We start from the raw sequence: 72,089 nt of genomic DNA, 5'->3' as shown, positions 1-72,089 counted from the left end.
GCACCTTTTTAGTTATATTAGCGTAGTAGTACAGAGCTCTGTCCTTACATAATAATTAACTAACAGCAGGGTACAGTTAGTGTTTAACCTCTACCTTAGTTAGCTTTAAGCTAGTTTTTAAACTAAAACGTGAGGCGGCCTCTTCTAGCGCTATGTTGTTGCTGCTAGAAGGTCTAGTGTATATAACTTAGCTGGCGTAGGCCACTAAGCGTTGTTATTTTATCCCGCGCCTTTAGGCCGCAGGTGGTCAGCCTCTGGCTGGTAACCAAGTCATGCGCATGGCGCCTCTAAGCTGCTAGTAGGTCATGTGACGCCTGGGACATGCGTCTGCTAAGAAGGGGGATAATGGAAGGCTAAGAGAGCGCTTACGTACAACAGGTATATATACTATTCTGTACGCAATAATTAACTATTAGTTAATTATTCGCACCTTTTTAGTTGTATTAGCGTAGTGGTACAGAGCTCTGTCCTTACAATAACTGCTAATGCCTAACTTTTAACTACTAACTACTACTCTATTAATAGCTAAACCTGCTTCTGTAGAACCTAAAGCTAGACCTACCTAATTTAGAGTTAATCTCTAGCAGCTAATCTAGCTAAGACTGCTAGTTAACCTCTACTAACTACTAAATTACCTCTAATAATACTTTAAATTACTACTGCTACCTTAGTAGTAAGATACTTTTTAGACACTCTTAATAATACTTAATGCTACTTTACTAAACACACGCCTACGATTAATAACTACGTAGATAGTAAAAAATAATAGTAAGCTTTAATTGTTAGCAGGCTAGACATTAATATAGATTACTATTAGAGTAGATGCACACGCATAGCGTTTAGTTTAGAGAACACTACTAGCAGTGCAAAGGAATATTTTAGAGCAAGGACACCTAGCTAAATTAGACTAGTTTTAGTTTAAAAAGCAAAGAACATAACAGTAATAATTTATGCTATAATTACTACTAATAGAGACTATTAGTTTTTAGAGAGGGGAGTAGTGTAACAATTCTTGTTCTATCTTAGGTTGCCTAGAACCTATCTAAAGAGGCTCTATATTAGCTCTAACCCTAACTTAACCTAGCTCTAACTCTGCCCAACCCTCTACTATTACTCTTATTCCCCTATATATTTAGTTGCACCTTGCCTCTGTAGCTAGCTTAGTAGTTTTCTAATATCCTTTGTATAAGGCCTATAGGTGTTAATAGAGTTCCTAGGTTATTAAGTCCCCACGCACTCCTATATGCCTCTAAGTAGATTCCTACCGCATTTAGACCTATTGTCTTGCCTGTGCTGTTACAATATTTAAGCTAAATATATAAGAATTTTTCTTTTAGCTAGCATCTATAGCGAATATAGCTAATTCTTTACACGCTAAGCATAATTTAGACTATGTTAGTATAGACTAGCCTAGCATACTTATTAAGTATTATTTAAAGCTTAAAGTAAAGTTCTAAGCTTAAGTATAGTTAGTAAATATCTAGCTTATTTTAAAGCCTATTTTATTAAAGTTATATATGTTATTATCTTAGATATTATACTTAGCTTTAATATTCTTTATAAGGCTAAACTAGCTTTAAATTACTATAAAATTCTTATAAAAAGCTTTTTTATATTTATAGTTATACTTAAACTTTACTTTAAACTTTAGATAATACTTAATAAATATACTAAGCTAGTCTATGCTAACATAGCCTTGATTATGCTTAGTGTGTAAAGAATTAGCTATATTAGCTATAGCTACTAGCTAAAAGAAAAATCCTTACATATATAGCTTAAGTAACGTACTTTATAGGCGAGTTGCTTACACACCTAAGTTGCTTACTTTTGCTAAGACCCTACTACACTACTCTTCTTATACTAATGCATTTCTAATAACACTACTTAGATGTGTTAAAAAAACATTAAATATAGCTTACACTTTAGGCTTTTAAATAAGACATAATACTTTTTAAGTAACATACTACAGCTATTTATAAAGTTTTTAAAAGATAATAAGTAACTAACATACTAGATAACCTTTCTAAGCTAATTATACAGCTAACTTACAAAAGCTAGATAATAATAAAAAGTAAGTAATTATTTAGCACATACTTAAGCTAGATGCATAAAGATTTCCCCTCCAGCTAGCAGCTATAGCTAATATAGCTAATTCTTTACACACTAAGCGTAATATAGGCTATATTAGTATAAACTAGCTTAATATATTTATTAAGTGTTACTTAAAGCTTAAAGTAAAGTTTAAGTGTAAGTATAACTATAAAAAAGCTTTTTATAAAAATTTTATAGTAATTTAAAGCTAGTTTAACTTTATAAAAAATATTAAAGCTAAGTATAACATCTAAAATAACAACATATATAACTTTAATAAAATAAAGTTCATAATAGGCTAAATATTTACTAAAGCAGTTAGTGTAAGTTTAGAGAGATAAAAATAGCTAAAAGTAGTCTAGCTAGGCAACTAGAAGTAGATAACAGCTATCTTAGGCATTAATGCTAAAAAGTAGGCTATTTTGCTTTTTATTATTTTTTAAAGTAGTAACTACTTTTTAAACTAGTATAAAAAGAAAAATTTACTTTAAAATTAAGTTATTATAATCTTTAAGCATAGCTAGACTACTAATTAGCTTAGTCTAGACTAGTTAAAGCACTTTAATGTACATATAAAAAAGTGTACTATTAGTAGCTACTATCTGCTAGTTCTTAATAGCTATAAAAGCTATAACTTACTTTATTTTTAGTAATACTATAAAAAGAATAAGATTATTACTATTTATATGCTTTTTTACTTATTACACTATTTATAGCTACTTAATATAGGTTATTTTACTTCTTTAAAAAAGGTGTATAAGCGCTAAACTAAAAACCTTATACATAACTAAATTACTTATATTATAAAAATAAAGTTTCTACTATGCTTTAAAGCAGCCTATAATACTATAATTACTTTTAGTAATATTTAAAAAAAGTTTTAAAGTGCTAGATTAGTTTCTTTTAACTTATAATAAGTTATAATAGGCTTTAATATAAAGTTGCACACTTTATTACTACTACTACTTATATATAATAAGCTCTAGTAGTTGTAAACCCTAAGTAATACTTTAAAACTTAGGTTATAATTAATGCTTATAAAAATAAAAATTTAAAAGCATATAAATAGTTTACTAACTTTTATAGTTAAAGTGTTTAAAAAAGTCTTAAAAAAGGCAGTAATAATTACATATAAGCTAGTGTTAGTGTAATAAAAAATTACTAAGCTTTAAGTAGCTAATAAGGCTACTATGTAATATAAATTACATAAAAAAAGTAAATTAAGGTAAAAAAAACTTTAATAATTTAAAAAAGCTTATACTTAACAGCTCTAAAGAAGTTTAAAGCGCGCAGTAACAGAAGGAAGGCAAAGAAGCAGGTGTAAGCTAAAGTAGGTAAGCTATTCTAAAGGCGCTGCAGAGAGTGCAATTAGACTAGGCATAACACATAAACATGTAAGTAAAAAGTAAAAGTAGTATCTAAATAATATTCTAGGCTGTACTGTACTATATAGTGCTAGAGCAGGTTGTTATAGGCTATAATAGAGTTTGTTAGGGTGGGGTCTTAGCAAAAGTAAGCAACTCGGGTGTGTAAGCAACTCGCCTATAAAGTACGTTATATGCTTAATAATTACCTACTTTTTACTATTACCTAGCTTTTATAAGTTAGCTATAGAATTAGCTTATAAAAGTTATTTAGTATGTTAGTTATTTATTATTTTTTAAAGGATCTTATACATAGCTATAGCATGTTATTTTAAAAGTATTATGTTTTATTTAAAAGCTTAAAGTGTAACCTATATTTAATATTCTTTTAGCATATTTAAGTAGTGTTGTTAGAAATGCATTAGTGTAAAAAAAGTAGTTTATTAAGGTCTTAGGTGTGTAAGCAACTTGCTTATAAAGTATGTTAACGTACTTTACAGGCAAGTTGCTTACACACCTAAGTTGCTTACTTTTACTAAGACTTTACTATACTACTTTTTTTACACTAATGTATTTCTAACAACACTACTTAAACATGTTAAAGAAATATTAGATATAGCTTATGCTTTAAGCTTTTAAATAAAATATAACACTTTTTAAGTAACACACTATAGCTATTTATAGAGTTTTTTAAAAAATAATAAGTAACTAACACACTAAATAACCTTTTTAAGCTAATTATATAGCTAACTTATAAAAGCTAAATAATACTAAAAAGTAGGTAATTATTTAGCACATACTTAAGCTAAATATATAAGAATTTCTCTTTTAAGTAGCAGCTATAGCTAATATAGCTAATTCTTTACATGCTAAGTATAATATAGGCTATATTAGCATAAACTAGCTTAATATGTTTATTAAGTGCTACTTAAAGCTTAAAGTAAAGTTTAAGTATAACTATAACTATAAAAAATCTTTTTATAAAAATTTTATAGTAATTTAAAGCTAGTTTAACTTTATAAAAAATATTAAAGCTAAGTATAGCATTTAAAATAATAACATCTATAACTTTAATAAAATAAAGTTTATAATAGGCTAAATATCTACTAAAGTAGTTATTATAAGTTTAGAGAAATAAGAACAGCTAAAAGCAATCTAGCTAAGTAACTAAAAGTAGACAACAGCTATCTAGAGTATTAATGCTAAAAAGTAAGCTATTTTACTTTTTATTATTTTTTAAAGTAGTAATTACTTTTTAAAGTAGTATTAAAAAATTTTTACTTTAAAATTAAGTTATTATAGTTTTTAAGTGTAACTAGACTACTAATTAGCTTAGTCTAGACTAGTTAAAGCACTTTAATATATATATAAAAAGTGTACTATTAGCAGCTACTATTTACTAGTTATTAATAGCTATAAAAGCTATAACTTACTTTATTTTTAGTAATACTATAAATGTTAAATATGCTCTTTTAGCTAGCTGCTTATAGTATAAGCACTTAAGTAGCAAGAGTAAGAGTGGTGTATAGTGTGCACAGCGTACAGAGTAGGTAGGGTGAGGGCAACATGTTTCTAGTTCTATTACTCTTGTCTTTTTCTTTGTATAAAAGAAAAAGAGAATATCTAGATGTTTACACATAAAGGTTTACGCACAAGCATTATATAACATAAATATAAGGTAATCTTACTTATACATAATAGCTTATATCTAGGCTATAACACTACTACTATGTATAAACACTAGTAACTTTTTATTTTTATCTAAAAAGTTACCTTTTATAGAAGTTACTTTTTTCTTATCTATGTAAGTCTATCTAGTTATGTTCTGCCTATACTCTACCTTATTTATTAAGACTTACTTTAGTAATGCTATACATTAAGATAGGCTAGTTATACTATATAAATAGCTTTATAAATAGTATAAAGTGTTTTAAGCTATTATTATCTAGCCTTTATACACTTACTTTATAAGTAATTTAGTAGTGTATAAGCTGTTTTATGTAGAGTTTTATAACAGAATAGTGTAGGATCTTTGCGTAGGCGGGTGCGTAAAGAGGTGTATATAATAAGGTCTTTTTTTATCTTTTACTTTTTTTTTTTATCTTTTACTTTCTAAGCCTTACTATATAATTCCCTAGCTTCTTTCTTTTTTTATATAGTACTAATAGTAATAGATCCTCCTGCCTGCACACATACACATACACATACACAGATGTCTCTCTAGCCCTCCTCCTCTACCTCTAGCGCTGTTAGCGCAGGCGTCTTTAACGTCCTTGTGCAGTCTAGCAGCCTAAGGTGCATCTGTGTTACTTTTTTAACTAGTTCTACTACTAATTAGTAGTTTATATAGCATTTTAGTATAAACATATAAATTTTTTAGCTTTTTTACTTTCTTTTTATATAAAATACTAATTATAAATAAGCTAAAAAGTAGCATGTAGCAGCTTTACTATTTTATAATATTAATATTGTTTTACCTACTAGCACTAACTTATAGCTATAAGCAGCAAAAGTTGTGTCTTATAAAAGGTACTTTTATTTAGTTTTAGTTTAAAGTTATAGTTAAGTTTTAGTAACTTTATATACTTATTATTATAGTAGCACTACTAGTGCCTTTATTTTTATTAAGTGTTATATACAAGCTAACTTCTAGGCTAATGCCTACACCTTATGTGTATAGTAAAGCTGTGGTCTGCATTATAACTACTACACGTAACAGGTAGTGTGTTCTAGAGAGGAGCTAGTAGCTTTTTTCTTTCTATATACTAGATAAATAGACTATCTTTTTTATATATTCTTTTTTTTAATCTTATAATAAGAAAAATAAGTGTGTATAATAAAAAAAATAAAAGAAAATAAGCTTTATATAAAGGTGTTATTAGTCTAGTTAGTTTAAAGCATCTTTGCGCACAGGATCTAGCTAGTCTACAGATGCTTCTATCTAGACAGAGAGGTAGTTAGTTAGAACTAATAATTAAAAAGCCTAATTTAGTGTTTTCTTTATATATGCATTTACTAAGTTATTTTTACTATTAATTTACTTAATTTTAGTAATTTCTTTTTTTAATATAATTTATAGAGTAACATAATGTTAATTATAAGTTACTTTTTACTAGTAGTGCCTAGCTTAATAAAGTAATTATATAAAAACTTTAAATCTATGTAAATTACTACTAAGATTAACTAGTAGTAGTTTAAGTGTTTATATAATTTACTATAAAGTTATTCTAAAAGTAATTATATTATTAAACTTTTTAACTATTTTATATAGTTTACTAGTAAAAACACTTCTAGTTACTCTTTTACACTTAGTAGAATTCTAGTGTATAATGTTGCCTAGTATTTTAAAGTAGTTACTTTACTTTTGTTAGATATGCGCACCTACTGTCAAGACAGAAGGAACGCTTGACGAAAGCTGCTACATAGTACGAGCAATAAGCTTGAACAGTATGTTGCTGCAAATTGCTGCATGTTGCAGCAAATTGCAGCATTTTGCAGCATTTTGCAGCATTTTGCAGCATGTTGCAAGCTGGTCGCGCATAGGGCAAGTGCGCGAGGGACTCGGATCGGCAAAACAAAAAGCCGAGCAACACAAGTAGACTAGAAAAAGGATTGATAAATCAATACAATCAATCATCATCCTATACATTATATCCAAACCCATCATTTATCTTAGGAAGCCTAGAAACAGTGCTTTAATCTAACAACTTTATATAGTTTTTATTACCTAGTATAATTAAAAATCTTAGCTATAAGCTAAAGTTCTTATTATTAGTAAATAATTTATTTATAAAAATAAATACCTTTAACGTACTTCATAGCCAAGTTGCTTACACACCTAAGTTGCTTACTTTTGCTAAGACCCTACCATAACAAACTCTATTATAGCCTATAACAACCCGCTCTAGCACTATATAGTACAGTACAGCCTAGAATATTATTTAGATACTACTTCTACTTCTTGCTTACATATTTATGTGTTATGCCTAGTCTAATTACACTATTTATAGCGCCTTTAGGATAGCTTACTTACTTTAGCTTACACTTACTTTTTTACTTTTTTTTTATTACTATGTGCTTTAAACTTCTTTAAAGCTATTAAGTATAGGCTTTTTTAAATTATTAAAGTTTTTTTTACTTTAATTTACTTTTTTTTATATAATTTATATTATATAGCAGCTTTATTAGCTACTTAAAGCTTAGTAATTTTCTATTACACTAACACTAGCTTATATATAATTATTACTACCTGTCTGTACGCAGCAGCAGCGTCACAGTCTGGATACAAGCGATCGCGCACGAGCAGGACCACGTATCTATGTCACATGATGCTTGTGCGCGAACCTCTGTGCGCGAACATCTAGATATCCCACTTTTCCTCTGTATAGAGGAAAGACAAGAGCAATAGAACTAGAAACATATTGCCCTTACTTTACCTACCTTGTATGCTGTGCACACTGTACACTACTCTTACTCTTACTACTTAAGTGCTTATACTATAAGTAGCTAGCTGTTAGAGCCTATTTAACACTAATTAGTAGTTAATTTAATTAACTATAAATTAGTAAGAGTAATAATAAAGTACTTACACTTTATAAAGTACTTTATTTTATTACCTATTTTTTAAAAAAAGTGATAATAAAGCACTTATACTTTATAAAGTACTTTATTTAGTTACTTATTTTTTAGAATAGCAGATTAATCCTTTGCATTATATAGCAAGCCCTACTACTATACAAAGTAAAGAGAAGATAGTGTAAGACGCACACTAAAACTATTAAAGCTGCACAACCTAGCAGCTAGATAATAACAGTAGTACCTGTGTAATCTACTACACAAGCAATTAACTCTATGCTTTATAAGGCACTTTGTTTTATTACTTATTTTTGTAAAAAAGTAATAATAAAGCACTTACACTTTATAAGGTACTTTATTTAGTTACTTATCTTTTAGAATAGTAGATTAATCCTTTACATTATATAGTAAGCTCTGCTACTATATAAAGTAAAAAGAAGATAGTGTAAGGCGCACACTAAAGCTATTAAAGCTGCACAACCTAGTAGCTAGACAACAGCAGTACCTGTGTAATCTACTAGAAAAGTAATTAACTATATGTTGCGTTTGCCAAAAGGTCAACCTCCCAGCTAGCACAGCAGAAGGATATATAGACGGATAGCTGTACGCGACACACCCCCCAGCTCGAACCGTGGAACGAGAGAGGTGAAACATGTTGAAACAACCTTAACACCCTCCCAGCCCGAGCAGAAGAACTTAGAGACGGATCCAGTAAGGTAGCCTCTGTAATAGACGCACTGCCTAAATGCTCTTTGCTGAGCGTGGGAATCGAACACGCAGTGCTCCGGGATAATGCGATCCTATTAGTGGAGCAGGGGTGCGCAAATTTTTCGTGCGCTAACCATCTACACTACGCCGCGAACCGGGCTCATAACTGTTGCGTTTGCCAAAAGGTCAACCTCCCAGCTAGCACAGCAGAAGGATATATAGACGGATAGCTGTACGCGACACTATACTATTATAATAAAATTTTATTAGCAACTAATAACTCTATGTAATAATAAAAAGAATAAGAAATAATTCTTATTATATAAATAACTTATAAAGAATATAAAGATATTAAAGGCAACACTATAGAATAAGACTAGCCTAGAGTACTAGAATAATAAGATTAATATATTAAAAGCTCTAATAAGCCTATAAACTTAATTATATATAAGTTATATAATTACTAATCTACATATAATAACTTAAAAAGGTGCTACTTTTCTAAGTTTATATATAAAATTTTTTTAAAAATAAACACTATAAAACTTTTTAGCACTTAGCTACATGTTTAAAAAAGAGCTTATATAAGTGCTAAAAAATAAAAAAATTACACTATAGCTAAGCACTAAAGGTACCTAAGCCTAAAAGCTATATAATATAGCATAAGAGAAAGTAATTACACTAAAAAAGCTTTATATGCAACTTTTATTACTATATAAAGCTCTGCATAAAAGCAGACTAAACATAATGCTACTATTAATACTAAATATACTAGCATTACTTACTTCTACACCTTAGCTAGCACTACACTAATTACTGTACAAACAATACATGCTACTCTATCTAACGCCTGCTCCACACCCTTAATTATACACACCACTGCCTGCAGTAGTGTATGCACTACTAATACCACCTGCATAATCTATACTATATTACAACCTGTACAAACTTCTACCTTAAAGGGAAACTACTAAAGAAAAACTTTTAGTAGACAAGATTATATAATTCTAAAAAGTATAAAAAAAAATAATAACTATATAGGTTAACTATAGTTATAACATTTTTATAAATAAAATAAGAATTTTTATTAATCTATATTAATAGCTAGATATTTAGAAAACTTAGTACATAGACATCTTTCTAAATATCCTAGAAAGTTAGGTAAATATGCACTATATGCACAACATAGGCTCTAGACATAACTAGAAGCATTTATATAACACTTTAAGCATTATAATAAAAAATTTTACGCAAAAAAAAGAAAAAAAAACTATAAAAAGTAAAGTTTTACATAAAAAGTAAAACTATTCTAGTAAAAAAGCAGCTTATTAAGTTTAATAGTAAAAGAATTAAACTTATACATAACATAGTAGTTTTTACTTAGAAGAGATAAGTAAGCTACTTTTATATAATTAACCTAAAAAATAAGGATGCTGCATAATAATATATTAAGTAATATGTAAAAGAGGCATACATTGCATCTATATGTTACCTAGAGGTAGCATTTAACCTCTTTATTACTGCACAAACTATAGACCCTTTGCATAATAATATTAACACACTTAACGCATAAATCTAATAGTAGATAGATAATAGTAAGTGTAGTCTTACCTTTCTACTATTATAGCTTAATTATGCAAAGCTATTTATCTTTATAGATAAATTATTTACTAATAATAAAAACCTTAGCTTATAGCTAAAATTTTTAATTATATTAAGTGTTGAATGGACTCTATGCTAGCTATGCAAGGCAAAGAGGTTTGCACGGTGTACACATCGCGCGGGGGGCGGGGGTTGCAGGTAACTGGTGTTAATTCTTCTTGTTCTAAGTCTGTGCGAAGGAAAGGGTATTTATCTGTCTGTGCGTACAACTGTGACACAAGACTATGTCACGTGACGCCTAACTGCGTATCTAAATACTACTATTTAGACACTAGCAACTTTTTCTTTTTCCTTTATACAGACCTTGCCTAGTTTGCCCTGCTTATACTACTAAAGCCCTTATAGCACAGCGCCCTGTTTATTGTCTTATACAGGCCTAAGCTTATTAACTAACGCTTTAACTTTAATAGTTAGTTAGTTGTGCAAAACTAGTTCCTTAAGGGCAGAGTTTAGCGCCTTCTTTATACAGGCATCTACTAGGTTGTTTTTCCTATTAATCTACCTAATTTCTATAATCTCTCTCTTCTTATATAATTCTTAAATTAACATAATATTAATTATAAGCCTCTTTTTATTTGTTGTACTAAGCTTTATAAAACATTTATACAGAGATCTTAAGTCTGTGCATAGTACAATAGGTATTAGAGGTAGTCTAAGCATATGTATAATCTAGTTAATTGTTGTGCTTAGTGCAATTGCGCAGTTAAATCCTCCCACTATTTTATATAATTTACTAGCTAGTATAGAGCAGGTAACCTGTTTACACTTAAAAGAGTTCTAGTGTATAATATTACCTATAATTTTAAAGTTGTATAAGTTTCTAGTGCGCTACTTTGTTCTAAGAATAATAAGAAAGCTAAGCTGTAAACTTAAGTTCTTATTATTTATAAATAATTTATTAGTAAAAATAAACAACTTTATATAGAAGAAATTAAGTAGTACATATAATAATTTTTAATTCTAGTTATTAATTTACTATTAAATTTATATGTTTAATGCCTTAATATTATTATACAATAGTAACACAACTTAAGCAGCAGTAGACAGGTTAAATGCTGCCTTAGGTTAACATACAGACGCAATATAGGCACCTTGTGCGCGCTGTTTAATGTACTTCTGCGTGGCGTTCTCTGTGTTTAGGTCTACTATATAGAGGTTCTTAGCTTGTTCTTTTTAAGTTAACAAAATTATAGTTTTATTTTATATAAGCTAAATTTTTTCTTTATTAAATTTTATAAGCTATTTATGTAATAATATTATTTTAGGCTTTACATAGAACTTAGCTTTCTGTAGTTCTTTTTCTTTACGTTGCGCAAAATTAGTTATAATAATACTAAAAGTGTTGTCTATTTGCAGCCCTGTAACTCTAAACGTTTTTATGCCTTTATACATAATTAAGAGACATAGATTATATAAGAAAGTTTTTATGTAAAGTTTATCTTTATAATAGTTATAGTATGTCTTAAACTAATACAAGCTAGATTCTGCTGCGCTATATAGTAGTTGTACAACTTTAAATATTGTGCGTAGAGAAAAGCTCTCCTAGAGTTCTCTTAGTAGTTGTGTAAACAATATTTGTGTAAGTTTGTCTGTTAACTGTACGTACGCTTAAGTAATATTACATAGCTTACAGTGCATACTGTATAAAGCTATTAGTAATAGGCTAATAGCTAGAATTAACCTTTAACTTATTTTCTAAATTATAGAGGACTATGTAAGAATCTTTTTCTTCTTCTTATTAAAATGTTTTATAAATACTAGTCTTAATTTTTTATATAGCTGTGTTAATTTCCTTTTAACTTTATATATAAGATAAAAGTTAAAAATCTGTCCCTTATAAACTAATAAATTATATAAAAGTACTTTAAACATGCTGCCTATAATTAGGCTTTTTATTTCTATATAGTCTAATTCTTTAAATAGTTTTCTAGGTGTTATAATTACACTATCTACATAGAGCTTAATTACTAAAGTGTAGTTATCCTTTTCTTTCTAGGTTAAGAACATTATGTCTTATATAAAATTCTTATATAGTCTCTTACAGCCTTTTTTAGCTAGTTGTAGTTTTAGTTTATACAATAAATTTAATACTACTTAAGGGGCTATTTTATGTAGTCTATTAATTAAAGTTAGTTACTTATGTAGACAACCTCTTTTTTATGCTTATAGAGGATCTCTTTATACTAGGGCTAGTTTATCTAAATCTAGCAGTTCTTATGCAGGTTTATCTTTATCCTTTATATAATAATACAGCATAACTTATGTGCAGTAGAGTCTTACTAGACTATTCTCTATCTTAATAATAATGTCTAGGGCCTTAATTCCCTTTACTATGTGCAGTCCTGTTTATCTTTTCTTCTTTTGCTATGTTTTTACCTTAGAACTAAGTAGAAGATTTAGGACTTTATATAATGTTAGGCTATTCTAAGTATTAATTATATAATTAACATTAACTTTTACTCTCTTACTTTAAAGCATTCTTATTGCCTTTTATACAGCATTAGCCTGCGTAGCAATGTTAGAGGATAGTGCAGAATCTATGTTAATTCTTAGGTACATTCTAAATATAAGTAATATAAGTATAAGACTATTTAGTTTTACTATATTATTTAAAGCTTTAATAGCTATCTGTAACACTAATTTATTATTTATATAATTATCTAATTCTGCATAGAGGATGTTATATGCACGTTGTAGTAGTGCGTGTGCGCGCTTAATCTTCTCTATAGCCTAATAGGCTTCTACTAGCATTTATTAACATGTTGCTTTTATAATCTTTGCGCAATTCTAGAAATCTTTAGATGCAAAGTTTGTACTAGGGTTATATACAATGTAATTAAGTAAGCTCTAATATGTGTTAATCTAACACTTATAGAGCGCGTTCTAGGTATCTTATGCAGACATTAATTTTAAAAAAGTTACTGCTTAGAATAATATATCTATGTTAATTATATATAGTATATCTTAGTTACGAATTTATACAACATTAATTACTATTTTATAATTAAAGTATAAATTATTCTTAATTATAAACTTAAATTTTTATAGTGCTAAGTTATGTAGCTAACACATGTAGCAGAACTTCTTAATCTCTTTAAGTATAAAGGGATTAGTGTTATGTCTAGCGTTCTTAAGCATTATGTAAAGCTGTTTTGTATAGGGATAGCTAAACCTTTTATATAGTTATTAAAGTTTGTGTTTTATAAAAAAAGACATTAATTCCTCTTTTTATATATTAAAAAATAAGTAACCTTATTTGTGTACAACTAAGACCTTAATTTTATTACTTTATATAATTATATTCTGCATGTTGTTAAAGTACGTATTTATCTAGTCTGCGTTAGCAAGAGATAGTAAGAAGGGTGTTAGCGTATCTAGTATGTAATATGTAACACTACTAACTAGATTAGTAATTTATATAGTACTAATTAATTCTATTAATCTTTATTTTTTAAAGCTAATACTCTTCTTGTTTAGTGTCTAGTCTACTTTTATATAAAGAAATTTTTATAAACATGCTTTAAGTTATAACTTTCCTATAGTAGAAATTCTTACAGCGCTAGTATTCTATAGTTTACCTTAGTATACTGTACAATATTAATCCTTAAGAATAAACTATTCCGCGTATTCTTTAGGTTCTAGGCTGTATATGTCCTCTGCTGTCGCACAGTAGAGAAATGCAGTAAAGGTAAGGTAGTTAATAATTTCTTTACTTTTCTTTTTATCTAAGTTGTTGTTATACAACTTCTCTTCTTTCTACTTTAGTTTACTTTTAAATTCTTAAATGTACGCGCTTACCTTCTTACGCGTTAGTGTCTTATTATAGAATCCTTTATATAAGAAGATGTACTAGCGTTTTGCACAGAACTAATTTATAGAAGGATAATTTATTAACTAATATTCTTTTTTATAGTAAACAAAGCATTACTTTAATTATATAAAGAAGTGTAATCTAAATCCCTTTAGACTTCTTCTATGTTATTAGAAACTATGTGTACAAGATAAGTTATATTTTCTATTAGTGTAGTATATGTCTTCTAGTTTATTTAGAAACATGTTATTCTACTAATTAATTATAACCTAAAGTGCTAAACAGAGGTTACTGTACAGTGCCTTATATATAGGCTTAATTAAGAACATAGCTTATTTAAGCTTAAGTTATCCTTAGCATGCTTATATAATAGTAGTATAAAGCAGTATCTTACCTTAGAATTATAGACTAAGAGCTTTTTACATAAAAGTAAGTTTATTAATTATAGCTTTAAAAGCTTTATATAAAGTTTTTATAAAGTTCTTTTACTTAATTTATGTAAAGCTTATTATTGTCTAATTTATCTAATACTAGTTATAATTTACATTAGTATTAAAGTAATTGCTAAGCTGTTTATACAGGACCCTCTACATCTTCTTAGGGCTAATATTGTAAAGGTAGAACATGTGTGCACAGCCTTTAAGAATATTAGGGAAGATGCTTATATACAAGGCCTTATAAATAGCAAGGCGTTAGCAGAGCTTAATAAATACTATAGCCTTATTAGCTAGAATATTATATAGTTGCCCTATGTAGTTATTCTTTTTCTTTTATGCCTTCTAAAATTATACAACCTTCTTAGGCGTAAGGTTCTCTACTGTAATATCTTATATAGGTAGAAGTTAGTATAAATTGTACAGTAATTAAATTATATGCAGTAGGTACAAGCTTTAGGGAATCTTATGCAGAGCTATAGCTACAGGAATATGTAGCTGCCTAGTTATGCTCTTATACAGTAAGCTATTACAAGGTGGTTGTACTAATTGCAGAGAAAGTATTAGGTCTACAGGTAATTTATACAGAGACATCCTCTGTAGCGTTAGAACTAGCGCTAGTAGTAATAGTTTAGTACAGTAGTCTAATAAAATAGTAAAAGCATGTTCTTTCTTTATAAGTTTATATAGTGTAATAGCTTCTATTTTATCCTTCTTAAAGCTAATGCTCTTATTCTATAAGGTAGTAATAAGTTCTTATAAAAACAATTAGCTAAGATCTTTAAAGTATATAAGCTCTTACTTTATAAAGTTATTTTAGAAGTTCTTAAGAGTTTATACATCTATTACGCTTAACATGTAAAGTTCTATAATTAAGTTAGCTGTGTATAAATTAAGCTTATTTTTAGATGTGTTATTTAATAGTTTAATCTTATTTACTTAATCCTTAATGTTTGTCTGCTCTGCTAGGGTCTTTGCTAAGATGCCTATAAAAGGTATGTATTAGTTATATGTTAATACATTATGCTAGCTAGTTATAGATAGAGCTAGTGTCACTTGTTGCTTTATAGTAGTTAGTTATGCGTTGTTGCGCGCTGTCTTACTTCTTGTTGTACGCTGCCTCTAAACAGCCTTGTGCAAAAAGATAAAACAGACCTCCTAGCGTTAAACAAGCACTACTATTTATACAGTACCTCTAAACAGTATTGTACAGACAGGTTTTCTACTCTTAGTTAGGTAACTAAACAAAGATTTACAGCTACTTACATGTAAATTAGACTCTGTCTTTTGTAACGATTCTCGTTCCATCTCGGGTCGCCCGGAACCCATCCGAAGGGTCCCCGTATCGGCTCCGACCCTGGCTCGACCCTGACTCGACCTGGCCCCGACTCTGCCCTGCCCCCTGCTGTTACCCCTATTCCCTCATGTATTTAGTCGCACCTCGCCCCCGTAGCTAGCTCGGTAGTTTTCTGATATCCTACGTACAAGGCCTATAGGTGTCAATGGCATTCCCAGGTTCAGAGTCCCCACGCACTCCCATATGCCTCTGAGTGGACTCCCACCGTATTCGGACCCATTGTCTTGCCTGCGCCGTTACATCTTTACTCTTACTAATTTATAGTTAAATTAGTAAGAAAAAGAATTCCTTTTATACATAATTTTTTAAATAAAAAGGTACAAGAAGAGCTTTCTATTTTACAGTATTTAAACTACTAATTAGTGTTAAATAGACTCTATGCTAGCTATGCAAGGTAAAGAGGTTTGCACAGTGTACACATTGCGCAGGAGGCGGGGGTTGTAGGTAACTAGTGTTGATTCTTCTTGTTCTAAGTCTGTGCAAAGGAAAGGGTATTTATCTGTCTGTGTGTACAACTGTGACACAAGACTATGTCACGTGACGCCTAACCGCGTATCCAAATACTGCCATTTAGACATTAAGTAATAAAAACTATATAAAGTAAAGTAACTACTTTAAAATAGTAGGTAATATTATACACTAGAATTCTACTAAGTGTAAAAAAGTAACTAGAAGTGTCCTTACTAGTAAACTGTATAGAATAGTTAAAAAGTTTAATAATGTAATTACTTTTAGTACAACTTTATAGTAAATTATATAAACACTTAAACTACTACTAATCTTAGTAGTAATTTATATAAATTTAAGGTCTTTATATAATTACCTTATTAAGCTAGGCACTACTAGTAAAAAGTAACTTATAATTAACATTATATTACTGTATAAATTATATAAGAAAAGAGAAATTACTAAAATTAAGTAAATTAATAGTAAAAATAACTTAGTAAATGCATGTATAAAAAAACACTAAATTAAGCTTTTTAATTATTAGTTCTAACTAACTGCCTCTCTGTCTAGATAGAAGCATCTGTGGACTAGCTAGATCTTATGCGCAAAGATGCTCTAAACTAACTAGACTAATAATACTTTTATATAAAGCTTATTTTTTTTTATTATACACACTTATTTTTCTTATTATAAGATTAAAAGAGAAGAATATGTAAAAAAAATAGTTTATTTGTCTAGTATATAAAAAAAGAAAAACACACCACCTCTTATATATAGTAGTTATAATGCAGACCACAGCTCTGCTATATGCATAAGGCGTAGGCATTAGCCTAGAAGTTAGCTAGCATATAACACTTAATAAAAAAAAAGCACTAGTAGTGCTACTATAATAATAAGCACATAGAGTTACTAAAACTTAACTATAACTTTAAACTAAAACTATATAGAAGTACCTCTTATAACACACAACCTTTGCTGCCTACAGCTGTAGATTAGTGCTAGCAGGCAAGATAATATTTATATTATAAAATAGTAAAGCTGCTACATGCTACTTTTTAGCTTATTTATAATTAGCATTTTATATAAGAAGAAAGCAAAAGAGCTAAAAAATCTATATATTTATACTAAAATGCTAAATAAACTACTAATTAGTAGTAAAACTAGTTAAAAGAGTAACATAGATGCGCCCTAGGCTACTAGACTGCATAAGAACGTTAAAGACAACCGCACTAACAGCGCTAAAGGTAGAGGAGGAAGGCTTAAGAGACATCTCTCTCTCTCTGTGTGTGTGTGTGTGTGTGTGTGCAGGCAGGAGTATCTGTTACTGTTAGCACTATATAAAAAGAGAAAAGAGCTAGGGAATTATATAGTAAGGCTTAAAAAGTAAAGAATAAAGAAAAGAAAGTAAAAAAAAAAGGCCTTATTATATACACCTCTTTACACACCTGCCTACATAAAAATTTTACACTATTCTAGCATAAAACCTTACATAAAATAGTTTATACACTACTAAATTACTTATAAAGTAAGTGTATAAAGGCTAAATAATAATAGCTTAAAACACTTTACACTATTTATAAAGCTATTTATATAGTGTAACTAGCTTATCTTAATATACAGCATTACTAAGGCAAGTTTTAATAAATAAGGTTAAGTAAAAGTAAAACATAATTAAATAAACCTACATAGACAAAAGGGAGATAACGCGTATAAACAGTAACTCTTTAGATAAAAAAAAAGTTGCTAGTGTCTGTACACAGCAGCAGTGTTACAGTCTAGATATAAGCAATTGCGCACAAGTAAAACTACATATCTATGTTATATAATACTTATGTGTAAACCTTTATGTGTAAATATTTAAATATCCTCTTTTTTTTCTGTATAAAAGAAAGATAAGAGTAATAGAACTAGAAATATATTACTTTTACCTTACTTACTTTATATGCTGTGCACACTGTACACTACTCTTACTCTTGCTACTTAAGTGCTTATACTATAAGCAGCTAGCTGTTGGAGCCTATTTAACACTACTCTTTTTAAAACTTTTTTAAATACTTTAACTATAAAAGTTAGTAAACTATTTATATACTTTTAAATTTTTATTTTTATAAGTATTAATTATAACTTAAGTTTTAAAGTATTACTTAAAGTTTACAACTACTAGAGCTTATTATATATAAGTAGTAGTAGTAATAAAGTGCGCAACTTTATATTAAAGCCTATTATAACTTTTTATAGGTTAAAAGAAACTAATTTAGTGCTTTAAAACCTTTTTTAAATATTACTAAAAGTAATTAACGTACTTCACAGGCGAGTTGCTTACACACCTAAGTTGCTTACTTTTGCAAAGACCCTACTAAACTACCCTTTCTACACTAATGCATTCCCTACAAGACTATTTAAACGCGCTAAAAGAATATTAGATACAGCTTATACTCTAAGCTTTTAAACAAGACATAAAACTCTTAAAGAAATGTGCTATAGCTATATATAAAGTCTTATAAAAGATAATAAATAACTATAGCGCTAGATAACCTTTATAAGCTAATTCTATAGCTAAATTATAAAGGCTAGGCAATAAAAAAAAGTAGGTAATTATTAAGACTATACTTAAGCTATATGCGCAAGAAATTTCCCCTTAGATAGCATTTATAGCTAATATAGCTAATTCTTTGCGCGCTAAGCGTAATCTAGGCTATGTTTACATAAACTAGCCTAGTACATTTATAAAGCGTTATTTAAAGCTTAATGTAAAGTTTTAAGTATAAGTATAGTTAAAAGATATCTAGCTAATTATAAACTCTATTTTACTAAAGTTGTATGTGTTATTATCTTGCTATACTTAGCTTTAATATTCTCTATAAGGCTAAACCTGCTCTAAATTACTCTAGAACTCTTATAAAAAGCTCTTTTATAGTTATACTTACACTTAAATGTTACTTTAAGCTTTAAATAACGCTTTACAAACATACTAGGCTAGTTTATGTAAACATAGCCTAGATTACACTTAGCGTGTAAAGAATTAGCTATATTAGCTATAAATGCTATCTAAGAGGAAATTTCTTACACATATAGCTTAAGTATAGTCTTAATAATTACCTACTTTTTTTTATTACCTAGCTTTTATAATTTAGCTGTAGAATTAGCTTATAAAGGTTGTCTAGCGCTATAGTTATTTATTATCTTTTATAAGACCTTATAAATAGCTATAGTATATTTCTTTAAAAGTTTTATGTTTTATTTAAAAGCTTAGAGTGTAAGCTGTATCTAATGTTCTTTTAGCACATCTAAGTAGTGTTATAGGGAATGCATTAGTGTAAAAAGAGTAGTTTAGTAGGGTCTTAGCAAAAGTAAGCAACTTAGGTGTGTGAGCAACTCGCCTGTAAAGTACGTTATAGCATTATAAGCTACTTTAAAGCATAGTAAAAAGTTTATTTTTATAATATAAGTAATTTTGTTATGCATAAGGTTTTTAGCTTAGCACTTATACACTTTTTTTTTAAAAAAGTAAAACAACTTATATTAAGTAGCTATAAAAAGTGTAATAAGTAAAAAAGTATATAAATAGTAATAATTTTATTATTTTTATAGTATTACTAAAAATAAAGTAAGTTATAGCTTTTATAGCTATTAATAACTAGTAAATAGTAGCTACTAATAGTATACTTTTTTATATACATGTTAAAGTGCTTTAACTAGTCTAAACTAAGCTAATTAGTAGTCTAGCTGTGCTTAAAGATTATAATAACTTAATTTTAAAGTAGATTTTTTTATACTAGTTTAAAAAGTAGTTACTACTTTAAAAAATAATAAAAAGTAAAATAGCCTACTTTTTAGTATTAATGCCTTAGATAGCTGTTATCTACTTCTAGTTACCTAGCTAGACTACTTTTAGCTATTTTTATTTCTTTAAACTTATAATGTTTGCAGTAATCACACGATCGTCAGATGCGTCGTCACCATGGTCGCATGCGTCGTCACCATGATCGGATGCGTCGTCATCATAGTCGTATGCGTCGTCACCATGATCTGTTGCCAAGACTCACCCACTCATTTCGCATGTATATAGACTCCTACAAAGGACTCCTCTAGATAGACAATACAATTCGGTTCCTCATGTCTCTAGTGCCTCACATAGCTTCACATATAATAACTACTCTAGTAGATATTTAGCTTATTACAAACTTTATTTTATTAAAGTTATATATGTTATTATTTTAGATGCTATACTTAGCTTTAATATATTTTATAAAGTTAAACTAGCTTTAAATTACTAGAAAATCTTTATAAAAAGCTTTTTTATAGTTATAGTTATACTTAAACTTTACTTTAAGCTTTAAGTAACACTTAATAAATATATTAAGCTAGTTTATACTAATATAGTCTATATTATGCTTAGCGTGTAAAGAATTAGCTATATTAGCTATAGCTGCTAGCTAAAGAGGAAATCTTTATGTATTTAGCTTAAGTATATGCTAAATAATTACTTACTTTTTATTATTATCTAGCTTTTATAAGTTAGCTATATAATTAGCTTAAAAAGTTTGTCTAGTGTGTTAGTTACTTATTATTTTTTAAAAAACTTTATAAATAGCTATAGCATATTACTTAAAAAGTATTATATTTTATTTAAAAGCTTAAAGTGTAAGCTACATTTAATTTTTTTTAATATATCTAAGTAGTATTATTAGAAATGCATTAGTATAAAAAAAGTAGTGTAGTAAAGTCTTAGCAAAAGTAAGTAACTTAGGTGTGTAAGTAACTTGCCTGTAAAGTACGTTACATAATTAAGCTATAATAGTAAAAAAGTAAAACTATACTTACTATTATCTATCTACTATTAGATTTATATGTTAAGTGCCTTATCTTTATTCTTTAAGTTAATTATATAAAGGTAACGTACCTAACAGTTTAGCCGGCTACTTTTGCTAAGCCCCTACTAAAACCACTCTATTCTAGTGCAAAACAGCCTACTTTAGCCCTATATAAAATAATATAACATAAAACATTATTTAAAGTCTACTTCTGCTACTTTTTTATACATATGTAAGTTATGCCTAGTCTAATTACACTGCCTACATTACTTTTAACTTAGCTTACCTTTTTTAGCGCGCACCTGCGTCTTTAGCTTCTTTTTATTACTACGCGCTCTAAACTTTTTTAAAGTAGTTAGATAAGCTTTATTTTTAACTATTAAGGTTCTTTTTACTTAAACTTACTTCCTTTTATGTAATCTACATTATGTAGTAGCTTTATTTACTACTTAAAGCTTTATAATCTTTTTTTACACTAACACTAGCTTATGCGCAATAATTGCTGCCCCCTTTAAACCCTTTTTAAAGGCCTTTACTATAGATGTTAGTAAGCTATTTATATGCTTCTAAATTTTTACCTTTATAAGCATTAATTATAACTTAAATTTAAAAGTATTACTTAAAGTTTACAACTACTAGAGCTTATTATAAATAACTAGTAGTAGTAATAAAGTATATAACTAAATGTTAAGAGCTATTTTAACTTATTTTAAGTTAAATAGAACTAAACTAGCGCTTTAAAACTCTTCTTAGATATTACTAAAAGTAATTACTACATTATAAGCGTGTATAAAGCATAGTAAGAACTTAAGTTTTATAATATAAGTAATCTAGTTATATATAAGATTTCTAGCTTAGCGCTTATATACTTTCTTTAAAAAAGCAAAACAACCTATATTAAGAGGCTATAAAAGGTGTAATAAGTGTAAAAGTATATAAATAGTAATAAATTTTTTTTATAGTACTACTAAAAATTAAGTAAGTTATAGCTTTTATAGCTATTAATAATAAAAAGCTACTAAGCGCTTATAACCTTTTTTTATATGCTTATTAAAGTGCTTTAACTACTATAGCTAAAGCTTATTTATTATCTAGCTGTTTTTAGAGACTATAATAACCTAGTTTTAAAGTAAATTCTTTTTCTTATACTAAGTAAAAAAGTAATAGCAGCTTTTAAAAATAATAAAGAGTAGTATAGCTTACTTTATTATATTAATGCTCTAAATAACTATTATCTACTTTTTATTACTTTACTATATTACTTTTAGCTGTTTTTATTTCTCTAAAGCTGTAATAACTGCTGTAGTTAATATCTAGCCTATTATAAAGCCTAACTTATTAAAGTTATACATGTCTTTATTTTAAATACTATACTTAGCTTTTATGTTAGCTACTAGGCAAAACTAGCTCTAGATAACTTTTAGATCTTTATAAAGTGCTTTTTTATAATTATACTTATAATTAAACTTTCTTATAAACTTAAAGCAGTGCTTAACTTATATACTAGGCTAGTTTAAGCTAACCTAGCCTAGATTACACTCTGCACGCAAGAAATTAGCTATATTAGCTATAGCTATAAGCCTAGAGGGAAATCTGCATGTAATAAGCTTAAGTATGTACTTAATAACTACTTTTTTTAAGCTTAGTTAGATTTCTTAATTTAGGCTAGCATTTTACTTATAAAGGCTGTCTAGCATGTTAATTACTTAGTGTTATGTAAAAAAACATTATAAATAGCTGCAGCATGTTATAAGAAAAGTTTTAAGTCTTATTTAAAAGCTTAAAAAGTAAGCTGTATTTAATATTTTTTAAAAGATTTAATCTAGTGTTTTTATTAAGGCATTATGTAGATAGGTAGAGTGTGGTAGGGGCTTAGCAAAAGTGGCCAGCTAACCTGTGTAGCTGGCCAACCTGTTAGGTACGTTAGCTTACTTATTTTTTCTAAGTAAAAACTACTATGTTATGTGTAAGTTTAATCTTTTTACTATTAAACTTAATAGGCTGCTTTTTTACTAGAATAGTTTTACTTTTTATATAAAACTTTACTTTTTAACTATAGTTTTTTTTATGTAAAATTTTTTATTATAATGCTTAAAGTATTATCTGTCTATAAGCTTATAATACTAAAAGTGTGCTCTCTTTTATTAGTAATTAAAAAGTAAAGGTTATATAAAGAGATGTGCAGGCACAGCTTTTTTTTATAGTAGTTATAGTATATCTTAAACTAATACAGTCCTAACTTAGCAGCTCTATATAAGAGTTGTACAACCTAGAGTATTATATTTAGTAGAAAGCTCTAGCGCATCTTCTTTAGTAGCTTTGTGTATAGTGTGCGCATAAGCTTATCTATTAATTAAATGTATACTTATATAATATTTTATAGTTTAAAATGCATTTTATACATAGCTTTTAGGCTTACTTTTATAGCTAAAAGTAGTCTCTAGCTTATTCTCTAAATAGTTAGTAATTAAGTAAGATTTAATCTAAGTAGCTAGTAAACACTAGGTAGAATTTTTTATATAGTTAAGTTATTTTGCCTTTTACTTTTTATATAAAGTAAATGTTAGTTAACCTAGGTTTAATTAAACAAACATACGCCTAAGAGGCGTACTAAGAGGTAAGCAGGTAAAGATCTTCTTGTTATTAACTACTGCCCTCTCTTTTTATATAAAGAAAAAGGGCTTTTAAGTACACATAGCCTCTAACGCACAGGCTAGATAGCTAATGTTTTAGGCAACCTAATTTAGCTATACATGTGTATAGACGCAGCTGTACTTATGTACAGACACTAGTAACTTTTTACTTTTATAAAGTTACTTACTTATTTATATATTAATTCTACTTTTTTTTCTTTTTTTTTACTTTCTTACTTCTTTTTTAGAGCTAGCCTTTAGTGCTTTTTTTATTTATAATATCCTCTAGCTTCATAGCTTACATATAATTTAACTTGCCTTTAAAATAGTGCCTATGCTTAGCTAGAGTAAGAAAAAGTTCTTACCTAACTATATAAAGAAAGTTTTTAAAATTATGTGTTGTCTATTTTTTAAAGTTATTCTACTTTTGTCGCGTATACTGAGAGCCTTGGCTGGGGCTTGGAGCCTGGGACTGGGGCTCAGAGCCTGGGACGCAGCTCGGGATCTGGAGATATTACGTTCCGAAGCTCGGTGTATATAAGGAGAGCCTTCAGCTCTCTTAGATAGCAGAGTCACTTCATCCGATCTTCTGAACAGCTACTGCCAGGCTATTTTATCCTCCACAACTTTTATAGTGTGTACTTTCCTCTTAGCAGCTTACACATGTTAAAAAGAATGTACACTATATACAAAGCTTATTATTTTAGTAAAGGAGAGTCTATATCTATTTTATTATGCAGAAGATCTAAATCTACTTCTCTACGTAAGATTATTTTAGACACATGTGTAACCTCTAATAACTTTTTATATAAGGTGTACAAAGACGCTATAGCTTAGAGGGGGGAGGAGTGTAGGTTAATTGCCTTCTGTGCGAGCGATTAATCCCTAGGGGGGAGGGGTTAAAAGGAGGTGTTAGTTAGTTGCCTTCTGTGCAAGCAATTAATCCCTAGAGGGGGGAAGCTGTTAGTTAGTTATTACCTCTTATATAAGTAATTAATTAAGAGAGGGGTGTTAACAAAGTAGGCTACTAATAAGAAGCCTTCTCTGCGTAGCTACGCACGCAGTAGGTTTCTAATTATGCAGCCTGTATTATCTTCTCTGCGTAGCTACACACACAGTAGGCAAGTAGTTACACAGCCTATATTAATAGGAGGCTCTAAAGCGCACAAAGGCTTAGCAGTAAGCCCTCTTTATATAGCTACGCATGTAGCAGGTTGCTAATCTTATCTTTATATAATTAGTTAATCTAGGGGCGCGCATAATGCTTATCCAAGCCCCCTCTGCGTGGCTACACACGCAGTAGAAGTAAGCTATTTATATAGTAGCAGTTTTATTAATTCTTATAAATTTATCTATTAAAAATAATATCCTCTATGTAGCTACACACACAGTAAATAGTTTGTTAATAGACTAATTAGTGTTAGTTAACTTAAGTTTAATTAAACAAACATACGCCTAAAAAGTGTACTAAGAAGTAAGTAAGTAAAAATCTTCTTATTATTAACTACTACCCTTTTTCTTTATATAAAAAAGAGGGCTTTTAAGTGCACATAGCCTCTAACGCATAGGCTAGATAGCTAACGTTTTAGGCAACCTAATTCAGCTATACGCGTGTACAGACGCAGCTGTACTTACGTACAGACAGTAAAGGTTAAAATTTTAACTTTTATGCCTTATTAAGTTATACACTATAACCTTAAAAGTGCTATTAATAATTAAAGTGTCTATCTTTATATAGTCTAATTTTTTAAATAGTTTTTTAAGTATAGTAATTATACTATTTATATAAAGCTTAATAGATAAGGCCTAATTATCTTTTTTTTTCTAGGTTAGAAATACCTAGTCTAGACTTTATGTAAGTTTCCTTTGCTTTTTACTTCTTCTAGTATCTATATCTTCTCTTTGCACTAGTGCAGCATTACTATTCTAAGAGGCTTAGTCTATAGTAGGCTTTAGTTCTACCTCTGTAATATTCTTATAAAGTAATTTTTTTTCCTATAAAAAAATTTTTTTATATAAAGGTTAGTTTATCTAAGTTTTTTATTATAAGTAAGTTATCTTTCTTTTTTTCTTTATAGTACAGTTTAACCTGTGTATATTAAAGCTTTAGTAGGCTATTTTTTTAATAATAATATTTCTTCTTTTAATACTTTTAATTTTATATAGGCTAGTCTAGCCTTTTTTCTCTCTTTATGCTATAATCTCTAAGCTAAGAAGAAAGTTAAAAACTTTATGCATTATAAAACTATTATAAGTGTTAATTATATAATTAATGTTTACTTTTATATAGTTTTTTTAAAGTTTTTTTATAACTTTTTACATAGCGCTTACTTATGTAATAATATCTAGTAATAGTAAAAAGTCTAAGTTAATTTTTAAGTATGCTCTAAAGACTAGTAGTGTAGGTACTAGACTATAAAGACTAGTAGTATTATTTAGAGCCTTAACTGCTATCTATAAAATAGCCTTATTCTTTATACAGTCACCTAGCTTAGTCTTTAAGATGTTAAACACTTATTAGAAAAGTGTGTGCACATGCTTATCCTTTTTAACTACTTAATATACTTTTATAGGCATCTGCTTATATATAGCTCTTATAATTTTTACATAAGCTTAAAAATCCTCTAAGGTAAAGTTTATACTAGAGTTATGCATAATGTAGTCTAAGGGTCTCTAATAGGTGTTAATCTAGCATTTGCATAGTGAATCCTAGGTATCTTATGCAGACATAGATTTTAGGAATATAGCAGCTTAATATAATATGTCTATATTAATAACATATAAAACATCTTTATTATTAATTTATATAATGTTAATAACAACTTTATAGTTAAAGTAAGTGTTATTTTTAATTATAAACTTAAATTTTTATAAAGCCTAGTTGTCTGTACGCAGCAGCAGCGTCGCGGCCTGGATACGAGCGATCGCGCACGAGCAGGATCACGTATCTATGTCACATGATGCTCGTGCGCGAACCTCTGTGCGCGAACATCTAGATATCCCCCTTTTCCTCTGTACAGAGAAAAGACAAGAGCAATAGAACTAGAAATATGTTACCCTTACTTTACCTACTTTGTACACTATGTATACTATACACTACTCTTACTTTTGCTACTTAAGTGCTTATACTATAAGTAGCTAGCTGTTAGAGCTTATTTAACACTAATTAGTAGTTAATTTAATTAACTATAAATTAGTAAGAGTAATAATAAAGTACTTACACTTTATAAAGTACTTTATTTTGTTACTTATCTTTTAGAAAGAGTAATAGTAGAGTACTTACACTTTATAAGGTACTTTATTTAGTTACTTATTTTTTAGAATAGCAGATTAATTCTTTACATTATATAGTAAGCTCTGCTACTGTATAGAGTAAGAAAAAGATAGTGTAAGACACACACTAAAGCCACTAAAGCTGCACAACCTAGTAGCTAGATAATAGCACATTAATTCTTTATATTATACAGCAAGCTCTGCTACTGCATAAAGTAAGAAGGAGATAGTGTAAGGCGCACACTAAAGCTATTAAAGCTGCACAACCTAGCAGCTAAACAATAGCAGTACCTGCGTAATCTACTAAAAAAGTAATTAACTATACTATTATAATAAAATTTTATTAGCAACTAATAACTCTACATAATAATAAGAAAAATAAAGAATAATTCCTATTATATAAATAACTTATAAAGGACATAGGGATATTAGAGGCAACACTACAGAATAAGACTAGCCTAGAGTACTAGAATAATAAGATTAACATGTTAAAGGCTCTAATAAGCTTATAGACTTAATTATACATAAGTTATATAATTACTAATCTACGCATAATAACTTAAAAGGGCGCTACTTTTCTAAGTGTGTACATAAAGGATTTTAAAAGATAGACACTATAAGACTTCTTAGCACTTAGCTGCATGTTTAAAAGAGAGCTTATATAAGTGCTAAAAGATAAAGAAATTACACTATAGCTAAGCACTAAAGGTACCTAAGCCTAGAAGCTGTATAATATAGCATAAGAAAAAGTAATTACACTAAAAAAGCTTTATATGCAACCTTTATTACTATATAAGGCTCTACACAGAAGCAGACTAAACACAATGCTACTATTAACACTAAATGTACTAGCATTACCTGCTTCTACACCTTAGCTAGCACTACACTAATCACTATATAAACAATACATGCCACCCTACCTAACGCCTGCTCCACACCCTTAATTGTACACACCACCGCCTGCAGTAGTGTATGCACCACTAATACCACCTGCACAATCTATACTACATTACAACCTGTATAAACTTCTACTCTAAAGGGAAACTGCTAAAGAAAAACTTTTAGTAGATAAAATTATATAATTTTAAAAAGCATAAAAAAAAATAATAACTACATAAGTTAACTATATAACATCTTTATAAATAAAATAAAGATTTTTATTAATTTATGTTAATAGCTAGATATTTAGAAAACTTAGTACATAAACATTTTTCTAGATATTCTAAAAGGTTAGGTAAATATGTACTATATGTATAATATAAGCCTTAGACATAACTAGAAGCATTTATATAACACCTTAAGCAGTTACTTTAACACTAATGTAAACTATAGCTAGTACTAGATAAACTAGACAATAATAACCTTTACATAATGCTAATAAAAAAACTCTAATAAGAGTTTATATAAAGTTCTTAAAATAATAATTAATAAGCTTATACTTATATAAAGGGCACTAAAAACAGAATTCTAAAAAAATGTTCTACTGCACACTACTATTATATAAGCCTATTAAAGATAACTAGAACTAGAACATGCTATGTTTACTATTAAGCCCTTATGCAAAGCCTTATTTAGTAACCTACAAGCATTACTCTAAGTTACTATAAACTAAAGGGTAAACTAATACCTCTAGGAACTGCCTAATGCATACTACACAGACTGCTAATATAACTTTACATAACAAGAAGGAAGCTTTCCTCTGCGCAGAAAAGAACAACGTAGAAGATCTCTATCTAGGTTTAGGCTACAATCTAGAGACAACTGCACGCAGATAAAGAAGTGCTTTGTCTGCTATAAGAAAGAATGTTAGTTATTAAACTACTCTTATAATAACTGTACATAAGCAAAGAACTAGTACGTTGCCTTATATAAAGATTTTTATAATAAGACTTTATTATGTAAAGCTATTACTTTATATATCTAAAACTTTAAAAGTTACTTTAAGAAAAAAAATAATTTACATAATGCAAAAGAAATAAAATAAAAGAGTAAAAATGCTAAAAAAGCTATTAACTACCTTACCTCTGCTGCCTATCTACACTGTGCAATAGAAAAGGACATCTACAGCATTAAACCTAAAGAATATGCTAAGTAGTTTATTTTTAATAACTAATACTATACAGTATACTAAGGCAAACTATAAAATATAGGCGTAGTAAAAATCTTTACTATTAGCAAGTCTTAACTTAAGGTGTATATATAAGAGAACTTATATATAGAAATTAATTAAACACCTAGCTAAATAAATATTAGCTTTAAAGGCTAGACACTAAAGGGATTAATTAGTACTATATAAATCTAGAACCTAATTAGTCTAGTTACATACTATATTCTAGAGACTTTAACACTATTTCTGCTATTACTAGCAAATGTTAACTAACTTAGGGTATACTTTAATAATATTTTAAATATTATTATATATAAAAACAAAACTACTATACTTATTATATAAAAATAAAGACACTTTTTTTTTAATGTTAGTAAAGAAGAATTTATGTCTTTTTTTACTAAATTAGAACTCTACTGCCTCTACTACTAATTTAGACACCCCTGCATAGAGAGACTCTAGAAGATACTAACTAGCGCTAGCTACAACATTAATGCTGCAGTGCTAGAAGAGATTAAGAAGTTCTGCTACCTCTACTAATTATATAACTAAGCCCTATAAAAATTTAAGTTTATAATTAAAAATAACACCTACTTTAACTATAAAGTTATTATTAATGTTATATAAATTAATAATAAAGATGTCTTATATGTTATTAATGTAAATATATTATTTTAGGCTACTACATTTCTAAAATCTATGTCTGCACAAGATACCTAGGATGCACTATGCAAATGCTAGATTAACACTTATTAAGAACCTCTAAACTACATTATATATAACTTTAGTATAAACTTTACTTTAAAGGATTTTTAAGCTTATGCAAAGATTATAGAAGCTATATATAGGCAGATGCCTATAGAAGCACATTAGGCAGTTAGAAAGGTTAAGCGTGCGCACACACCTCTTTAATAAGTGTTTAACATCCTAAAGACTAAGCTAGGTAACTGTATAGATAATAAGGCTATTCTGTAGATAGCAGTTAAGGCTCTAAACAACACAGCTAGCCTATACAGTCTAGTACCCACACTACTAGTCTTTAGAGCATACCTAAGAATTAACCTAAACTCTCTGCTATTACTAGACATTATTACATAAGTAAGCACTATATAAAAGGTAATAAAAATACTTTAAAAAGACTATGTAAAAGTAAACATTAATTATGTAATTAACACTTATAATAGCTTTATAATACATAAAGTTCTTAACCTCCCCCTTAGCTTAAAGATTATAGCATAGAGAGAGAAAAAAGGCTAGACTAGCCTATACAAGATTAAGAGCATTAAAGAGAGAAACATTATTATTAAAAAAAAAATAGCCTACTAAAGCTTTAATATACACAGGTTAAACTATACTATAAAGAAAAAAAAAGATAACTTACTTATAATAAATAACCTAAATAAACTAATTCCTATATAAAAAGATTTTTTAAAGAAGAGAAAAAAAAAACAGCCTTATAAAAATGTTATAAAGGTAAAACTAAAGCCTACTACAAACTAAGCTTCTTAAAATAGTAATGCTGCACTAGTGCAAAAGAAAGATATAGATACTAGAAGAAGTAAAAAGTAAAAAAAACCTGCATAAAGTCTAGACTAGGTATTTCTAACTTAAAAGAAAAAGGATAATTAGGCTTTATTTATTAAGCTCTATATAAATAGTGTAATTACTACACTTAAAAAACTCTTTAAAAAATTAGACTATATAAAAATAGACACTTTAATTACTAACAGCACTTTTAAGGTTATAGCATATAACTTAATAAGGTATAAAAGTTAGATTTTTAACCTTTACCTTATATAAGAAGTAAAAGGTAAAATAACCTAACTATATAAAAAATCCTGCCTAGTGTTTACTAGCTACTTAGATAAAAAAAAAAAAAAATTCTTACTTAGTTACTAACTATCTAAAGAATAAGCTAGAGACTACTTTTAGCTATATAAAAGTAAGCCTAAAAGCTATGTATAAAATGCATTTTAAATTATATAATATTATATAAGTATATATCTAATTAATAAATAAGCTTATACGCACGCTGTATACAAAGCTACTAAAGGAAATACGCTAAAGCTTTCTACTAAATATAATACTCTAGGTTATATAACTCTTATATAAAGCTGCTAAATTAGGACTGTATTAGTTTAAAACATACTATAACTACTATAAAAAAAAGCTGCGTATGCACATCTCTTTATATAACCCCTACTTCTTAATTACTAATAAAAGAGAGCACACTTTTAGTATTACTAGCTTATAAATAAACAATACTTTAAGCATTATAATAAAGGATTTTACATAAAAAGAAAAAAAAAACTATAAAAAGCAAAGTTTTACATAAAAAGTAAGACTATTTTAGTAAAAAAGCAACTTATTAAGTTTAATAGTAGAAAAATTAAACTTACACATAACATAGTAGTTTTTACTTAAAAAAAATAAGTAAGCTACCTTTATATAATTAACTTAAAAAATAAGAATGCTGCATAATAATATGTTAAGTAATATGTAAAAGAGGTATATATTATATCTATGTATTAACTAAAGGTAGTATTTAACCTTTTTATTACTACATAAACTACAGACTCTTTATATAATAATATTAACACACTTAACACATAAATCTAATAGTAGATAAATAATAGTAAGTATAGTCTTACCTTTCTACTATTATAGCTTAATTATGTAAAGCTGTTTATCTTTATAAATAAATTATTTACTAATAATAAAAACCTTAGCTTATAGCTAGGATTTTTAATTATATTAAGTAATAAAAACTATATAAAGTAAAGTAACTACTTTAAAATACTAGGCAACATTATACACTAGAATTCTACTAAGTGTAAAAGAGTAACTAAAAGTGTTCTTGCTAGCAAACTATATAAAATAGTTAAAAAGTTTAATAATATAATTACCTTTAGTATAACTTTATAGTAAATTATATAAATGCTTAAACTACTACTAATTCTAGTAGTAATTTATATAGATTTAAGGTTTCTATATAATTACTTTATTAAGCTAAGCACTACTAGTAAAAAGTAACTTATAATTAACATTATGTTACTTTATAAATTATATAAGAAAAAAAAATTACTAAAATTAAGTAAATTAATAGTAAAAACAACTTAGTAAATGTATATATAAAGAAAACACTAAACTAGGCTTTTTAATTATTAGTTCTAACTAACTGCCTCTTTATCTAGATAGAAGCATCTGTAGACTAGCTAGATCCTGTGCGTAAAAATGCCTTAGACTAACTAGACTAACAACGCCTTTATATAAGGCCTATTTTCCTTTATTTATTTTTTTATATTATACGTAATTATCTTTCTTATTATAAGGATCTGTCACTGCTAGCACTATATAAAAAGAGAAAAGAGCTAGAGAATTATATAGTAGAGCTTAGAAAGTAAAAGATAAAGAAAAGAAAAGCTATTTACATAGCATAACTAGCTTATTCTAACGCATAGCATTACTAAGGCAAGTCCTAATAAATAGGGTAGAGTAAAGGCAGAATGTAATTAGATAGACCTACACAGACAGAAGAGAGGTAACATGTACAGAAGGTAACTTTTTAGACAAAAAGAAAAGTTGCTAGTGTCTGTACACAGTAGCAGCGTCGCGGCCTAGATACAAGCAATTGCGCACAAGCAGGATCACATATCTATGTTACATAATGCTTGTGCGTAAACCTCTGTGTGCAAACATCTAGATATCCCCCCTTTCCTCTGTATAAAGAAAAGATAAGAGTAATAAAACTAAAAACATGTTACTCTTACCTTACCTACCTTGTACACTGTGCACACTGTACACCACTCTTACTCTTGCTACTTAAGTGCTTATACCATAAGCAGCTAGCTGTTAGAGCCCATTCAACACTAGTTATATAATTAGTAGAGGTAGTAAAACTTTTTAATTTTTTCTAACACTGCAGCATTAATGTTATAGCTAGCTCTAGTTAACATCTTCTAGAGTTTTTTTATATAAAGGTGTCTAAATTAGTAGTAGAGGCAGTAAAGTTTTAATTTAGTAAAAAAAGACATAATTTTTTTTAACTAATATTAAAAAAAAAGTGTTTTTATTTTTATATAATAAAGACAGTAGTTTTATCTTTATATATAATAATATTTAAAATGTTATTAAAGTATACTCTAAGTTAGTTAGCATCTACTAGTAATAGCAGAAATAGTATTAAAGTTTTTAAAATATAGTATATAACTAGACTAATTAAGTTTTAGATTTATATAGTACTAATTAATTTTTTTAGTGTTTAGCTTTTAAAGCTAATATCTATTTAGCTAGGTGTTTAATTAATTTCTATATATAAGTTCTCTTATATATATGCCTTAAGTTAAAACTTACTAATAGTAAAAATTTTTACTACACCTATATTTTATAGTTTGCCTTAGTATACTATATAGTATTAGTTATTAAAAATAAACTGCTTAGCATACTTCTTAGGTTTAATGCTGTAGATGTCCTCTTCTGTTGCACAGTGTAAGTAGGTAGCAGAGGTAAGGTAGTTAATAGCTTTTTTAGCATTTTTACTCTTTTATTTTATTTTATTTATATTATGTAAATTATTCTTTTTTTAGAGTAACTTTTAAAGTTTTAGATATATAAAGTAATAGCTTTACATAATAAAGTTTTATTATAAAAATTTTTATATAAGGCAATATACTAATTCTTTACTTATGTATAGTTATTATAAAAGTAGTTTAATAACTAATATTTTTCTTTATAGTAGATAAAGCACTTTTTTTATCTATATATAGTTGTCTCTAAATTATAGCCTAAACCTAAATAAAAATCTTCTATGTTATTCTTTTTTATATAAAAAGAAGCTTCTGTTTTATTATACAGAGTTATATTAGCAGTTTATATAGTATGCATTAAGTGGTTTTTAGAGGTATTAGTTTACTTTTTAGTCTAACATGGTCCACAAGCGAATGTTCAACACAAGCGAGTGTTCCGCCCCACCACTAAAACGCAGCCAACCTACTACTAACCGCGATGCATTAATAACTATATAATTAATTATCTTTAAAAGAGGCTAGAATTAACCTAGCTATTTAAGCTCTTAATAAAGACACATCTTTAACTAAAAGGTGCGCTGCAGCACTTTATAATGTTAATTAAATAGCTCTCTGCTAATAACGCGTAGAGATAACTATGCAACGCAACTGTATAGCTAACAACAAGAAGCTTACAAAGCTAGAAAAAGAGGTAATTATTAAGCATATACTTAATCTAGATTCCTAAGGATTTGCGCCTACTCTAGGTGCTGTACAAGAGATAGCTAACAAGCTTCTTACTAAGCGCAGCGCTCTACTAGCAGGTATTAACTAGCTATCTAACTTTGTTGCGTGTACATTAGCAGTTAAAACTTACCTTAGCTAACTATATAATTACTAATAAGTAAAATATAAAGATCTAGTAATTATAAGTAAGTAGTTTAAGCTTATAAAGGCTACATAATTAAAGTACAGCATTATAGATTAAGACATATATAATTTTAATAAGACAAGCTTTTAAATAGGGGTTATATTAAGCTAAATAGTTATTATAGGCACAGATAAACATAATTAGCTAAAGGCTATATAGCTAGGCAACTATAAATAGGTAATAGTTATTGCAGGCATTAACGCAGATAAGTAGGTAATACCTTTATACATAATCTTTAAAGGCAAGTATTACTTATCTACCTAGTATAAAAATAAGGATATACTAAAAAACTAGGCTATTAGTGTTAGTAATAACAGCTAAATAACTAATAAACATAAAATTACATAGCTAAAGCACTTTAATTTACATATAAAAAATTACTTAGTAAGCTTATAGCAGCTACTTATTTTTAATAGCTATAAAAGCTATTACTTTATTAAATTCCTAGAGCTCTATAAGTAAAGGCGTATTATAGCGCTCTATACGCCAGCACACGCGTCACATATTCTATAGCCGCTTAATGTTAGCTGCTTTTTACTATTAAAGCGTGTGTATAGTACTAAGATTAGCTAGTTAATCTACTACTAGATTAACTATATTAATAAGCTAACCTTTCTACTAGCCTTTAAGGCAGTATTTAGTTGCTTAATTATAACAGATAATATCTACATAAGCTTTAGAGCTATAGGACTAGTCCTATTTAACCTAAAGCTAGTGCTTTTAAAGCTTAATATATAGCTACCTAATTAGCTAGCTACTCTACTACTAAATACTACTTAAAAGGCTTAAACACCTAGTAATTTTTATAAAGTTAAGGCTTAGTTAACTCTACTATATAATTAAATTTAAAGGCATTAGAATTTTTTTTTTTTGCTATACTTAATCTAGTAAAGCAGCTAAGTAAGAGCGCTACTAAAATAGCTTATGTTGCTATTCTACAGCACAATTAAGCAGCTGCTCTAGAGAGGGCCTATAAGGCAGCTACAAAGCATAAGCAGTGTAAAAAAAAGTAAATTTAGAAGAAAAAAACTCTAACAAGTTATTAAAGCTTTAAGTTAAGTACTTAGAAGCTTACTAGTATAGTAAGAGGTAGCAAAATGCCTTAGAAAGAGTTAACTGCTAAAAGCAGCGCAGCGCGCGTACAGCGCTGCAAGCGCTGCAATAAGCCTAGGCATAACTTTTGTACATGCAAGGATATTAAATAATTTTATAGTAGTTTATTTTATATAGTATATTTTTGCGTTGTTAAATTAATAGTCTTTAAAGTTAAATTTAGTAGTAGGGCAGAACACTCGCTTGTGTTGAACATTCGCTTGTGGACTATGTTATAGTAACTTAAAGTAATGCTTATAAGTTACTAAATAAGGCTTTATATAAAAGCTTAATAGTAAATATAGCATGGGCTAGTTCTAGCTATTCTTAACAAGCTTATGTAATAGCAGTATGCAGTAGAACATTCTTTTAAATTTTTATTTTTAGTACTTTTTATATAAGTGTAAGCTTATTAATTATTATTTTAAAAACTTTATATAAACCTTTATTAAAGTTTTTTTATTAGCATTATATAAAAGTTATTATTGTCTAGTTAGTCTAGTACTAGCTATAATTTATATTAGTGTTAAAGTAACTACTTAAAGTGTTATATAAATGCTTTTAGTTATATCTACAACCTATGTTATACATATAGTACATATTTACATAACGTTTTAAGATATCTAGAAAAATGTCTATATACTAAGTTTTCTAAATATCTAGCTATTAACATAGATTAATAAAGAGTTTTATTTTATTTATAAAAATATTATATAGTTAACTTATGTAGTTATTATCTTTTTTTCTTTTTTTTAAAAATTATATAATTTTATTTACTAAAAGTTTTTTTTAGTAGTTTCTTTTTAAAGGAGAAGCTTATACAAGTTATAATGTAGTAGGGATTATATAGGTAGTATTAGTAGTGCATACACTACTGCAGGCAGTGGTGTGTATAATTAAGGATGTAGAGCAGGCGTTAGATAAGGTGGCATGTATTGTTTATACAGTAATTAGTGTAGTAATAGCTAAAGTATAAAAGCAAGTAATGCTAGTATATTTAGTGTTATTAATAGCATTATGTTTAGTTTACTTTTATATAGAGCCTTATATAGTAATAAAAGTTATATATAAAGCCTTTTAAGTATAATTACGTTTTTATGCTATATTATACAGCTTCTAGGCTTAAGTACTTTTATTACTTAGCTATAGTTTAATTCTTTTATTTTTTAGTACTTATATAAGCTTCTTTTTAAACACATAGCTAAGTGCTAAGAAGTTTTATAGTGTTTATTTTTTAAAATTTTTTATATATAAACTTAAAAAAGTAGCGCCTTTTTAAGTTATTATGTGTAAATTAGTAATTATTAAAGCCTTTAACATGTTAATCTTATTATTCTAGTACTCTAGGCTAGTCTTATTTTATAGTGTTACTTTTAATATTTCTATGTCTATTATAAGTTATTTATATAACATACTTTACAGGCAAGTTGCTTACACACCTAAGTTGCTTACTTTTACTAAGACCTTACTACACTACCTTTTTTACACTAATACATTTTTAATAACACTACTTAAACATGTTAAAAAAATATTAAATATAGCTTATACTTTAAGCTTTTAAATAAAATGTAACACTTTTTAAGTAACATGCTATAGCTATTTATAAAGTTTTTTAAAAAATAATAAGTAACTAACATACTAAATAACCTTTTTAAGCTAATTATATAGCTAACTTATAAAAGCTAGATAATAATAAAAAGCAGGTAATTATTTAGCATATACTTAAGCTAGATGTGTAAGGATTTCCCTCTTAGCTAGCAGCTATAGCTAATATAGCTAATTGTTTACACACTAAGCATAATATAGGCTATATTAGTATAAACTAGCCTAATATGTTTATTAAGTGTTACTTAAAGCTTAAAGTAAAGTTTAAGTATAACTATAACTATAAAAAAGCTTTTTATGAAAATTTTATAACGTACCTAACAGGTTAGCCGGCCACACAAGTTGGCCGGCTACTTTTGCTAAGCCCCCACCACACTCTACCTATCTACATAATGCCTTAACAACAACACTAGATTAAATCTTCTAAAAAATGTTAGATGCAGCTTACTTTTTAGGCTTTTAAATAAGACTTAAAACTTTTCTTATAACACGCTATAGCTATTTATAATGTCTTTTACATAACACTAAGTAATTAACACGCTAGACAGCCTTTAAAAGCAGAATGCTAGCCTAAATTAAGGAATCTAACTAAGCTTAAAAAGAAAGTAGTTATTAAGTATATACTTAAGCTTATTACACACAGATTTCCCTCTAGGCTTACAGCTGTAGCTAATATAGCTAATTCCTTACGCGCAGAGCGTAATTTAGGCTAGGTTAGCTTAAACTAGCCTAGTATGTAGGTTAAGCACTGCTCTAAGTTTATAATAAAGTTTAATTATAAGTATAATTATAAAAGAGTGCTTTATAAAAATCTAGAGGTTATCTAAAGCTAGTTTTACCTAGTAGCTAATATAAAAGCTAAGTATAGTATCTAAGATAAAGACATGTATAACTTTAATAAGTTAGGCTTTATAATAAGCTAGATATTAACTAAAGTAGTTATTATAGCTTTAGAGAGATAAGAACAGCTAAAGGTAATATAGTAAAGTAATAAGAAGTAAATAATAGTTATTTAAGGCATTAATATAATAGAGTAGGCTATTTTACTTTTTATTATCTTTAAAAGCTGCTATTACTTTTTTGCCTAGTACAAGAAGAAGAATCTGCTTTAGAACTAGGTTATTATAGTCTTTAAGAATAGCTAGATAATAAATAAGCTTAGGCTATAGTAGTTAAAGCACTTTAATAAGCATATAAAAAAAAGTTATAAGCGCTTATTAGCTTTTTATTATTAATAGCTATAAAAGCTATAACTTACTTAATTTCTAGTAATACTATAAAAAGAATAAGATTATTACTATTTCTATACTTTTACACTTATTACACCTTTTATAGCCTTTTAATGTAGGTTGTTTTGCCTCTTTAAAAAAAGTGTATAAGTGCTAAGCTAAAGATTTTATGTGTAACTAAATTACTTATATTATAAAACTTAAGTTCTTACTATGCTTTATACGCGCTTATAATGCAGTAATTACTTCTAGTAATATCTAAAGAGAGTTTTAAAGCCCTAGTTTAGTCTTATTTAACCTAGAATAAGTTAAAATAGCCCTTAACATTTAGTTATGTATTTTATTACTACTACTACTTATTAACAACAAACTCTAGCAGTTGTAAACTTTAAGTAATACCTTTAAATTTAAGTTATAATTAATGCTTATAAAAGTAAGAATTTAGAAGCATATAAATAGCTTACTAATGTCTATAGTAAAGGCCTTTAAAAAAGTCTAAAAAGAGGCATTAATTACTACACATAAGCTAGTGTTAGCGTAAAAGGAGATTATAAAGCTTTAAGCAGTAAATAAGGCTGCTACGTAACATAGATTACATAAAAGAAAGTAAATTTAAGCAGTAGAGACCTTAATAGTTAAAGATAGGGCTTATCTAACTGCTCTAAAGGAGTTTAGAGCGCGTAGTAATAGGAAGAAGCTAAAGACGCAGGTGCGTGCTAAAAAAAGTAAGCTAAGTTAAAGGTAATATAGGCAGTGTAATTAGACTAGGCATAACTTATGTACATGTAAGAAAGTAGTAAAAGTAGACTCTAAATAATATCTTATGTTGTATTTCTTTATACAGGGCTAAAGTAGGCTGTTTTGCGCTAGAATAGGGTGGTTTTAGTAGGGGCTTGGCAAAAGTAGCTAGCTAACCTGTTAGGTACGTTAGTAATTTAAAGCTAGTTAAACTTTATAAAAAATATTAAAGCTAAGTATAGCATTTAAAATAATAACATGTATAACTTTAATAAGATAAGGTTTATAATAGGCTAAATATCTACTAGAGTAGTTATAAGTTTAGAAAAATAAAGATAGCTAAAAGCAGTCTAGCTAGGTAACTAGAAGTAAATAATAGCTATCTAAAGCATTAATACTAAAAAGTAGGCTATTCTACTTTTTATTATTTTTTAAGGTACTAACTACCTTTTACACTAGTATAAAAAGAAAAATCTACTTTAAAATTAGGTTATTATAATCTCTAAGCAGAGCTAGACTACTAATTAGCTTAGTTTAGACTAGTTAAAGCACTTTAATGTGCATATAAAAAAGTGTACTATTAGTAGCTACTATTTACTAGTTATTAACAGCTAACGTACCTAACGGGTTGGCCGGCCACACGGGTTGGCCGGCCACTTTTGCCAAGCCCCCACCAAAACTACCCTATTCTCTCGCAAAACAGCCCACTTTAGCCCTGTATAGAGTAATACAACATAAGATATTATTTAGAGTCTACTTCTGCTACTTGCTTACATGTACGTAAGTTATGCCTAGTCTAATTGCACTACCTGCATTGCCTTTAACTTAGCTTACTTTGTTTAGCGCGCACCTGCGTCTTTAGCTTCTTCCTATTACTACGCGCTTTAAACTTCTTTAGAGCAGTTAGACAAGCCTTATTCTTAACTATTAAGGTCTTTTCTGCCTAAATCTGCTTCTTTTTATGCAATCTATGTTGTGTGGCAGCCTTATTTGCTGCTTAAAGCTCTGTAATCTTATAGCCTACTCTGTTGTGTTAATGCTCTAGATAACTGTTGTCTACTCTTTATTACCTTACTGTATTGCCTTTAGCTGTTCTTGTCTTTTTAAAGCTGTAACAACTGCTCTAGTTAATATCTAGCCTATTATACAGCTTAACTTGTTAAAGTTATACCTGTCTTTATTCTAGATACTGTACTTAGCTTTTATGTTAGCTACTAGGCAAAACTAGCCCTAGATAACCTCTAGATCCTTATAAAGTGCTCTCTTATAATTATACTTGTAATTAAACTTTATTGTAAACTTAGGGTAGTGCTTAACTTACATACTAGTCTAGTTTAAGCTAACCTAGCCTAGATTACACTCTACAGGCAAGGAATTAGCTATATTAGCTACAGCTGTAAGCCTAGGGGGAAATCTGCGCGTAATAAGCTTAAGTATATACTTAACAACTACTTCTTTCTTAAGCTTAGTTAGATTCCTTAATTTAGGCTAGCATTCTGCTTGTAAAGGCTGTCTAGCGCGTTAATTGCTTAGTGTTGTGTGAGAGACATTATAGATAGCTGCAGCGCGTTCTAAGGAAAGTTTTAAGTCTTGTTTAAGAGCCTAAAGAGCAAGCTGTATCTAATGTTCTTTAGAAGATTTAATCTAGTGTTGTTGTTAAGGCATTATGTAGATAGGTAGAGTTTGGTGGGGGCTTGGCAAAAGTAGCCGGCCAACCTGTGTGGCCGGCCAACCCGTTAGGTACGTTATAAGCACTAAGCTAAAAACCTTATATGTAACTAAATTACTTATATTATAAAAATAAAGTTTTTACTATACTTTAAAGTAGCCTATAATACTATAATTACTTTTAGTAATATTTAAAAAAAAGTTTTAAAGCGCTAAATTAGTTTTTTTTAACCTATAATAAGTTATAATAGGCCTTAATATAAAGTTGCGCACTTTATTACTACTACTACTTATATATAATAAGCTTTAGCAGTTATAAACTTTAAGTAATACTTTAAAACTTAAGTTATAATTAATACTTATAAAAATATAAATTTAAAAGTATATAAATAGTTTACTAACTTTTATAGTTAAAGTGTTTAAAAAAGTTTTTAAAAAAGTAGTAATAATTATGCATAAACTAGTGTTAGTAAAATAGAAAATTACTAAGCTTTAAGTAGCTAATAAAGCTGCTATATAACATAAATTACATAAAAAAAAGTAAATTAAAGTAAAAAAAACTTTAATAATTTAAAAAAGCTTATACTTAATAGCTTTAAAAAAGTTTAAAGCACATAGTAATAAAAAGAAAGTAAAAAAGTAAGTATAAGCTAAAGTAAGTAAGCTATTCTAAAGGCGCTGCAGATAGTGCAATTAGACTAGGCATAACATATAAATGTGTAAGTAAGAAGTAAAAGTAGTATCTAAATAATATTCTAGGCTATACTATACTATATAGTGCTAGAGCAGGTTGTTATAGGCTATAATAGAGTTTGTTAGGGTAGAGTCTTAGCAAAAGTAAGTAATTTAGGTGTGTAAGCAACTTGCCTGTGAAGTACGTTAATTAAAATTATTTCTTATTTTTTTTATTATTACATTAAGTTATTAGTTGCTAGTAGGATTTTATTATAATAGTATAGTGAATTGCTTTTTTAGTAAACTATATAGGTACTGCTGTTATTATCTAGCTGCTAAGTTATGCAGCTTTAATAGTTTTAGTATGCGTCTTATACTATCTTCTTTTTACTTTATACAGTAGCAGAGCTTACTATATAATGTAAAGAATTAATCTGCTATCTTTAAAAATAAGTAATAAAATAAAGTAACTTATAAAGTGTAAGTACTTTATTATTACTTTTACTAATTTATAGTTAATTAAATTAACTACTAATTAGTGTTAAATAGGCTCTTCTAGCTAGCTGCTTATAGTATAAGCACTTACGTAGTAAAAGTAAGAGTAGTGTATAGTGTGCACAGCGTATAGGGTAGGTAGGGTAAGGGCAACATGTTTCTAGTTCTATTGCTCTTGTCTTTTCCTCTGTACAGAGGAAAAGAGGAATATCTAGATTTTTGCGCACAGAGGTTTGCGCACAAGCATTATGTGACATAGATACAAGGTGATCCTGCTTGTGCGCGATAGCTTGTATCTAGGCTGTAACGCTGCTGCTGTGTATAGATAATAAAGAAAATAAAATTATTACTATTTATATACTTTTTTACTTATTACACTTTTTATAGCTACTTAATATAAGTTATTTTACTTTTTTTTAAAAAAGGTGTATAAGCGCTAAGCTAAAAACTTTATATATAACTAAATTACTTATATTATAAAAATAAAGTTTTTACTATACTTTAAAGTAGCTTATAATACTATAATTACTTTTAGTAACATTTAAAAAAGTTTTAAAGCGCTAGATTAATTTTTTTAACTTATAATAAGTTATAATAAGCTTTAATATAAAGTTACACACTTTATTACTACTACTACTTACGTTAAATAGGCTCTAACAGCTAGCTGCTTATAGTATAAGCACTTAAGTAGTAAGAGTAAGAGTAGTGTACAGTGTGCACAGTGTGTAAAGATGGGATGGTAAGTAGCACGGATAGCACTGAGAGCAAGCTTTCAGAGAAAGATAGGGGTGTATTGTAAGAGAGACAAATCGCTGCCAAGCTTCGCTTGTTAGGATTCATGCTTATATACGAAGCACAGGTCATACAACCTCCAAACAGGTCAGGTGAGGCCATACTAGCCTGTTCTGGGACATCCAGCCTTACATTATCCCCCCTTATAGTAGTCCTACAACTTAGAGGATAGAACAGATAACAATAGGCCTAAGTAGTATAAAAAAGTATTATATAATGCTTTAAAAACTTGCTCTTGCCTATTTTAGTTAATTCTATGCAAGTTTATTTAAAAATAACCTAGAGTTATTAAGTAAAAGTAAAGTAAAAGTATAGAGTAAAAGTAAAAGTAAAATAGCAGTATATCTCACGCTAATAGAGTAGCAGTTAGGACAGTATATATAGGGTCTAACTGTCCTAGAAATCTATCTCCTTTACACCTCTGCCCTCTCTATAGCTTAGAATTTAGAAGATTTTAAACTTTTTAAAGTAAGTACATTCTAAGCTACTCTAGCGTAATCTAGCGTAAAGGGGTGCTAACAAGCTTTAATAGTCCTATCCTACCCTGCTTACGCCTACCTGTTGCCTAATCTGCTCTTAGCTTCTTCCCTTGTGCTTAACTTTACTTAATAACCCTAAAATAGACTTTTGCAGCCTACTCTGTTATAATCTAGCTATAGTTTTTTTTAAAAAAGATTAATTAGCTTCTGCTAACATAAACTTGCGCTCTAACAACTCTTGCATTTAATGCGTTAACAAAATGTCCTGTAAGGGCATTATAGATAAAAGTAGTAGCTGTTATATGCTTATAGACAACAAGTTATGTTATAGTATAAAAGAAGAGAAAATTAAGTACACTAAGTGTGCTTATTACCTTAAATTTAGTAAGAAGTGCTTTAAAGTGTGTATTTTAGCTCTTTCTAGTGTATTTACGCGCAGTCTGTCTAGGCTGACCCTAGATAGCTCCCTGTCACCTTTAAACCTAAATAATAGGCTTTTAAGAACACTGTGCTTAATGTTTTAGCCTCTGTTAATCTACTTAACCCTGCTTAGTTAGCGCAGGCTAACATAATAGTTATGTTATAAGTAAACACTATTATTTAGTTTCTTTAGGTGTAAGTCTTCCTGTTGCAGCATAATCTAGCTTAATTAGCCCTATTCTAGCTCTTAATAGTTTACAGCAAAAACAAAATCCTGTACAACAACTATCTGTACACGCACAGTGGCGCTATAGGCAAAATTGCTGAGACTAGAGTTGTTTTTAAGAAGCGCGCCTACTCTAAAGCTAATATTGCTAAGAAAAAGAAGAAAAAGTGTAAGGCGCTTAAAAAAGACTCTAATAAGGATAAAGCCACAATAACTCTATCTAAGAAAGTAGGTGCGCGCTATTCTTAACTATTCTAGCACTAACTAGCATAATAAAAAAAATATAGTGTTAAAAGTGTCTGTGTTACTAAAGCTAAGCAACATTGTTGCGTTAATACTGCTAAAGCTACTAATGTAATCTACTATGTCTCTAAAAAGCATAATAAGGCTAATAATATTAGAAATAAGGCTAGTTAGGATTAAACCTTAGCTAAAAAAAGGTGGCTAACTAGGTATAATAAGAAACATCTTAATAGTTGTTCTGCTGTCGCAAATTTACCCACAGAGGACCTTAATGTCTGATCTAGGGCCCTAATGGCACAATCTAGTGTGATCTAGCGCATCCTATAGTAAAAATAGTTAAGAATGCATAGTATAGTGTAGTTTTAGGTTCTTTAGCTTAAGCTTCTTTCTTTTTTCCTTAATAAAGTTAAATACCCTTACATTATGTCCCTTAGACTTAAAGTGTAACTGTTTTAGTAGTAATAGATTAATCTGCCTCTAGCTTGCTTACTTTGCAGCTTTTTTATCCTAAAAATTCTAGAATGTTTTACTAGACTTAAACTCTGCCCTTTTCTTGCTAGTATAGGTTATTCTAGGCTAGGATGTTTATTTCTTCTACATAATAGATTTTCCTAGGTTAAAATAACCTTCTTCTTAACTCTAGCAAGCTATTTTATGCTAGAACAGCCTTACTTAGTCTAACTAAGAAATCTTAGGTCTAAATAGGCTATGTTGTCTTTTTATTCCTATAGCGCTATTAAACACCTCTTGTTAAAAAAACCTTAAGTAAGGAAAAAATAAGGTAAAGGTAGCTATACTTAATCTGTTAAGTTACTTCTCTTTTTTTAAAAAGTTTAACTTAAACTAGCATAATTTAATTTTTTACTATATATTCCTCTGCTTTTCTAGAACACTTTTAATGCGTTTAAGCTAATGTTAGGTCTAGGTTTCTATAAGTTTTTCTTAGATAAATAACTTTTCTATTTTATAAAATATTTTTATACTTTAACTAAATTCTGTCTCTAGTTAAGTATTTTCTCTACATAGTACACATTATCCTCTATAGCGCGTAGAGTGTTTATAATTAGTTCTAATTATAACTTAAGACGCCCTTTCTAGGTATATAGCTCTAAGAGTAAGACATAGAACACTAGATAAACTTCTTCTAGATTAGGTAGGTCTACTTTATACACCTCTGCGCTAATCTAGGCTATAACTTTCTCTAGTCTTAAGAACTTTTAGTCTAACTTCTTTTTTAGCCTTATTAATTTTATGTGTTTATTAAAGACTAATACCTTGTTTTCTACTTATAGCTGTATATGCTTCTGTTGTTTGTCTACATACTTCTTTTAATACACATTTACAGCAATAATTTTCTAGCAGTATTCTAACTGTAGAGTAAGTGCTTTAGCGGCAACTCTGTTTGCTATGTGCAATTCCCCCTAACCTAGGGGTTCTCCGGGCCAATCTGGCCCTCTTAGGTTCGCTCTGTAGTATGCTTAGAAAGGAGTAACTCCTGTAGTTGCGTGTACGCTATTGTTGTACGCAAACTCTGCTATTAGCAACTACATTGCCTAATTATCTTGTTCTAGGCAATAGTAACATCTAAGGTACTGTTCTAGGGTTTAGTTTTATCTTTTAGTCTGCCTATCTGTCTTAGGATAGTAGGCTAACAAGAGAATCCTTTATGTGCTAAGATAGTAATAAAAACTATTCTAGTACTTTAAGTTTATTATTAGCCCTTAATTAAAAATAATGTTCTTTAGAACTTTATAAAAGCAAATAACTTTTCTTAACTAAACCTTTACTAGGTCTAAAGCCTCCTAATTAGCTCTAGCTAGCACATAGTAGGCTATCTTAGTAAGATAGTCTACTATTATAAGAATTGCATTGTATACTAACCCTAAGTATTTATAAGGGGGCAGCTGCGTTATAAAATCTATTGTAACATCCTGCTAGAGCCTATTAGGCAGTGGCAAAGGGTGAAAGAGCCTATATAGGCGGTGTTGTAAAGCCACTAATTATCTGCACCTTAGGCAGTTGTTATAGTACGCTTTTACGTTCTTCCTAAGCCCTTTCTAATTATATTAACACATAATCTTTTTAAGCGTCTTTTTTACACTAAAGTAGCCTACTAATAGGCTGTTATAGCACTTCTAGAACGCTTCTACCTTCTTTTAGTCTATTATTAGGGTCTTTCTTTCTATATTAGCTATAGCATGTTATTCTAGCCTATTCTAGAGATAAGTGTCTTTATTAAGGTTCTTTTTATCCTTTATTTTACTCTTAGTGTTTAATAAGTCTATTTTATTATAGTCTTCTCTAATACCTAACATAAGGTCTTTATTATTATCCTTTTCTAGTTCTTTACCTATAGCTCTTTTAAAATCTAGCTGTTTTAGCCCTTATTTTTTTTTAAAGTAGTCCCTAGCTAAGCCTAAAGAATCTTAAGAATGTGTAATAGCTATAACTATTAATTCTTTATTATAATCTTATTAATTTAAAAGGTTGCGCATGTCTATTACATACGCTGCATTCTTCTTCTAGGAAGGCTATTATAACTTCTTAATGTAGTTAGGTCTTCTTAAGGGTCTATCTGCTAGGTTTAGCTTCCCTAGACAGTGCGTAATAATAAAATTGTATTCTGTTATCCTTTTATAAGCTTAGACCTGCTAGTAGTTTAAAGTTTTAGTTTCTATAAACTAGCAAAAATTATTATAGTTTATAAAAAGTTTAAATAGTAGACCCTAAAGGTAATGTTGCTAATATGCTAAACTTTTGTTAATAGTAAGTAACTTCTTATTATAAGTATTATAATTATACTTAGCCTTGCTTATCTTTTTTAAAAAGAAGCTAATTAGCCTTTATTAAGCCCTTCTAGTCTTATCTAAGACTAATTAGCTTAAAATGCTATAAATTACGCCCTCTAAAGTGTTAACCTCTACTTTAGTTTTCCTATTAGCATTAAAATAAGCTAATATAAGAACCTTAAGAAATAAGTTTTAAAGCTTTTAGAAGGCTACTTTACTTTTAGAACTAATATTAAGCTTCTAACTTTTTTTCTACCTTTACTCTTAACTACCTTTTGCTGCGTCTAGGCCCTTCTAGGTTAGCTTAGTAAGGGGCAGGGTAATTAAAGAGAAGTTAGCAATAAACCACCTATAGTAGTTTATAAACCCTATAAAAACATAAATATCTTAAATAGTCTTTAGCATTAGCTACTTCTAGATTATTTTAATTTTTAAAGAGTTAACTTTAACTCCTTTTAGGCAAACTATGTACTCTAGGTACTTAGTTTTCTACGTGTAAAATTTACACTTACTAAGTTTTAAAAAAAGCTTTACTTTACATAATCTTTATAGCACCTTCTTAACATAAATAACTTGTTTCTTTTCTGTGTTAGAATAGACTAGAATATTGTTAAGGTACATAATACACGTCACATTAACTAACCCTGCTAGGGCCTAGTTAATATAAGCCTAGAAAGCTGCAGGAGCATTAGTAAGACTAAAAGGCATAACTTAGTACTTAAAATAACTATATTAAGTCTAGAATACTGTCTTCTACTTATCTCCTTTACAAATATGTAATATATAGTACGCATTATAGATATCTAGCTTTATATACTACTTTGCCTTCTTAAGTCTCTTAAGAGATTCTAAGATAAGCAGCAGTAAGTAATAATTTTTTATTATAATCTAGTTTAAGCCTTTAAAATCTATATAAAGCCTTAACTTTTTATCCTTTTTCTTTATAAATAAAATTAGAGCTCTTATAAAAGACTTAGACCTCTAAATCTACCCTTTTTATAAATAATTATTAATATATTTATAAAAATGCTATAACTTATACTCTAACAAGTTATATAGTAGTTAGTAAGAAGGCTTTGTCTCTTCCTCTAGCTTAATAGCTAGATCCTGTAGGCTATGCAGTAGTACTTTTAACATCTTGTTAGACTTAACTATGTCTGCATATTTTTTGTACTCTAGTCTTAACTTAAGCTCTACAGGTCCTAAAGAATCTTTAGTGTTATTAGACAGCACACTGCAGACATAGACATCTGTATTAGGACTCTACATAGTTTGCTTAAACTCTGCTGCGTCTTCTAAGGCCACCTTAGCATACTTTAGCACACTATAGTCTTTTACGCCTCTAAACAACATATGTCTTGTATAAAAGTTTAGCTTTAGATTAAACTAATTAATTTAAAGTAAACCTAAATATATTAAAGGTCTCTTTAAGTCTGTTACTATAAACAGCACCTTATAAGTCTAGACTCTTCCTTAGGAGTCTATAATCTTTACATTTACAACTGTAAAGCTGTAGATAGCAAAGTCTAATCTATTAGGTGCCTTTAAAAAGACACCTAGTAGGGGCTTAATCTTAAGATCCTGCTTTTTAGCTATTATAGTAGACAGGATGTTTAATTTAGCTTTTCTATCTACTACAGCCTAAAAGTCTTTTAATAACCCTATGCTTACTGTTACTAATAATAAAGTTAACCTTTTTAAGTATAATAAGTCTTAAAGGTTTCTAAGCTCCTTTTTATTACTTACTAAAGTAATATAAGCTAGAAGAAAGAAGCTTAGTTTTTTTAGCTTTACTCTTTTCTCTTTTACTTATTCTTATTAGACTTATTTTTATCTTTGTCCTTTATAGAATAATCTAGAGAAATATAACCTAGCTACTTATAATTCTAGTAAGTAACTTTTATTTTATTAAATTTTTACCTTTTTCTAGCTTTTTTTTTAGCTTAAAGGCTTTTTTTATTTTTTTTTTAGGCTTCTTTAAGTCCTTATTAGCTAGAGGTAAGGTAGAACGCTTTTATGTTCTCTTCTTTTTTAACTTTAGCCCTTTTCTCTTCTGCAGGCAGTAGTAGGATATGTTGCTCTACTCTTTTACCTAAGCTAGCGTCTCTTGCTTACTTTGTAGGATATACGTTAGATCACGCTTAATCTTGTTAGATAGCGTGCTACTAAAGTCTACTATTATCTTTTCTAGGCTCTTCTTATTAACTTTAGTCTATAATAGCCTAAGGTAGGCTAGAAGTTTAGTTAGAAACTAGTTAAGTTATTATTTATAGTTCTTTATAGTGTTATAAGCTACCTTTTTTTATTCTACTAGAGTACTTAATGCATTAAGCATCTTATTTTTAAGATCTTACTATGTTAGTAACTATAATAAGTTAATAAGCTTTAAATAAGTGTAGTGTGTCTTTTATAGTAATTATAGTGTTTTATTAACATATTATAGGCTAAAAGAGATCTTCTGTAATTCCTAAGTAAAGCTTAATAGACTCTTTTAGTAATAGTCCTTATTATCCCTACACTACTAGTTGTAGTCTGCCCTGTTCTTTTTTTTGTATTAGTGCGGTAGTTTAGGACGCAGTAGGTTTGCTTAGTTTTAGGTAGATTTTAGTATAATAACATTTAATACCTTAGTTAGTAACTTATTAAGTGTGTCTATATTACCTGCTTTAAATTAACAACAGATTTTTATTATCCTAGCTAGTTCTTGCGCTTCCTGCTGCTCTTGCAGCTAGGCGCAGGCTTCTGTTAAAGCCTGATTCGCAGGGGTGGACTGTGCGTTGCTTGGTCCTGCACTGGCCCTTCTAACCCCTTCTAGGCCCTAAACGCCTTCTAGATAGCTTAACAAGCCTAATCTATAAAGATTTTTATTATCCCTTTTACTTATCTCTTGCTCTGTTCCTCCCTGCGTTAGTGTTAACCCTAGTTAAGTATTACTAGAAGTAGTAGTTTTAGCTAGCTTCTTAGGTAATCTTTAAGCGCTAGTTGCATCTAATTCTCCTCTAGTGTTTTGCTTTAACACTATTATGTAGGAATGTTGCCCTTAAGCAGTATGCTAGCTTATAGAGTAATTTAAATGTAAAGATAGAATAGTAAGTAGCACAGATAGCACTAAGAGTAAGCTTTTAGAGAAAGATAGGGGTGTATTATAAGAGAGACAAATTGCTGCTAAGCTTTGCTTGTTAGGATTTATGCTTATATACGAAGCACAGGTCATACGACCTCCAAACAGGTCAGGTGAGGCCATACTGGCCCGTTCTGGGACATCCGGCCTTACACAGTGTACAAGGTAGGTAAGGTAAGGGCAACATGTTTCTAGTTTTATTACTCTTGTCTTTTCTCTGTACAGAGGAAAGGGGGGATATCTAGATGTTTGCGCACAGAGGTTTGTGCACAAGCATTATGTGACATAGATACGTAGTCCTGCTTATGCGCAATTGCTTGTATCTAGGCTGTAACGCTGCTGCTGCGTACAGACAACTTATATATAATAAGCTTTAGTAGTTATAAACTTTAAGTAATACTTTAAAACTTAAGTTATAATTAATACTTATAAAAATAAAATTTTAAAAGTATATAAATAATTTACTAACTTTTATTATTAAAGTGTTTAAAAAAGTTTTAAAAAAAGTAGTAATAATTATATATAAGCTAGTATTAGTATAATAAAAAATTACTAAACTTTAAGTAGCTAATAAGGCTACTATATAACATAAATTATATAAAAAAAAGTAAATTAAAGTTAAAAAAACTTTAATAATTTAAAAAAGCTTATACTTAATAGCTTTAAAAAAGTTTAAAGTGTATAGCAATAAAAAAAAAGTAAAGAAGTAGGTGTAAGCTAAAGTAAGTAAGCTATTTTAAAAGCGCTGTAAATAGTGTAATTAGACTAGGCATAACACGCAAATATGTAAGTAAGAAGTAAAAGTAGTATCTAAATAATGTTCTAGGCTATACTGTACTATATAGTGCTAGAGCGGGTTGTTATAGGCTATAATAGAGTTTGTTAGGGTGTAGTCTTAGCAAAAGTAAGCAACTCAGGTGTGTGAGCAACTTGCCTGTAAAGTACGTTATAGAGTTTTAGAGCTTCTAAAGAAGAAGGGGTAAACGTTAGAGAAACCGTCTGTTACGCGAGAACGTGCGTTACGCGATAAATACGTTAGAGTAGCTTGGGCCAACAAAATGCCAAGGTGCGGGGAGAGGCTCTTGGTCAACCCACTCCCGTCATGCAAGGACCAAGCTGCGTCACCACGCATCGTGAGCTCCACCTGCATCTCACGCCTCATCAACATCACCAACATGGGCGGCGAATCCCATCGCATCATGCCTGTATCTAAGGAATACCCGAAGCTCGCGGCCGGCCCTGTAGGCAAGCAAATTCATCATATCTACCAAGACCGGCTGAGGCAGTTCACCGATGGCGGGCAGTATCGTGAGCAAGGGCTGATGCCGTAAGTATAGCTTTTATCAAGACGAACAAACTATCCCAGATAGCCTATGATGGTTGATATACAAATTCGAGCTCCATTGAATGCTAATACCTTGCAGTAAGATCACTGAAAGCCGTGCCACAGGTACAGACTGGGTCAAACTGTCCGTCTACTCCCCTCCCAACCTCTCCCGACCAACCTTCAAAGAAGCTACCTGGAACAAATTCAAGCCCACTCACGTTGGCGAGTCCTTCGGTCCTAGTTGGTCGACGCATTGGTTCAAGGTGCAACTCACAGTCCCCAAGTACATGCGCGAGAAGGAGCGTCTCGAGTTCCACTGGGATGCCAACAATGAGGGCCTAATTTGGACTGAGAAGGGCGATGTGGTTCATGGATTGACCGGTGGAGGAGAAAGGACCGAATGGATACTACCTAAGGAGTTTAGGGATGGGAAAGAGCATGTGTTTTATATCGAGATGGCTTGTAACAAGATGTTCGGGAATGCACCCGACGGTGACTCGATTCAGCCGCCGGATCCAAACATGACCTATCAATTGCATACTGCAGACATTGTAGCCATCAACCTCAAGGCTCGCGCGCTGTACTATGATTTCTGGGAAATCGGAGGTAAGAGGCCATCACCGGAGCAGGAGGCGGGAACTAACTGGCGAATAGATGCAGCGCGGGAGTTTCCAAGCGACTCCTGGGAAAAGGCTCAAGCATTGCAGATTTGCAACCGCATCATGGACACTTTCATCGCTGGCGATGGGAGCAACGAGAGTATTGCGAAGTGTCGCAAGATCGCGAGCGAGTATATCGGAGACGTAGACACGCACAAAGTTTACAACGGCGACAAAGAGGCAATTGTGTCCGGCATTGGGTACTGCCACATTGATACCTGTTGGCTTTGGCCTTTCGCTGAGACCAAGCGAAAAGTTGCGCGATCCTGGTCGAATCAGCTTGACCTGATGGATCGATACCCGGAGCTCCGGTTCTGCTGTACGCAAGCGCAACAGTATAAATGGTTGGAATTGTACTACCCTGGAGTGTTTGATCGGGTCAAGAAGAAGGTCAAGGAAGGTACATTTCAACCTATTGGTGGCAGCTGGGTTGAACACGATACTAATCTTCCAAGCGGAGAGTCGCTAGTCAGGCAGTTTCTTTATGGGCAACGGTATTTTGAGAGCCGTTTTGGACAGCGATGCAAAACCTTCTGGTTACCGGACACATTTGGATATTCCACTCAACTGCCTCAGGTTTGCCGCGGTGCTGGCATGACAAGATTCCTGACTCAGAAACTGAGCTGGAACAACATTAACAACTTCCCTCACACCACCTTCAATTGGGTCTCACTCGACAACAGTCAAGTCGTCTGTCACATGCCACCATGTGAGACATACACTGCGGAGGCTAACTTTGGGGATGTGAAGAGGAGTGTTTCGCAACACAAGTCCTTGGACCAGGATAACACATCCCTTCTTGTCTTTGGAAAGGGAGATGGGGGAGGTGGCCCAACTTGGGGACATCTCGAGAAATTGCGACGATGCCGTGGCATGGCTGACAAGACTGGACTTGTGCCACGTGTCAAGCTTGGCGATTCAGCAGATGACTTCTTTGACCGACTGGAGAAGAAGGTCGAAGAGGGCCTTGAGCTTGCTACGTGGTATGGCGAGCTTTATTTTGAGCTTCACCGAGGCACCTACACCACACAGGCAAACAACAAGCGCAACAACAGGAATGCTGAGATTATGCTTAGAAACATCGAATACCTAGCAACTCTCGCGACGATCAAGGATAACTGCGGCAAGAAGAGCTCGTACAAGTATCCGAAGAAGGAGCTCGATGATATGTGGGAATCCACTCTACTCTGCCAATTCCATGACTGCCTGCCTGGAAGCTCTATTGAAATGTGCTATAAAGACTCAGATGAGGTGAGCATTCCACGAGATTTCGGGTAGATTTACTGATAGGATGTAGATATACGCCAATGTATTCAAGACGGGAGAGAAACTGATCTCTGAGGCACTTTCGGAACTGGGCTTCGATGACGAACCTACCGCCAACAGCAAACTCGCCGCTCTCAACACCCTCCCGTGGCCACGAACGGAGATTGTTAAATTACCCCCCTTAGCAAACCTCCCATCATACGGTCTTGCTCACGGCAGCGGTGCCGGCATCATGGACATCAGACCGCTTGCATGTCCCTACTCCGCACACATTGCTTCCATCAAAGAAATCCGAAAGGGCGTTTTTGAACTCAGCAATGCCCAGTACAAAGTCGGGGTTTCTAACGGCGTCATTACTTCCCTCTATGACATCTCCGCTAAGCGCGAGATTATTCCGAAGGGCAAGAAGGCAAACCAACTTGTCATTTTCGATGATAAACCGCTGTACTGGCAGGCTTGGGACGTGGAATTATATCATCTTGAATCTCGACAGGAACTCAGACCATCAAAGAGCTCGATTTCGGAAGATGGACCTTACCGCGTTTCTTTGGATATCGAAACCAAGATTTCAGAGAAATCTTGGATCAAAACAACAATCACGTTGCCGGCTGTTGTTAACAACACGCCTACATACATTGAAGTCAGGTCCGATGTCGAATGGCACGAAACGATGAAGTTCCTCAAAGTCGAATTCCCCGTCGACATCGTCAACACAGAAGCAAGCTATGAAACCCAATTCGGCATCGTCAAGAGGCCGACGCATTACAACACTTCCTGGGATATGGCGAAGTTCGAAGTGTGCTGTCACAAGTGGGCCGATTTATCCGAACACGGCTACGGAGTATCGATCCTAAACGATTCTAAGTATGGCTTCGCAACCGCCGGAAACATAATGCGGCTCTCGTTGCTTCGCGCGCCCAAGGCGCCAGATGGCCACGCAGACATGGGCCGCCACCACTTCCGCTACGCCATCTTCCCGCATAGCGGGCCACTAAGCGCGACCACCGTCCAAACGGCACTCAACTTCAACAACCCGCTCAAAATCATCGGCCACAAAACGACCGCCTCTCTTTCTCCCTCTCTGCCTGGAAGCCGCAGCCTCTACGCCCCATACACCACACCGTCCCTCCTCTCTTCTCTACGTATATCTAGCGCGCCAAACCTCATCCTTGATTCCATCAAGCGCGGCGAAGACGACGAGGATGTCTCACGCGGCGAACTCCCTGTCCGCAAGGAAAAGAGTGTTATCTGTCGCCTGTACGATAGCATGGGAGGGAAATCTACCGGGATGTTGATTTGGGGCGGTTTGCCGGTTAAGAAAGTGCTTAAGACTAATTTGTTGGAGGATGAAATTGAGGATTTGAGTGATAAGTTAGTGGACCTTGACGGCGGGAATGGGAGCGGGAGGGAGAGAGGGATTAAGATTGAGGTTAGGGCCTTTGAGATTATGACGATCAGGTTGGTTTTATGAAGGGGATGGGGGCAGGGGCGAAAGATGAGGATCCTGGTGGATAGATGGGATGGGCTCGGATATTTGAGAGATGGCGTCTGCTAGTATGTACTTCAAGCATCACGCTCACAGATAAATTGTATAGGCGTACATATGAGAGATGTAGACGAAGTGCTTAGTGCGTGATTGTAACCGTGATAACTGAATATATCCTTGTTTGAAGCATGCAAGAGGTTGCTCTCGAACCGATACGCTCTGCGGCGACGCTCCCACTTAAAAGGTAGGTAGAACTGGTGGTGGTTTCAAAGGATGCGCATACTAAGCTATGCGAGTCGTGGAAACAGGTGATTCTAAGAAACAAGGAGTAGAGAGACAAGAGAGTAGGGGACTTAGGACTTCCGTTCGCATTAAATATTCTCTCAGAAGTCTTTCCCCTTATATGCGGCAGCCAGAATTGGAACAGCGTGTTAAACGAGCCATAGGACGCTCAGTAGTTTACGGCGTCGTACTGTCTGGGTCCCGTAAATAGCGTAGTAGAATTTCAGAGGCAACGTAACCGTAGTTGACTCCAATTTGGCCGTATTTCACACTTCTATGGGGGTGGCTTTTGGCGGCCATACAAAGCTCACTATCGCGACTTTTCTAGGTGATGAGGTTTCGAAATTAGTGGCTTTTTAGATCTATTCTGTGCGTTAATCCGTGCAATGTCTTGGTATTTGTGTTGCGTCTTGTCCGCCTTACTAAGTCTATAAGAACATTAACTAAGCAACAATTTACTCTTATTGATGCCTAAATATCTATTATTTTAGCAAGATATTAAAGCTGTACAAACAGTGAGAGCACTGTGAAGCAGGAAGCATGAAGCGCAGAAGGCGGTAAAGGATAGTATTGATAGACAAATCCTTAAGGAGACTTAGGGGTTCGTGAGAGGATATGTATATATATGTACTAGGGCTAGGCTGAGTGCTCTCTAGGGAGAGTCTAAGGCATGTCTAAGTTAACTGTAACATAGCCCCCCTCTTTCTATAGGTTGTTCTTAATCCTGCAATTAGATAGATAGGATATTATAGTAACTTAGACTAGCTCTAGACAGACCTGCAGTAGAGACTATATATGTTACACCTAAGTAGTAACTATTACTAGTAACTAAACTTTAGAAAACTTTAGTAAAAAAAAACTATACTTAAAAAAGTATAGCTAAGTAATTTAAAACATTATTACTAACACTATAGCTACTAATATAAAGTGTTTTTATTTTATTAAGTTAAGCTTAATTAGCTTATAAAAGCTAAGTAAATTAAATAGTTTATAATTAAAAAGCTTACTTTTATAAAAGTAATTTAAAATTATAACCTTTTTTTTTACTATTTAGTTAAAGTTTACTTTTAAATGTTTTAAAGTTTTAGTTTTAGTACTTATATGTAACGACCGGCTATCTAGGTGTTTCCTCAGCTGACATAGACTGGCCTAGACCGCACTAGGCAGTCCTAGACAACTTCTAATCTGTGCTGTCAACCCCGCACTTCCCAGACAACGCCTACCTCGCCTAAAAAGCTGCGCATCCTAGACAGGTAATACTTTAAACTAGACCTACAGCATACTAGATTTGTTGCTACTAGCGCTGCTGTGCCTAGCTCTCTAAAGAAGTATATAGCTAGTTGTAGAAGCTCTCTTTAAATAGTAAAAAATTACTTTAAAAATCAAGTAAGTACTAATTATACTTTTATATTATAGTTACGCTTTTATTAGTTAATACACCTTTTAATTATAAAGTATATACTTTATTTTTTATAATATAATTCTTTACTTACTTAATAATACCTAGCATAACTATTACTACTTAAGCTAGTGTTATGTAAAACTTATAGACTTCTTTTATAAATAAACTACCTAACAAAGAGAGAACATCTGTGTAACCTCTCTAAAGACTGCTACTTTTAAACCTCTTTACTTAAGCTAAGACACTTTTAAAGAAGATTATAATAAGTAACATTACCTAACTAAATGCTAAAACCTAATAAAAAAAGTAAAAATAAAGTAAAAATAAAAATAAAAATAAAAATAACTTTAAAAAAACTAATTAAAAAAAATATTATAATTTTTTTAAAGGCTTTATAACTCTTTTTATAATAACTTAACTTCTATAGAGCTAGGGCTAGCAGCCCCTCTATAGACAGCTACTAGCTAACTCTTATTATTTCTACTTAGGATAGCTGCTCTTATATGCACTTTTTTAAGCTATAGTTGCCTAAGCTTAACTTACTTTTAAAGTTTAAAGAAAAGTCTTATAAGTAACTATAAGTATATATTAAAAGCTATAAAAAATATATTTAAAACTTTTAAGTCTTTCTAAATGCAGCATTATAGGTAGAGTTCTGCTAGGACTACTTAGAAAAGAACCCCTGTAACTATTAAAATAGAGTAGTATATATAATCTTTATAGTTAACTACTGTTACAGCCAACAAACAGACCGTAATTACCTAATTAGCTGTGCCTCATAGCTTGAACAACGCTAGATAGGCGGCGCTTAACCCTGTCCTAGACAGGTTATGTAACAAGACAGATAAGGAATAGCTTTAGCTCTTAGACAGATGTATTAAGAAATGCATTGTCTAATAGAGAGAGCATGTTTGCTTGCTACGCGCATAGCGCGCACAGCATGCACTGCATGTAAACCCTATGTATATAGTCTTAATTACAACTATAGTTAGAAGGGCGATAATTACTGTTTAGTCTTTACACATATAATAGACTAAGAGGCATTAATACCTTTATAAAGAGAACATTACTGCCTTATATATTTTATATAATATATACCTTTTATTTTATCTTTTTAGATTAGTTTACTAGCTCCCTATACAGCTACTAGGTTAAACTATAACCTGCCTTCCTTACCCTTGCCCTACTTATACTCTGCTAGACAGACTGTACACCTAATCTAGCTAAGTCTTTCCCTCTCTCCCTTAACCTAACTATAGGCTGTAGTGCTTCTAAAAATACTATTTTATTAAAGCAAAAATTATAATAGTAATTACTACTACCTATAAAGTATAGCTACTTTAACCTTAGATATTAGCATAATAAGTGCTTTAGCTACTAGCACTAGCTAGACTTTTATAGCTACTAAAAAAGCATAGAACTAGCAAATACTATATCTCTATAATAAGTTAAAACAGCGTAGGCACTACCTTTAGTAATAAGTATAATAAGAGCTTTTAAATATTTAACAGCTATAAGCTTTTTAGCTAAAAGTAGCTAACCTTTAAAACATTACATAAAAATACTAGTATTAAGTTAAAAAAGACTTTATGCCTAGCCCCCCCCTAAAGCGTTTAATAGCTCTGCTAAAGACTTAAAACCCTTCTTTATAAAGTGCTACCTCTACATGTATTATAGTAAAAGCGCCTTTAAAATAAATAAAGAAATAATATTATAAATAAGCTTACATTTAAAAAGATTACTTACTATATAGTTTTAACTTTATGCTAATAATTAGATAAACTACTAAGTAAATAAAGAACTTTTACTACCTAAAACATAAAAAGTTTTTAAAGACATTAATTTTTTTAAATTAGCTCTAACTGCAATCTATAGGTTAGTTAACTAAGAAAAATAAGTAGCGTAACGGCGCAGGCAAGACAATGGGTCCGAATGCGGTATGAATCCACTCAGAGGCATATGGGAGTGCGTGGGGACTCAGAGACCTGGGAATACCAATGACACCTATAGGCCTTGTACGTAGGATATCAGAAAACTACCGAGCTAGCTACAGGGGCGAGGTGCGACTAAATACATGAGGGAATAGGGGTAACAGCAGGGGGCCGGGCAGAGTCGAGTCAGGGTCGAACCAGGGTCGGAGCCGATACGGAGACCCTTCGGATAGGTTCCGGGCGACCCGAGATGGAACGATTCATGAGAATCGTTACAGTTATAGGCTGCAGCAGCTGTACAAATTAATAGACAAGGGTTAGACTTAATTAAGACAAGAGCAAGCTAAAGTCTGCCTTCTTTTGCTAGAGATTAAGCTTGTGGTTGTTAAGCTATAGTTAAAGGTGTGGACGCAGTTTCGCGCGGTTTAGTAGGGTGCGCAGCTTACTGATGTCCGCAGCTTACTAATAAAACACGTTATAGGCTAAACTTTTAACTAAGAGTGTAAAGTAGTCATTTTAAATTAAAGACAGAGGCTAACTAGCACTAGCAGATCCTCTAGGCAAAAGAGAACTATACATAAGTAGTGGTGTGTTCTAGGGAGAGAGGTAGTAGCTTTTTCTTTTCCTGTATACTAGACAAATAGACTGTCTTTTTTACATATCTTTCTTTTCTAATCTTATAATAAGAAAAATAAGTGCGTATAATAAAAAAAATAAAAGAGATAGGCTTTATATAAAAGTGTTGTTAGTCTAGTTAGTCTAAAGCATCTTTACACATAGAATCTAGCTAGTCTACAGATGCTTCTATCGAGACAGAGAGGTAGTTAGTTAGGACTAATAATTAAAAAGCCTAATTTAGTGTTTTCTTTATACATGTATTTACTAAGTTATTTTTACTATTAATCTACTTTATTTTAGTAATTTCTCTTTTTTATATAATTTATAAAGTAATATAATGTTAATTATAAGTTACTTTTTACTAGTAGTGCCTAGCTTAATAAGGTAATTATATAAAAACTTTAAATTTATATAAATTACTACTAAAATTAGTAGTAGTTTAAGTATTTATATAATTTACTATAAAGTTATACTAAAAGTAATTATATTATTAAACTTTCTAACTATTTAATATAGTTTACTAGTAAGAACACTTCTAGTTACTCTTTTACACTTAGCAGAATTTTAGTGTATAATGTTACCTAGTATTTTAAAGTAGTTACTTTGCTTTATATAGTCTTTATTACTTAATATAATTAAAAATTCTAGCTATAAGCTAAAGTTCTTATTATTAGTAAATAATTTATTTATAAAGATAAATAGCTTTACACTATTAAGCTGTAATAGTAAGAAGGTAAGACTATGCTTACTATTATCTATCTGCTATTAAATTTATATGTTAAGTATATTAATGTTATTATATAAAAGGTCTATAGTTTGTGTAGTAATAGATAAGTTAAATGCTGCCTTTAGTTAATATATAAATATAATGTATACCTTTTTTACATATTACTTAATGTATTATTATATAGTATTCTTATTCTTTAAGTTAATTATATAAAGGTAGCTTACTTATCTTTTCTAAGTAAAAACTACTATGTTATGTGTAAGTTTAATCTTTTTACTATTAAACTTAATAAGCTGCTTTTTTACTAAGATAGTTTTACTTTTTATATAAAACTTTACTTTTTATAGTTTCTTTTTTTCTTTTTGCGCAAAATCCTTTATTATAATACTTAAAGTATTGTTTATTTATAGGCTAGTAATACTAAAAGTGTGCTCTTCTTTATTAGTAATTAAGAAGTAAAGGTTATATAAAAAGATGTACATGCGCAGCTTTTTTTTATAGTAGTTATAGTATATTCTAAACTAATACAGTTCTAATTTAGCAGCTCTATATAAGGGTTATATAACCTAGAGTATTATATTTAGTAGAAAGCTCTAGCGCATCTCCTTTAGTAGCTTTGTGTATAGCGTGCGCATAAGCTTATCTATTAATTAAATGTATACTTGTGTAATATTACATAGTTTAAAATGCATTCTATAGATAGCTTTTAGGCTTACTGTTATAGCTAAAAGTAGTCTCTAGCTTACTTTTTAGATAGTTAGTAACTAAGTAAGGATTTCTTTTTTCTTTTTATCTAAGTAGCTAGTAAACACTAGGCAGGATTTCTTATATAGTTAGGTTGTTTTGCCTTTTACTTCTTATATAAGGCAGAGGTTAAAAATCTAACTTTTATGCCTTATTAAGTTGTATGCTATAACCTTAAAAGTGCTGTTAGTAATTAAGGTGTCTATCTTTATATAGTCTAATTCCTTAAATAGTTTTTTAGGTGTAGTAATTACACTGTCTATATAAAGCTTAATAAATAAGGCCTAATTATTCTTCTTCTTCTAGGTTAGAAATACCTAGTCTAAACTTTATGCAGGTTTTCTTTGCCTTTTACTTCTTCTAGTATCTATATCTTCCCTTTGCACTAGTGTAGATAGGTAGCAGAGGTAAGGTAGTTAATAGCTTTTTTAGCATCCTTACCCTCTTATTCTATTTTCTCTACATTGTGCAAATTATCCTTTTCTTTAAAGTAACCTTTAAAGTCTTAGATGTATAAGGTAATAGCTTTATATAATAAAGTCTTATTATAAAAATCTTTATATAAGGCAATGTACTAGTTCTTTGCTTGCGTACAGTTATTATAAGAGTAGTTTAATAACTAACATTCTTCTTTATAGCAGACAAAGCACTTCTTTATCTGCGTGCAGTTGTCTCTAGATTATAGCCTAAACCTAAATAGAAATCTTCTATATTGTCCTCTTTTGCGCAGAGGGAAGCTTCTCTTTTATTATGTAGACTTTTGTTGTGCAGAGTTATATTAGCAGTCTATGTAGTATACATTAGGCAGTTTCTAGAGGTATTAGTTTACTCTTTAGTCTATAGTAACTTAAAGTAATGCTTATAAGTTACTAAATAAGGCTTTATATAAGAGCTTAATAGTAAACATAGTATGTTCTAGTTCTAGTTATTCTTAATAAGCTTATATAACAGCAGTGTGCAGTAGAATATTCTTTTAAAAATTTATTTTTAGTGCTCTTTATGTAAGTGTAAGCTTATTAATTATTATTTTAAAAACTTTATATAAACTTTTATTAAAGTTTTTTTATTAGTATTATATAAAAGTTATTATTATTTAGTCTATCTAGTACTAGCTATAGTTTATATTAGTATTAAAGTAACTACTTAAAGTGTTATATAAATGCTTCTAGTTATGTCTAAAGCTTATATTATATATATAGTACATATTTATATAACCTTATAGGATATTTAGAAAAATGTCTATATACTAAGTTTTCTAAATATCTAGCTGTTAACGTACTTTACAGGCAAGTTGCTTACACACCTAAGTTGCTTACTTTTACTAAGACCTTACTAAACTACTTTTCCTACACTAATGCATTCCCTACAACACTACTTAGACGCGCTAAAAGAATGTTAGATATAGCTTACACTTTAGGCTTTTAAACAAGACATAAAACTTTTAAAAAAATATGCTATAGCTATATACAAAGTTTTATAAAAAATAATAAATAACTATAGCACTAGATAACCTTTATAAGCTAATTCTATAGCTAAATTACAAAGGCTAGGTAATAAAAAGAAGTAAGTAATTATTAAGACTATACTTAAGCTATATGCGTAAGAAATTTCCCCTTAGATAGCATTTATAGCTAATATAGCTAATTCTTTGCGCGCTAAGCGTAATCTAGGCTATGTTTACATAAACTAGCCTAGTATATTTATAAAGTGTTATTTAAAGCTTAAAGTAAAGTTTTAAGTGTAAGTATAGTTAAAAGATATTTAGCTAATTATAAACTTTATTTTACTAAAGTTGTACATGTTATTATCTTAGATACTATACTTAGCTTTAATATTCTTTATAAGGCTAAACCTGCTCTAAATTACTTTAGAACTCTTATAAAAAGCTTTTTTATAGTTATACTTATACTTAAATGTTACTTTAAGCTTTAAATAACGCTTTATAAATGTACTAGGCTAGTTTATGTAAACATAGCCTAGATTACGCTTAGCGCGCAAAGAATTAGCTATATTAGCTATAAATGCTATCTAAGAGGAAATTTCTTACATATATAGCTTAAGTATAGTCTTAATAATTACCTACTTTTTTTTATTACTTAGCCTTTATAATTTAGCTATAAAATTAGCTTATAAAGGTTATCTAGCGCTATAGTTATTTATTATTTTTTATAAGACTTTACACATAGCTATAGCATATTTCTTTAAGAGTTTTATGTTTTGTTTAAAAGCCTAGAGTGTAAGCTATATCTAACATTCTTTTAGCACATTTAAGTAGTGTTATAGAGAATACATTAGTGTAAGAAAAGTAGTTTAGTAGGGTCTTAGTAAAAGTAAGCAACTTAGGTGTGTAAGCAACTTGCCTGTAAAGTGCGTTAATATAAATTAATAAAAAATTTTATTTTATTTATAAAAATGTTATATAGTTAACTTATATAGTTATTATTTTTTTTATGCTTTTTAAAATTATATAATTTTATCTACTAAAAGTTTTTCTTTAGCAGTTTTTTTCTAAGGTAGAAGTTTATATAAGTTATAGTGTAGTATAAATTATATAGGTAGTATTAGTAGTGTATACACTACTGCAGGCAGTAGTATGTACAATTAAGGGTGTAGAGCAGGCGTTAGGTAGGGTAGCATGTATTGTTTATACAGTAATTAGTGTAGTGCTAGCTAAAGTATAAAAGTAGGTAATACTAGTATGTTTAGTGTTATTAGCAGCATTATGTTTAGTTTACTTCTATATAGAGCCTTATATAGTAATAAAAGTTATGTATAAAGCTTTTTAAGTGTAATTACCTTTTCTTATGCTATATTATATAGCTTTTAGGCTTAAGTACTTTTGTTACTTAGCTATAGTGTAATTCTTTTATTCTTTAGTACTTATATAAGCTTCTTTTTAAACACGCAGCTAAGTACTAAAAAGTCTTATAGTATCTATTCTTTAAAATTCTTTATATATAAACTTAAAAAAGTAGCACTTTTTTAAGTTATTATGTGTAGATTAGTAATTATATAACTTATATATAATTAAGTTTATAAGCTTATTAACGTACTTTACAGGCAAGTTGCTTACACACCTAAGTTACTTACTTTTACTAAGACTCTACTAAACTACTCTTTTTACACTAATGCATTTCCTATAACACTACTTAGATGTGCTAAAAGAATGTTAGATACAGCTTATACTTTAAGCTTTTAAATAAGATATAAAACTTTTAAAAAAATAAACTACAGCTATATGTAAAGTTCTATAAAAGATAATAAATAACTATAGCGCTAGATAACCTTTATAAGCTAATTTTATAGCTAAATTATAAAGGCTAAGTAATAAAAAAAAGTAGGTAATTATTAAGACTATACTTAAGCTATATATGTAAGAAATTTCCTCTTAGATAGCATTTATAGCTAATATAGCTAATTTTTTGCGCGCTAAGCGTAATCTAGGCTATGTTTATATAAACTAGCCTAGTACATTTATAAAGCGTTATTTAAAGCTTAAAGTAATGTTTAAGTGTAAGTATAACTATAAAAAAGCTTTTTATAAAAGTTCTAAAGTAATTTAAAGCAGGTTTAGCCTTATAAAGAATATTAAAGCTAAGTATAGTATCTAAGATAATAATATATATAACTTTAGTAAAATAAGCTTTATAATTAGCTAAATATTTTTTAACTATACTTACACTTAAAACTTTACTTTAAGCTTTAAATAACACTTTATAAATATACTAGGCTAGTTTATATAAACATAGCCTAGATTATACTTAGCGTGTAAAGAATTAGCTATATTAGTTATAAATGCTATTTAAAAGGAAATTTCTTACGCATATAGCTTAAGTATAGTTTTAATAATTACCTGCTTTTTTTTATTACTTAGCCTTTATAATTTAGCTGTAGAATTAGCTTATAAAAGTTATCTAGTGCTATAGTTATTTATTATTTTTTATAAAACTTTATATATAGCTGTAGCACATTTCTTTAAGAGTTTTATGTTTTATTTAAAAGCTTAGAGTGTAAGCTATATCTAATATTCTTTTAGCATGTCTAAGTAGTGTTGTAGGGAATGTATTAGTATAGAAAGAGTAGTTTAGTAAGGTCTTAGCAAAAGTAAGCAACTTAGGTGTGTAAGCAACTTGCCTGTAAAGTATGTTAAAGCTTTTAATATATTAATTTTATTATTCTAGTACTCTAGGCTAGTTTTATTTTATAGTGTTACTTTTAATATCTTTATATCTTTTATAAGTTGTTTATATAATAAAAATTTTTTTTATTTTTTTTATTATTACATAAAGTTGTTAGTTGCTAGTAGAATTTTATTATAATAGTATAGTTAATTACTTTTCTAGTAGATTTTATAAGTACTGCTGTTGTCTAGCTACTAGGCTATACAGCTTTAATAGCTTTAGTGTGCATCTTACACTATCTTCTTCTTACTTTATATAGTAGCAGAGCTTACTATATAATGTAAAGGATTAATCTACTATTATCTAGCTACTAGGTTGTATAGCTTTAATAGCTTTAGTGTACATCTTACACTATCTTCTTCTTACTTTATATAGTAGCAAAGCTTACTGTATAATGTAAAGAATTAATCTACTATTCTAAAAAATAAGTAACTAAATAAAGTACTTTATAAGGCATAAGTGCTCTGTTATTACTTTTCTTAAAAGATAAGTAATAAAATAAAGTACTTTATAAAGCATAAGTACTTTATTATTACTTTTACTACTTTATAGTTAATTAAATTAACTACTAATTAGTGTTAAATAAGCTCTAATAGCTAGCTACTTATAGTATAAGCACTTAAGTAGTAAAAGTAAGAGTAGTGTATAGTGTGCATAGTATATAAGGTAGGTAAAGTAAAAGTAACATGTTTCTAGTTCTATTACTCTTGTCTTTCCTCTGTATAAAAAAAAAAGGGATATTTAGATGTTTGTGCACAGAGGTTTGCGCACAAGCATTATGTGACATAGATATGTGATCCTGCTCGTGCACGATCGCTTGTATCCAGGCCGCGACGCTGCTGCTGCGTACAGACAGTTAGCATACTTTAAAGAGTTTTAAAAAGCATTTTTAGAATATAATACTTTTTTTGCCTAACTATAGCCTACATAAGCTTATAATTAACTTAAATAGATAAAAAAACTTTTATATAGCCCCTTTTATAGTCTTTTTACTACTAAGGTAAAAGTTTTATAAAAGTATATCTAGATAAACTTAGAACAGAGATAAATACGCTGCTTAATGTTAAAAGTAAAGGCCCTTATTTTATTTATAAAAAAAAGGATAAGACACTTTAACTTTATATAAACTACTAAGGCTTTAACATTATTATAGTAAAAAACTAACACTTTTTTTTATTAATTAAAGAATCTTTAAATTAATTAAGCTACACTAAAATCTACTTTAAACTAGACCTGCGTAACACCTACTACTATATTTAAATTAAAAAGGGGGATAAGTAGAAGACTACTTTTTAAACCTACTATAGCTATTTTAAATACACTATAATACTTTTTAGACTTATAAACACCTTAGCAGTTTTTTAAAGTTATATTAACTTTACACTATTAAACTTTCTTAACATATGTTATATTATTTACTTAAATAATATACTTATTTACTTTTAAAATAAAGTTAAGTATAAAAAGCATATTTACTTAGTCCTATCTAAGCTTTTTTAGCATAAGCTATATACTAAGCTCTTAAAATGAAAATTTTACATAAATAAAGTAAAGTACTTAGGCTTTATTATTACTTTATAAAAGGTTTAGATAAAAGAAGACTAAGTTAAAGCTATTTAGAAGTAGCTAATCTCTAGAACTATAAAGAAAATCTAGATTTTTTATAAAGTTTACTAACTACTACTAACACTTTATAAAAAAATTTTTATAAATTACTACTTTTTTACACTAGCTTACCTAAAAACTCTAAAGTTTAGCTAAAAAAGGCTATTAGTAACATAAAAAAAAGTTTATTTTTTTAGTGCTAAGTCTTTAAGTAGTGTCTACTTTTAATAAACTAAAAAGTAAATTTACTAGGAAACTACTACTAGTACATTTCAATTTTAACTTATACTACTAAGTTAAAACTAATACCTTAGAATATGTAATCTTAAGAATTCTAAGCTAGCCTAGGCTAGATAGAGTAGAAAAGGACTAGTAGCACTTTATAGCCTTTTTCTTATGTAAAATAATAGTAGTAAAATGTAACTATAACACTTATAATAGTAAACTACTTACTATAGTAAAAAGCTTTAAACACTAGCACTACTATCTAAAAAAAGCTGCCTACATAATAAAACTTTTAATAAACTATACTAACCTCTAAAAGTTTATAACTACTAAGACCCTAACTAAGAAGTAAGCGTAGTAAGTAGAGTAAGTAGCTACTTTTAACTTCTAAATTTATTATTAACTAGGTAAGACTAACTCTACTAACAAGCTCTTAAAAAAGCCTAATTATAAAAAAAGTAAAGAGAGTAATAATAAAAACAGCTTAAAATTATAAAAGTAGGCACTTTATAATCTGCAGCGTAAACTAGAGCTAAATAGAGCAAGATTACTCTAAAAGAGCCTAGAATAGCTAAAAAATAGCAGCTATTACTTAAGCAGCTAGAATAGAAGCTTTAGGTACTACTAAAATAGTAAATATAACCTAAAGCCTAAAGAGCTTTTTAATAAAAGTAAATATAAAAAGGCTTAAAAAAAGTTTACACACTAAAGGTGTAAAAAAAGCCTAAAAAAATGTAAAAGACTAACTAAACTAAGTAAGTAGTTAAAAAAAAAGACTTTTTACTTATAAAAAAAACTTATATACCTAAAAAAGTAAAAATTTAAGCCTTTTAAGCCTACTATAACTATTTTTTAGTAAGCTATTTTAAATTTAGTAAAACTCTTTATTAAGTATAAAGAAACTTTTATTAGCTAGGCATATAGTAATACAATAAAGACTACCTTAGCACATGCTAGGCCTGCTAACACGTGAAATCCCCTTAACATGCTCTATACAGGGAACTCTAGCCCCTTCTAGTCCTCTTTAGAATCTAGAAGGATATCTTTATAGATTTTATTATAGAGCTACTACCTAGCTAGTTAAATAGAAGGAGCTATAATAGTATTTTAGTTATAGTTAATTATTTCTTTAAAATAGCCTACTACATCTTTAGTAGAGGCACTTTAAAGGCAGTAGCTTTAGCTAAGACTTTTAAGTAAAAATTTTTAAAACTTTATAGCCTCTTTTTTTTATTATAATAGACTAGAGGGCTTTATTTATATCTACCTATTAAAAAACATTTATAGCCTACTTAGAAATAAAAAGACTTTTTTTTACTACCTTTTACTTATAAACTAATAGCTAGACTAAGCGCTAAAACTAAATATTAAAGCAGTATCTCTAAATATACTATAACTATAAGTAGAATAACTAGGCAGAGATTTTTTTTAATATAGAATATGCCTACAATAACACTATTTATAGCTTTATAAGGATATTACTATTCTAGGCTGTTAACAGGAAGAATCTGCTGTCTACAGACATGCTAAAATATGTAAAAAAGGCTAGTATTTCTTTATAAGCACTCTAAGATAGTAATAAACTAGCCTAAACTAAGTAAAAGCTAGCTAAACACCTTAAAATAGTCTAAAAGTACTAAAAGTAATAGCATAATAAAACACATAAATATAAAATATACTTAGTAGAGAACTAAGTATACCTTAGCACTAAAAACATTACTACCTTTTAGCTAAAAAAGAAGCTAGATAATAAATATATAAGCTTTTAAAAAGTTTTTACTATACATAAAACTTAATTTTACTACTTAGACTTACTAGCTAGCTTTTAAATCTACTTAGTGTTTTATATTAGCTTTTTTAAGCTAGCACTTTTAAGTTACTTATTACTTTATAAATAACCTCTAGCTAAGGTAGTAATACTTTAAGCAAAAACAGATATATAGAATGTAGACTACATTATAGACTAAGAGCTGCATAAGGGAATATAGCTATATAGAGTATACTAGAAAAGGTTTAGAAAGAAAAATAACTACCTACTTCTAGTAGAAAACATATTTAAAAAGGCTATAAATAAATTCTAGAGACAAGTAGAACTACTAGTATAAAGAAAAATAAAAAAAGAGAAAAGAAGGCTAAATTAGGCTAAAAAGAACTAGACTAAAAAAAAAACTTAGACTAAATAACTTTATAAAAGCTTAAAATATTTAAAAAAAACTTTTAAGTACTATAAACTTTAGAAACTTAGCTTGTTTTTTACTGTCTCTATTTTTAAATACTACTAAATTAGTCTAGATTACCTCTAGACTAGCCTAAATACTTATAAAAAAAGCTTTATAAAGTTTAGAGTTTACTAAAAAAAACTTAAAAAAAGTAAACTACTAAAAAGAATATAGAAAGAGTATAAAGTGCTATAACTATTCCTAGAGAAGCTACTACTATGCAAAAATAGACTAAACTATCCTAAAAAAAAATAGCAAGTAAAAACTTAGAAAAGGCAAAACTTATTCTAAAAAGCCTAGACAGGCCTAGAGACCCCTAAATCTACTAGACTAATATAAAAAAAAATACTAAAAAAACTAAAAATAAAAGTAAATAACTTACTTTATTTTTAGAAAATGTTTTACTTAAAGTTAAAAGTGTTAAAATTATAAGTAAAGTTAGTTTTCTATATGCTTTACTTACTTTTATAAAATTTCTTAGTAAAAAAGTAGACTTAAGCCTAAAAAACACTAAAATTAGCAGTAAAAGGCTAAGTGCTCTAAATAAAGTTAGACTGCTTTAGAAGAGCCTAGATAAGTATAGGTTAGAGAATATATAGTGTAGACGTGCTTAGAGACTTAAAAAAAAGTTTTAAGCTGTTATTATTACTTATTTTTTTTTTTACACTTTACTAATACTTTTTTTTACCTTACTAAAACTAATAATACTTAAGTCCTTAAACACCTTCTTACTAATATAAAAAAAGGTTAGAGTGTTACTAGCTATCTTACTATAGACAAGCTTAGTAAAAATTAGTCTAGAAACTCTTAAAAAGCGCTAAAGACTCTTAAAGAAACTTAAAAAAGTCTAAAAAGTAGCTAAAAAGTATAAACTTATTAAAATAAATAATAACTTTATTAACTTTCTTATAAAGACTTTTAATAATGTTTAGTAAGTACTTTTAAGTATTACTAAGGTTAATTTAAGTCTTAAGCTAAAAAAAACTACTAAAAATAGTGCTTATAATAGTTATAATTACTAAGTAATAGTCTTTTAAGCACTATAACTTAAAAATTAGTAAAAAAAAACTAAGAAGCACCTTAGAGACTCTTAAATAGCTATAAACAGCCTTAGAATAACCTACTTAATAGTAGTTTTTACTACTTTTGTAGCAGCTATTACACTTTAAAAAGTTATTAGTGCGCTTAAGCTTTAATAAGCTTTAATAAGCTTTAATAAATATAAGTATTATAAGTCTAGATGTTATAATTCTCTTTAATAAAAAAACAGTATAGTAGAATTACACCTAGCTTATACACTATAATCCTGCCTATAATTTTATTAAAGTAAGTTAAGCAAAGATTAATAGTAGCTAAAGCTTTATTTATAGCTAAAGTAATTCTATTTAACTACTTACTAGCTAGGAAAGACATTATTAGTAGTAAAATATATAAAATAAAGCTTACAGAGCCTAAAGAGGCCTAGATTAGGATAAAAAAATAAAAAGCTTTAAAAATTAAATAAAAAATAGCTAGTAAAAGTAGCTAGCTAAGAAAGAGTTTAAAGGCAGTTAAAATAAGAACGCTTTAGGACAGAAAGAGGGTTATATAGGGTCCTCTAGCCTAGGGGGGCCCTAGAACACCCTAGGAACCCCTAGAAAGGCCTAAAAGCTTCTATAAAAAATCTCTCTAAAATATGTACTAAAAGCATAAAGTAAAGTGTAAGTGTAATAAAAGATTTAGCTTAGTAAAAACTATTTAACTTTTTAAATTAAATTTAAAGTAACATAAAATTACATAACTTTTAAACTTTAAGAAAAGGCTTAGATTTAGGTATAAAGTTGCGCCTTAGAAAAAGATAAAGCTTTATAATAACTAGCTATTTAAGTGTTTCTTTAGCTAACATAGACTAGCCTAGACTGCACAAGGCAGTCCTAGACAACTTCTAATCTGTGCTGTTAACCCTGCACTTCCTAGACAACACCTACCTCGCCTAAAAAGCTAGGCATCCTAGATAGGTAATACTTTAAACTAGACCTACAGCATACTAGATTTGTCGCTACTAGCGCTGCCGTGCCTAGCTCTCTAAAGAAGTATATAGCTAGTTGTAGAAGCCCTCTTTAGATAGCAGAGGATTGCCTTAGAAATTAGGCAGGTACTAATTGTACTCCTATGTCACAGTTACGCCCTTGTTAGTTAATACACCTCTTAATTGCGAAGTGTATACCCTGTTTTTTACATTATAAGTACTATAAAGTATTTAGAAATATACTACTTTTATATAAATAGTTTTTCTATATATAGTAGTTAATTACTAGGTTTTTTTATTAAAAAAAATTATTAGTAAGCTAATAATATTATAATTTTATTTAAAATAGTGTTATAGTTAACTTAAACATGCCTTAGACTCTCTCTAGAGAGCCCTTAGCCTAGCCTTAGGCACATGACGTTATGTCACGTGCTCTAGTATATATATATATTCTCTTACAAACCTCTAAGTCTCTTTAAGGATTTGTCTATTAATACTATTCTTTACTCTCTTTTATAATTTATGCTTTCTGCTTTACAGTGCTTTTATAAATAGCTAAAGGTTTTAATATATTACACTATAATTATAGTGTGCTTTAATATAGTGTTTACAGCTTTCTAGCTCTCTTACTACTTAATAAACCTAGAAAAGTAGCACTTCTAGGCAGTAAACAAGGCAATTGTGTACCTATACTACATAAAGTATACAAGTATATAGTATAAAGCACTAGAAGGTGTGTAAATAATTATATGTAAAAACACATCTTTTACTAATTATATAAAGACTAAATAATTATTTTATAAATATATTATCTTACTTTTTAAAAAAACTAATTTTATAAAAAGTAGCTTTTTAGCAAAGAGTAACTATATTTATAATAAAAGCTAAGCTACTTACTTTAGTGCATATTATAAAAATATTACTAGCTTTAAAATACTTTTTTAAAAAGCTTTCTCTAAAGCTAGGTGTACTATAGTAGATTTACTATAACAACTAGCAGATTTACTATAACAACTAGTAGATTTACTATAACCACTAGCAGATTTACTATAACAACTAGAAGATTTACTATAACAACTAGCAGATTTACTATAACAACTAGCAGATAATCTAGTTAGTAGTAGA

The 72,089-nt window shown here is 29.5% G+C and overlaps 3 protein-coding genes across 3 annotated transcripts; 1 reads left to right on the top strand and 2 right to left on the bottom strand.

Annotated features, from left to right (window-relative positions):
- Positions 1-12,110: 12,110 nt before the first annotated feature.
- Positions 12,111-12,392, bottom strand: BDR25DRAFT_234306 (uncharacterized protein; the record flags this gene model as incomplete). The annotated part of the gene is made up of 1 exon (XM_033685476.1): positions 12,111-12,392. A coding segment is annotated over one exon (282 nt), but the record flags the coding sequence as incomplete, so codon positions are not given.
- A 498-nt stretch (positions 12,393-12,890) lies between these two features.
- BDR25DRAFT_234159 (uncharacterized protein) lies at positions 12,891-13,130 on the bottom strand (the record flags this gene model as incomplete). Its single annotated transcript, XM_033685468.1, has 1 exon — positions 12,891-13,130. A coding segment is annotated over one exon (240 nt), but the record flags the coding sequence as incomplete, so codon positions are not given.
- Positions 13,131-51,407: 38,277 nt separating this feature from the next.
- On the top strand, positions 51,408-55,144 carry BDR25DRAFT_292097 (uncharacterized protein). Its single transcript, XM_033688634.1, has 4 exons — positions 51,408-51,611; positions 51,709-52,217; positions 52,266-53,521; positions 53,568-55,144. The coding sequence occupies exons 1-4, from the start codon at positions 51,460-51,462 to the stop codon at positions 55,005-55,007; spliced, it is 3,357 nt and encodes a 1,118-aa protein (XP_033544427.1). The 5' UTR covers positions 51,408-51,459; the 3' UTR covers positions 55,008-55,144.
- The last annotated feature ends 16,945 nt before the right edge of the window (positions 55,145-72,089 follow it).

This window comes from Lindgomyces ingoldianus (genome assembly GCF_010093535.1).
Source record: "Lindgomyces ingoldianus strain ATCC 200398 unplaced genomic scaffold BDR25scaffold_29, whole genome shotgun sequence".
NCBI lineage: Eukaryota > Fungi > Ascomycota > Dothideomycetes > Pleosporales > Lindgomycetaceae > Lindgomyces > Lindgomyces ingoldianus.
The sequence above is the reverse complement of the archived record's forward strand: the minus strand, read 5'-3'. Positions and strand labels throughout refer to the sequence as shown.

Excerpts from the sequence above, each read along its gene's own strand:
- BDR25DRAFT_292097 (XM_033688634.1), top strand. The coding sequence starts at position 51,460 with ATGGGCGGCGAATCCCATCGCATCATGCCTGTATCTAAGGAATACCCG. Across the intron at positions 51,612-51,708 it reads CGTGAGCAAGGGCTGATGCC|TAAGATCACTGAAAGCCGTG; the intron begins GTAAGTATAGCT and ends AATACCTTGCAG. Across the intron at positions 52,218-52,265 it reads TGATTTCTGGGAAATCGGAG|ATGCAGCGCGGGAGTTTCCA; the intron begins GTAAGAGGCCAT and ends ACTGGCGAATAG.